Raw genomic sequence first — 60,948 nt, forward strand, 5'->3', positions numbered from 1 at the left:
GGCCAGGAGAACAAAGGAAGAGTTTTAAGGAAAGAGTGGCTTTATGAGATTTGTGCATTCCTAAAACAGACACTGGATGAGAGGCAGGATCTGACTGAAGGCAGGGGAATTTGTTTAGATGATACAGCCTAAAACTAGGGGCTCATTATCTGTGGTCAGCAGTAGGTTGAAGCTGGATAGGAAAATACATGGTTATTTTTACTTAGTGTTTACTGAAATTTAGGAATCCCTCACGCAAATCTATGAAGTGTTCTATATTTTGAGGGCCCTTCCCTGGTGGCTGAGTAGTAAAGAACCTGCCCACAATGCAGGAGACCAGGTTGTATCCCTGGTTTGGGAAGATGCCCCAGAGGAGGGCACGGCAACCCACTCCAGTATTCTTGCCTGGAGAATCCCCATGGACAGAGGAGCCTGGCGGGCTGCAGTCCACAGGGTCGCAGAGTCCAACATGACTTTGTGACTGAACCACCATCAGTTATAAATGCGGGCAATAAACCACAGTACTACTAAATGTGTGTCTAAAACAGACAGAAATCAGATATTTTCACAATACATTCCTGTTACTGCAGCTATCGCAGACTTTATTTATCTTCATTGCTACTGTGAAATTATAGTAGTTATTACACCCACTGCTACAACTTATTATTAATAGGTTAATAAAGAAATACATATGTTGCACTTTCATTTTTAAGTATTCTGATAACTGCACTGTAATTTAACAGTTTCCTTCTTTATACATTTACAATATTACTCTTGAGAAGGGTTCATTTGCTTTACCAGATGGACAAAGTGAGCTGTGGCACAAAAAAGGCTTAAAATCCCTGCTCAGGGTCTAGTTCTACTGAAACACCTTTGACTGAAGCACCAGCTCCTCTCCCCGACCTTGACCTCCTTGCCCAATCTCTTCTGGTTTAAAAGCTGGTTCTTTTCTCCACCCTCAGACTAACTCCCTTCAGATTTTACCTCAGGACTCCCTGCACCTCCCCTCCCTTCTCCACTCAAGTGTCCCTTCTATATACTTAAAAAAAAAAACAACTTATCATTTATTCCTTGATAAGAAATCCTGTTGAATTCTGTGTTACTGGGATCACAAGAAGGCAATTTTTTAAAACGTACATTTGAGATTGTTGGGTCAACAAAAAGCACAGTTAAAGGAATCCAGAATTTCTAGTTACCTTCCATTGGTACTTGAGATTAATATTTAAGATAAATGTGTTAACTGTTTCTAAGTAATTCTGTAATATTACCAAGGACCTTAGAAACTAAAGAAATCTGGCAAAAGTTCAAGAGCTTCTGAAAGGTTAGATTATTTTAGACCAAATGTGATCTGGTCTTTCCTATCAAAGCACTTGTGAGCTAGTGGTTCCTGTCATATTTTAATATAAAGCAGCTTAGCATTCTATATACTATATACTATAGGCTCTCTATATATTCTTCTGACAGCCTGCTTTTACCCCAAACATAGCACTTGCAGGTGGACGCAGCATCCCAAAATCTAACACTTGAGGTTTTAAATATCACAAGTGGCCGTGAATCTCCAGGACATGTAGTAATTTGTCAGTCTGCTGAGGCATGAAATAGGATTGGCGTCGCTGAGCCAGTCAGGGGCCTGACTGCCCAGGGTCCACGCTGCCACATGAGGTTTTTTATGTGCACAGCAAATCTCTAAGTGAAGTCCTGTCATCCCCATTTTACAGATGAAGAGTTTGATGAAAAGTTCAAGTAAAATTAGAGGATCTGGAGATTTTCCAAGGTCTTTAGTCCTCTTTAAAGCTCCAGGAGTTGGTGATGGACAGGGAAGCCTAGCGTGCCGCAGTCCATGGGGTCGCAAAGAGTCAGACACAATTGAGAGACTGAACTGACTGAACTGATACTATATTGATTCTGACTCAAGGAGTGAGCTACCTGAAGGCAAGGAATTTGTCTTTAATCTTGGCTCCTCAGGGCATATACTGGGTCTGACAACAGTAGGTGCTCAATAAGTGGCTTCTAGATTAAATTCTAAAGAACTCTGCCTTCCCTCATAAAAAGGGAATTTCCTGGAGATTATGGCCTCCATCTTGATCCCGTGAATTCCCAGCTTCTAGGAAAGTACCTGTCTCATAAAAATTAAAGTATTTATCGAGCTTCCCTGGTGGCTCAGTGGTAAAGAATCCACCTACCAATGCAGGGACACAGGTTTGATCCCTGGTCCAGGAAGATCCCGCGTGCCGCGGAACAACTAAGCCCGTGCACCACGACTGCCAAGCCAGCTCTCTAGAGTCGGTGACCCACAACCACTGACGCGCACACACCTGGAGTCCCACGGTAGGAGAGACCGCTGCGGCGAGAGGTGTGTGCGCCCCCGCGGAGAGCAGCCTCCACTCTCGGAACTGAAGAAGGCCCTCACACAGCAACCAAGATCCAGCACAGCCAACAATAAAATAAAATATTTTTTAACTAAAAATACTTCTTAATTGATTAACTTTGTGTTTGGCACCTGACATACACTTTGTTTTAGAAGGTTTTCCGTAAATGTCTGAACAGCAAAATAAGGTACGAAAGTATAAATAAGCCCAATTTTATAGATAATTAGCAGTTCTTTTAAGTTTTCACTGTTGCTATTCTTTGGAGTAACTTGACTATCAGTCCCCTTCATTACTATAGGGAGTTTTTACTTATAAAATATTAGGAGAGAAATCTGTATTTTGTTTTGGCTGTTGATCATCAGTACACATATGGCTGGTACACACAAATAATGGTACTTTTATTTTGTAAAATCAGGTGTTAGGGGCTTGCCTGGTGGCTCAGGCAGTAAAGAATCTGCCTGCAATGTAGGAGGCGCAGGTTTGACCCCTGGGTCAGGAAGATCTCCTGGAAAAGGGAATGGCTACCCACTCCAGTATTCTTGCCTGGAGAATCCCATGGGCAGAGGAGTCTGAGCCTGGCAGGCTACAGTCCATGGGGTCACAGAGAATCAGACACAACTGAGCAACTAACACAAGTGTACTTTTTTTTTTTTGTAAAATAAAAGTACTACTTTATTAAATGAGTTATTTTGCACAATATGAACATCAGTATAATTACAATTGTAAAAATTTTTTTATAACAAGGATGGACTGATTTTTAGATTTCCAAATCAGACCCAACTGTACATTTACACAGAATTGTCTTTGCTCGAAGACCCCCAAGGAATAGCATAAAAATTAGCGTTTCTGTAGCCCCCCTTATTTTTGCTGATCAACAGTTTGTTAGAAAAAAGCTGCAGGTTTGTTACCGAAGGTCTGAGATCATAGAAGAGTCGAAGGTGTCACAGATTCACCTATAAACAACTTTATGCCTGAACATCTAATGTAACATCTAGCAGCTAATTCTGGAGAAGTGGAGTCGGGATGCTTGCTCTCCAAGGGCTGCTTGAAGGCCTTAGGGTTTGGCATCTGTGTCCTACAGACAGTGCAGGCGTACACCAAGGTGGCTTTGGGCAGCCTTTTGCCCGTGTCCTTCTTTGTCTCCTTTGTCCAGATTGCATTTTGCCAGTTTTCTGCCGAGACTGAATCTTCTGTTGTCCAGCAGCCATGTCTTCCCACCCTGGCCTCCTCCCTTCTGCCCTTTACCTGCTTGTACACCAGACCCTCTTCCAGTCATGCCAAGGGTACTTTTACATAATCATATTTTCTTTAAGTTCAAATAGAGTAAAAATAATATTTGATTTCTCAGTTTCTTCAGACATACTTCATCTTACAGAATGGAAAAAAAATTGAGGCTGAAATAAATATGGGGTGCTAGGTGGAAGGAAGTTTCAAGAGGGAGGGGACATATGGATGAAAGTGTTGGGAATGGTACTGGCACAAAAACAGAAATATAGATCAATGGAACAAGATAGAAAGCCCAGAGATAAAACCAGGCACCTATGGGCACCTTATCTTTGACAAAGAAAGCAAGAATATACAATGGAGAAAACAGTCTCTTCAGTAAGTGGTGCTGGGAAAACTGAACAGCTACATGTAAAAGAATGAAACTAGAACACTTTCTGACACCATACACAAAAATAAACCCAAAAATGGATTAAAGACCTAAATGTAAGACCAGAAACTATAAAACTCTTAGAGGAAAACATAGGCAGAACACTCTCTGACATAAATCACAGCAAGATCCTCTGTGACCCACCTCCTAGAGTAATGGAAATAAAAACAAAAATAAACAAGTTTGGCCTAATTAAACTTAAAAGCTTTTGCACAACAAAGGAAACTATAAACAAGGTGAAAAGATAACACTCAGAATGGGAGAAAATAATAGCAAATCAAACAATTGACAAAGGATTAATTTCAAAAATATACAAGCAGCTTATGCAACTAGATAAACAATCCAATCAAAACATGGGCAAAAGACCTAAACACACATTTCCTCAAAGAAGACATACAAATGACTAATAAACACATGAAAAATGTTCAACATAGCTCACTACTGCAGCTGCTGCTAAGTCGCTTCAGTCGTGTCCAACTCCGTGCGAGCGACCACTTAGACGGCAGCCCACCAGGCTTCCCCGTCTCTGGGATTCTCCAGGCAAGAATACCGGAGTGGGTTGCCATCTCCTTTTCCAAAATGCAAATCAAAACTACAATGAGATTATCGCCTCATACCAGTCATAATGGCCATCATCAAATAACCTACAAGCAATAAATGCTGGAGAGGGTGTGGAGAAAAAGAGAACCCTCTTACACTGTTGGTAGGAATGTAAATTGATACAGCCACCATGGAAGACATTATGGAGATTCCTTAAAACACTAGGAATAAAACTACCATATGATCCAACAATCCCAATGCTGGGCATACACCCTGAGAAAACCATAACTGAAAAAGAGCCAATGTTCATTGCAGCACTGTTTGCAATAGCTAGGAGATGGAGCAACCGAGAAGTCCATTGACAGGTGAATGGATAAAGAAGCTGTGGTGCATATACACAAGGGAATATGACTTAGCCACCGACAGCAATGCATTTGAGTCAGTGCTAATGAGGTGGATGAACCTGGGGCCTATTATATAGAGTGAAGTAAGTCAGGAAGAGAAAACCAAATATGTCTGTGGAGATGCAGTGGAGGTGCAGACATAGAGACCAGACTTACGGACATGGGCTGGGGGCGGTAAGAAGGAGAGGGTGGGACAAATGGAGGGAATAGTATGGAAACATACACACTAAGATATACAAAATGGATAGCCATTGAGGATTTGGTGTGTGATTCGGGGAACTCAAACTGGGGCCCTGTGAGGACCTCGGGGGTGGGATGGGGTGGGAGGTGGGACGGCGGCTCCAAAGGGAGAGGACATACGTGCACCGTGGCTGATCCATGTTGATGTATGGCAGACACCAACACAATATCGTAATTATCCTTCAATTAAAAATGAATAAATTTTTTAAAAAGTGTGTTGAGCTTCCCAAGGCTGATCCATGTTGATATATGGCAGAAACTAACACAATACTGTAAAGCAACTATCCTCCAATTAAAAATAAAAATGAAAAAAAAGATATATAATGGGGAAACTCTTAATGTAAACTTTATGATGTTAAACTGTAGCATTTACTTTAGGCTTAAGATTTATTCTTCAGAGGGATGAAATTTTATGCCAATAGTAAGTCAAAGAAAAAAATACACATTTTTCAATATCTCAAATGTGTTAAGCACAAAAAGGGTCCTATCTCACAATGCTTCCTTCCTGAGGGATCCAGAAATAGACACGTAAAATCCAAATGTGAAACGTACAAATGTCTACTTAGCTCCTGCCCTTTTGCCTCATTAGCTTCAGCTGGACTGAACTTGCTCAGTCACTAATGACTATGTGGCCCATGTATAAATTTAGAAGCCACCTTGCAGAAGCATTTGTCTTTGCCTCTAAGTGTGGGTTTCAGTAAGCACGTCAGTTACTGTTTCTTAAATATCATGAAAGCACCAGTTTGTAAAATTAATCACTTTCACTTTAAAAAAAAATAATGAATTTTCATGTGGTGAGGGATGACAAAAACATTAGTACTATTTTTTCATATGTCATATAATCAAATAAATTTACCAATGATTGTTAAAACAATTTATAGATAAAGTATGGATAAAATATAATGAAGGAAAAACAGTTCTCAGTTTATCTTTGTGAAATTTGGGGATATGTTGACAAATGAGAACATTTTACTGAATCCTAATACCTCCTGAGTCTACACCTAAGTGGTGTGACCAAAATCACCTCCCCACCAGTGGTCTTCCACATCTAAAGAGCCAACAGTGGGATTAGCCATTAAAGGTTTTCTTAGCAGGTTAACATTTGAACTGTAAGTCACTCTGTTAATTTGCTCTGTAAATTCACTCCTCCTCATGTCATGTAGAGGAAACCATGGCTCTTAAAAATGGCACAAGTAGTGCTAATTTTTCTTCCTCTCTTCCTGTCTGTCTTTGGCTGTGCTGTGTGGCATGCAGAATCATTGCTTCCTGACAGGCATTGAATCCATGCCCCCTGCAGTGGAAGTGCAGAGCCCTAACCACTGGACGGCCAGGAATTCCCGTAACAGCTACTTTTTTAATTGAGAGCAAGTTCTGCTAGAGAAAAAACACCCACCTTCTGATATATCAAAGTATTCAGGAATCCACCATCTTTCTCATTAGCTAGTTTTGATCCCAAGGAATAGCAACGTTGAGTTGGAAAAGAGGTAAAGAAATTAGGCAAATAGTGTCAGTCAAACCTCACACATATTTCTTGATAAGTGATGATGATTCTAAAAGACAAATGCCAAAGTTCACACCTAAAGCACGAAAGAGGCAAAAATTTAGCTCAGATCTAAGGTATATTACACTATTGTCTTATAAATAAGAAAATATTTCCTAAATTTCTGAGTTAGGGTAGCAGATCAAAGGCATTTATTTCACTCTCCTTCCCAAATAACAGCACAGGTAAAGAAGTATAGAAAAAACAGACTGAAGCATCAAAATTTTGGAAGCTGAAAACAAAATAGACCATTGGTACTGGCTTAGATCCAAGAACCCTGAATCCCAGAACATCAGTTGAAAACCAACTCCATTTACAGGATCTTCAAAAGACATGGAAGTAGCAGCATCAAGAGCCTCTGAAACTTGCAGACAGGAAGCGAAGATAAGACCAGTTTGGGGCTTCCCTGCTGGTCCAGTGGTTGGGAATCCACCTGCCAGTGCAGGGGACATGGGTTCCATCCCTGGGACAGGAAGATCTCACATGCTGTGGGGCAACGAAGCCTGCGCACCGCAGCTACCCAGCCAGGGCTCTGGAGCCCATGAACCACAACTACTGAAGACCATGTGCCCAGATCTGTGCCCCCACAAGAGAAGCTGCAGCAACCAGAAGCCTGCTCACGGCGATGAAAGAGCAGCCCTCCATTGGCCACAGCTGGAGACAGCCCGGGAGCAAACGGTGAAGGCACAGCACAGCCATAAATAAAGAAATCTTTACAAAAGGAAGAAAAAGGCAGTCTGACTTTCCCCTTTCTGCTGGGGAACAACTGTTCCTCCTCAAGCCAGGTGATGGATCAGATATTTATTCCCTGAAGAAAGTAAAAACGGAAGGTCTCTAAACTATGAAAGGGCCTGGTGCAGTTGAGGGGATAGGTCTGGTACCCGACACGTGGACTTATCGGCTGTATGAGAATTGAATGCTGACTGCAGAGCGCCCCCAGGCCTCTTCCCTCCCTTGGTGCTGAGAACGTTAGCAACCAGGCGTTCAGCCACCTGGCATGAGATTCCACCTCTCTTTCCAGGTGGATCGAACCTGAGTTAGACTCGCTCATAGGGTCACCCTACAGAGAACTGTAGTCACTAAGCCCAACATTCAGCATACGCAATGAGTTCTTTTAGTCCCTCGTGCTTAATCATGGGGTTACAACGTCAAGGAATACCAGTCATTGAGGAAATCTAACGTGAAAGATACAAATACAAACAACAACAAATCCCCACAATCTGGGGGAATTAAAGACTATACAAGGAGAAGAAAACTTTAAAAAGAAAAAAAGTCATTACTATCTTTTAGAGTTAATTTAAAAAAAATACGTGCTGTGTGCTTAGTCGTGTCCCACTCTTTGTGACCCCATGGACTGCACTCTGCCAGGGTCCTCTGTCCATGGGATTTCCCAGGCAAGAATACTGGAGTGGGTAGCCACATCCTCCTCCAGGGGATCTTCCTGACCCAGGGATTGAACCAGCGTTTCCTGTGTCTCCTGCATCGGCAGGTGGATTCTGTACTGTCTGAGCAACCATGAAACAAGAGCAGGATGACATGTAACAGGAATTCTCAGAGATTAAACAAAGAGTCCTTGGGAATTAAAAGCTTGATAGAAGGAGAGGAAAAAAAAAAAACAACCTTAAACTTTGGCTTAGAAGATAAAGTTGAAGAAAGCATCCATAAAGGTAGAACAGAAGAAGTGGAGAGGATACAAAATAAGAATAAAAAAAAAAAAGATAATAAAACTGCAGAAACAGAAAAAGTAGAACAAAGAAAATCATCAAAATTATTCGAGAAAAATTATGAGAATGTAAGGACTAACATTTCCAGATTAAAAGAACCCAATACAAACAATTGAAGACAGAATCTGTTGAGGATAGAATCTTGAATCAATCTTCATAACAAGTCACTTGTGAAATGTCAGAACACCTGGGCAAAAAAACAATTCCAGTAGCTCTCAGGGAAAAAAATAAACAGGCTGATTACACACAAAGGATAAAGGAAAGCAACAACTCTGGACTCCTTCGCAGCAGCACTGAAAGCAAGAAGACAGGCTTTCAATAAGCAAGAGAAATACATTCAAAACTCTTAGAAGCCAACACAATATTGTAAAGCAATAATCCTTCAATTAAAAACAAAAATTTTTTAAAGAAATACGTTCAAAAAAATTTTTTTTATTAATCATAACTTTTTTTTTTTTTAATTGACTGACTATTGACTACTGAATGAGTGTTGCATTCTTGGAATACATCCCACTTGGTCTTATTGTCTTTTTACCTGTTGTCACTTTTGATATATATTTTTTAAATATAACAGTTTTATTGAGATATAATTCACATGCCATACAACTCTTCCATTCAAAGTGTACTCAGCTCAGTGATATTTACTCAGTTCACAGTTGTGCTATAATCACCATACTGTGTACTGATCATGAAGATTAAATATTAGTACATGAAAAGATATTTTACTTTTATGGTAAACAACATTAGCATAGTTTTATTTATGTAAGAGACATTAATGGATAAGTATTCACATGTGGTTAGTTTTTTTTTTGTTTTTTTTTTTTTTTAAATTTTACATAACAAGTAGTGAATAGGAGACTTTAAGATATTGTTTACTACACACTGAAATAAACATATCTGTTGTAAATTCAGAAACCCAAACATTTACAGTAAAATGTGTTTACACATAAATATGACCAAATTTATTTAAAGTCCCTGTTAGATAGGTCTTAAATACATGCAATACCATGTAAAAACAAGACTAAAGATTTCCAACCTAAAATCCTATCCTCAGAAATTATCAACCAAGAATGTGGATTGAAAATGCTATTTTCAGACATTCACGATCTCAATTTATTTCCCATTTATCTTTCCTTAAGATGCTACTGGAAGATATGCTTCACCAATATGAGAGATTTAACCAAGAAAGAGAAAGACATGTAATACAGGGAATCCCAGGTGATAGCTGTGTCCCACACACGGGGGCAACCAGTCCAGGCAGAGCGGTATGACCCAAGATCAGGCCCAGTCAGCACCACCAACATCCGCTGCCCTGACACCCTCTGTTAGCCTGAGGAGGCCTGTGCGAGCCTGACCCAGGCTCTTATCTGTGTCTTATCTGGATGTCTCTTAAGTAGGCCATAGGAGTTACAAGCAGAAACTACAGAGAAACACTTCCTGTCAGGACAAACTTTAGCTCTATGACCCATATCTGGTCCACACCACATCCGTGTAAGATGGGTGAATTGTATCAAGCTGTTTTCCAGAATTTTCTACAGACAGAGGACGTCTCTTGTAAACCTTCAGAAGAGCTGAAGCTAGACTATGATACAGAGACTCTGTTCAATGTTTTTCTGATATTTTTCAACAAGTGATGACAATATTGCCTTTTCTTTATGCAATTAGGTTTGTGATTGCTACTCTGGTTTTCAAAACTAAATTTTGTGTGTGTGTGTATATATATATATGTGGTAATTTTTATTTTTGCTGTGCCACACAGCTTGTGGGATCTTAATTCCCTGACCAGGGATTGCACCCGGGAACTTGGCAGTGAAAGCATGGAGTCCTAACCCTGGACTGCCAGGGAATTCCCTAAATAATGTGTTCTTCAGGGATAGATATACAAATGATGGGGCTTTGGGGAAAGCAAAGGAATGGTGGAGACAAAATCAAAAGGATAGCTGTCTCAGGAGACAGTGGGAGATGGGTGGGCAGGGGCATGCGGGGCACTGGCGCTGGCAACGCTCTTTGCTCACCCAGGCGGTGGGCCCACAAGTGTATCATGATTACTTAAAACTGTGCATACACGAGGTTCATACTGTGTTCCAAATAAACGAAATAGGCATTTAATAAAAATTATTTAACTGCATTTAATGAAAAGGTGCTTCTATTTTATTACCAACTTTGATTTCAGATCTAATCAAATTCAAAGTGTTTATAAAACTTCATCTCTCTCAATGCAATTATTTGCTTTAAATAAAAACATTTAGAAAAAACAACCCTCATCTCTCCTATACTCATGGAATATTCCATTCGAAAGGAAGTCACATAAAATAATACTGCTGCTATGTAGAAAACAGAGAGCAATTTCCTTTCAAATAAGCATAATGCAACATGCTTTTGCCCTGTGTAAATTTTCTTGGCCCCTGACATCAATTTACTTGGTAATATTATAACTATAAAAAATTAGGAATATTTTCTCAATGTTTATGCTAACTCTATAAGCAATTCAAATATAATACATATTTAATAATAATACTTAATTAGATAAGATATTTAAAGTATATTAAAAACCAGAAGATCTAATGTTGCCACTAGTTGACCAATCTCAAGTACTATTTACCCTTCTTAAAACACGGTGTTCATATTTATTATGAACATTTATTTATTTATTTATATGCTTTTTGCAGAGCACAAGGTCTAAGGCACGCAGGCTTCAGCAGTTGCAGCTCACGGGCTTAGTTGCTCCGTGGCATGTGCAATCTTCCTGGACCAGGAGTTGAACCCATATCCCCTGAATTGCAAGTAATGATAATCTTAAGTGAATTTGCTTACCTTTGGTTTTGAGACTAGCTGGTGAAGTACAGTGATATTTTAATGTCCCTATTTTGGATTTTGATTTATTTTCAATCTCTGAATATTGCTGAGGTCAGGTAAAGGAATTTTTACACAGGTTTATAAAACACAAATATGTTTCTAGTTTGGCTAAATATAAACTACAGTTAAGAAGATTCTAATTTTATTCTGGACCCACTGCCTCAGGCAAATATCTACTTTTACCTATGCCCAGAGGTTCTCATTGCTCATTAAAACTGCAATTAACCCTCTACCTGAAAATTGCTAATTATATATATTTTTTCTAAAATATACTACAATTGTAAGATAACGATGATCCTATATGCAAGGCAGCAAGAGACAGAGAAGTAAAGAACAGACCTTGGGGTTCTGTGGGAGAAGGCGAGGGTGGGATGACCTGAGAGAATAGCACTGAAACATGTGTATTACCATATGTAAACAAGATGACCAGTGCAAGTTCCATGCTTGAAGCAGGGCACTCAAAGCCGGTGCTCTGGGACAACCCAGAGGGATGGGGTGGGGAGGGAGGTGGGAGGGGGTTCAGGATGGGGGACACATGTGCACCTGTGGCTGATTCATGTCGATGCATGGCAAAAACCATCACAATACTGTAAAGTAATTATCCTCCAAGTAAAACTAATTAATTAATTACAAAAATAAAATGTACTACATTTGTAAGCAATTGTTAATCTAAAACTAAAGCTAAGTCATTTGCTCTAGTTATGAGTAGCCTCAGTACTATCCATATAAAAGTTCTTACTATAAAAAGTGAGGTCTTGCTAATTAACCACTTAATTAAACAAAATTTTATTAGTACTTACTATGTGTGACGCACTGTACTCGGTACATTAGAAGCAGTAAAACACTGTACTGGGTACAGCAGATAAAACAGAGAAAAATTTCTGACCATGGGAGCTTATATTCTAGTGCAGGGGGCTGATGATAAAAAGTATAGGTACATTATATGGCATAATATAGCAAGGCAAGAGGGAAGGTAGAGGAAAATACAGTAGACAGGAAATGTGTGTGTCATGACAACTGCAGTTTTTTGGGGGCTGTGCTAGGTCTTTGAGCCATGGGCGCTCTCTATTTGCAGCGAGCAGGGTCTGTTCTCTAGACGTACATTCTCTTTTTGCAGAGCACAAGGTCTAAGGCATGCAGGCTTCAGCAGTTGCAGCTCACGGGCTTAGTTGCTCCATGGCATGTGCGATCTTCCTGGACCAGGGGTTGAACCCATGTCCCCTGAATTGCAAGACAAGTTCTTAACCACTGGACACCAGGGAAGCCCACAACTGCAGTTTTAAACAGCATGAAATGGCATGGTTAAGGAAGACGGGAAAGACTAGAGATCTCTTCAAGAAAATTAGAGATACCAAGGGAACATTTCATGCAACGATGGGCTTGATAAAGGGCAGAAATGGTATGAACCTAACAGAAGCAGAAGATATTAAGAAGAGATGGCAAGAATACACAGAAGAACTGTACAAAAAAGAGCTTCACGACCCAGATAATCACGATGGTGTGATCACTGACCTAGAGCCAGACATCCTGGAATGGGAAGTCAAGTGGGCCTTAGAAAGCATCACTATGAACAAAGCTAGTGGAGGTGATGGAATTCCAGTGGAGCTATTTCAAATCCTGAAAGATGATGCTGTGAAAGTGCTGCACTCGATACACCAGCAAATTTGGAAAACTCAGCAGTGGCCACAGGACTGGAAAAGGTCAGTTTTCATTCCAATCCCAAAGAAAGGCAATGCCAAAGAATGTTCAAACTACCGCACAATTGCACTCATCTCACACACTAGTAAAGTAATGCTCAAAATTCTCCAAGCCAGTCTTCAGCAATACGTGAATTGTGAACTTCCAGATGTTCAAGCTGGTTTTAGAAAAGGCAGGGGAACCAGAGACCAAACTGCCAACATCCACTGCATCATGGAAAAAGCAAGAGAGTTCCAGAAAAACATCTATTTCTGCTTTATTGACTATGCCAAAGCCTTTGACTGTGTGGATCACAATAAACTGTAGAAAATTCTGAAAGAGGTGGGAATACCAGAGCACCTGACCTGCCTCTTGAGAAATTTGTATGCAGGTCAGGAAGCAACAGTTAGAACTGGACATGGAACAACAGACTGGTTCCAAATAGGAAAAGGGGTATGGCAAGGCTGTATATTGTTACCCTGTTTATTTAACTTATATGCAAAGTACATCATGAGAAACACTGGGCTGGAAGAAGCACAAGCTGGAATCAAGATTGCCGGGAGAAATCTCAATAACCTCAGATATGCAGATGACACCACCCTTATGGCAGAAAGTGAAGAAGAACTAAAAAGCCTTTTGATGAAAGTGAAAGAGGAGAGTGAAAAAAGTTGAAAAGTTGGCTTAAAACTCAACATTTAGAAAATGAAGATCATGGCATCTGGTCCCATCAGTTCATGGGAAATAGATGGTGAAACAGTGGAAACAGTGGCAGACTTCATTTTTCTGGGCTCCAAAATCACTGCAGATGGTGACTGCAGCCATGAAATTAAAAGACGCTTACTCCTTGGAAGAAAAGTTATGACCAATCTAGATAGCATATTGAAAAGCAGAGACATTACTTTGCCAACAAAGGTCTGTCTAGTCAAGGCTATGGTTTTTCCAGTAGTCATGTATGGATGTGAGAGTTGGACTGTGAAGAAAGCTGAGCGCCGAAGAATTGATGCTTTGAACTGTGGTGTTGGAGAAGACTCTTGAGAGTCCCTTGGACTGCAAGGAGATCCAACCAGTCCATTCTGAAGGAGATCAGCCCTGGGGTTTCTTTGGAAGGAATGATGCTAAAGCTGAAACTCCAGTACTTTGGCCACCTCATGCGAAGAGCTGACTCATTGGAAAAGACTCTCATGCTGGGAGGGATTGGGGGCAGGAGGAGAAGGGGACGACAGAGGATGAGATGGCTGGATGGCATCACTGACTCGATGGACATGAGTCTGAGTGAACTCCGGGAGTTGGTGATGGACAGGGAGGCCTGGTGTGCTGCAATTCATGGGGTCAAAAAGAGTCGGACACGACTGAGCAACTTAACTGAACTGAAGGAAGACCTTACTGGAAAAGTGGTATTTGAGCAAAGTTAGATGATAAAGACATGAGAGCTGAGGTTATCTGGGAGAACAGCATTTTAGGCAGACAACAGCAAGGATAAAGCCCTGAGATGGGAGTATGTCTAGTATGTTTGTGGGAAAACAAGAAGGTCAGTGCGCCTGGAGTGGAATGAATGAAGACTGTTGTAGATGAGATCAGAAAACCAAGGGGCCAGATCATGTATGGCCTCGTAGGCCACTGTGAGGACTGTGATGGAAAGCCATTGGAGGATGGATATGGTGGGCATCTTTGTTGTTGCTGTTGAGCACATGAATGAAAAAAATCATTACTTCAATTTCTTTTAATTTTTATTTAAACTTTTTTTTCTTCCAGTTTTACTGAGATATAATTGACATATAGCACTTGTATAAGTTTAAGGTGTACGGCATAATGATTTGACTTATATTCATCATGAAATTATCACATTAAGTTTAGTGAACTTATTTCATCATCTGAAAGATACAAAATGGAAGAAATAGAAAAAACTTTTTCTTTGTGATGAGAAGTTGGCATTTATTTACTTATTTTTGGCTGTGCTGAGTCTGCATTGCTGGGCAGGCTTTTCTCTGGTCGTGGTTCGGAGATTTCTCACTGCAGTGGCTACTCTTTTTGTGGAGCAATGACTCTAGGGGGCCTAGGCTCCAGTAGTTGCTGCACGCGGGCTCTAGGGCGCAGGCTCAGAACATGTGGTATCTTCCCGAATTAGGGATTGAACCTGTGTGTCCTGCACTGGCAGGCGGACTCTCCCACTGAGCCACCAGGAAAGCCCTGGCATTTATTTTTAAACAGTCCTTCTGGGGAGTTCCCTGGTGGTCTAGTAGTTAGGATTTACTGCTTTCACTGTATGGCTCAAGTTCATTCCCTACTCAGGGAACTGAGATCCTGAAAGCCACGGTTGTGACAAGAGTCCCTCTGGCTGTAGAATTCACAATAGGCTGGCTGCTAAGCTGCTAAGTCACTTCAGTCATGTCCGACTCTGTGCGACCCCGTAGATGGCAGCCCACCAGGCTCCCCCGTCCCTGGGATTCTCCAGGCAAGAACACTGGAATGGGTTGCCATTTCCTTCTCCAATGCATGAAAGTGAAAGTGAAGTCGCTCAGTCGTGTCTGACCCTTAGCAAGGACTGCAGCCTACCAGGCTCCTCTGTCCATGGGATTTTCCAGGCAAGAGTACTGGAGTGGGGTGCCATTGCCTTCTCCGAGGCAGGGCTAAAAGCCAAAGTACGAAAGCCAGGCAGGTAGAAGAATCCAGGCAAGATATGATGATGGCTTTGACCAACAGTGGAAATGGTAAGAAGTAGTCAGATTCTGAATTTATTTTGAAGATAGAGCTGATAGGTTTTAGATGTGGAATAAAAAAAAAAAAAAGAGCTGAAGCTAATTCTAAAGTGAACTACTGGAGGAATTCAGTTGCCATTACTGAGATGAGGAAGGTCACATTCTATCATGAATATGCACATCTAAGTTAAGAAATCTTTTGAACTTATTTCTAAAAAATGTTTCATTAGTTATCAAAAAATAACTTGAATTAGAATGTGACTTTTTTTATTCTTGAGGATCTGGTACATGAAAGAAACATTCACAATTGTTCCTTAAAAACAGCACTTCTTATATAATTGTTAAGTGCAACTTGCAATCTTTGCGCTAGTTAAGCTGCTTGAGTCTTTGTTGTCTCACTGTGGGTGTTGAAGTAAGTGCTGGTATTGACTCTATAGCACTTTAATTGTAGGTATTATCTCTTAGCCTATCCATCTCCTGATTTTTAATTATCTCTAAAGAAAATTATAGAATTTCCACAATGATTACCCACTGTCCTACGCTGGTAACTCCAAAAACTGTTCATTATGATGTAAATAGGATGAGAATATGTCCTCCACTCCACTTCATAGGGTCTATTTCACGGTGGTGTCCATTTTCATTTTAACAAGATAGTCCAAACCTAAAAATGTACACTCTTCTCTCCTATTTTTATTTCTTGAAAATAAAACTTTTTCTTTTCAGAGCATCACTCTTGACAATGACTACCATGCCTGAATTTTATTCTAGTATTCTTTAACGGATATTTATTGTTTATTTCTATAAAGTGAGTTTTGCTTTGCTTTTAAGATTCTAGAATTCTGATTTTACTGTCATGGTAAATATTGGCTTGTTTTACATTCTTTTTAACCTTAAAATTAATATAAATCACATGTTAGCATTGATCGAAAATAATCCAATTTGACTTAATGTCTAATTAAGCAGGCACCTTGGCCATTTATTTTAACAATTTCCAGTATCAGAGAGCCCACTACACTACATAGCAGCCCATTGCCATTCTGAAGAGCTCTAATTGCCAAAAAAACTCTTTTTCACAAGTAGTTAAAGTTGGCCTTCCTAAACCCTCTATTCATTAATCCCTGGAACTACAAAAAGCACAAGGGACTTTTATTCTCAGGTCAGCCAGCAACCAGCCATGTGAGGTTAGGACAGAATCATAATCACTCAGAGCTCATCACACCATCTGATCTATAAAACAAAGGGATGGATCTCTTCTAGCTCTTAAGTTCCTTCCAGTAGCTCTTGCACAGGATCTTAGGATACCTCAGATAGCATTCCTCCCTAAATTTATGTTTATTCTACCCTAATGACTGGAGTTCACACCAGGATTCCTTGTATGAAACAGTTTTTAGCTCCTTCACAATCCTTATCATCCTTCCTTGGATAAGCTGCAGATTACCTAAAGGTAACACCCAGAACCGAAAAAAAGTGATATTCTGGACATGGTGTGGGTACTGAGTTCCACGTTACTAGTATGCCATTGTCCTTGTAGTGGTTACCTATCCCCACATAACCAGTTACCCCCAAATTGAACAGGTTTAAACAGCAAGAAGTGATGGGACCAGCTGCCATGATCTTAGTTTTCTGAATGTTGAGCTTTAAGCCAACTTTTTCACTCTCCACTTTCACCTTCATCAAGAGTCTTTTGAGTTCCTCTTCACTTTCTGCCATAAGGGTGGTGTCATCTGCATATCTGAGGTTATTGAGATTTCTCCCGGCAATCTTGATTCCAGCTTGTGCTTCTTCCAGCCCAGCGTTTCTCATGATGTACTCTGCATAGAAGTTAAATAAACAGGGTAACAATATACAGCCTTGATGAACTCCTTTTCCTATTTGGAACCAGTCTGTTGTTCCATGTCCAGTTCTAACTGTTGCTTCCTGATCTGCATATAGGTTTCTCAAGAGGCAGGTCAGGTGGTCTGGTATTCCCATCTCTTTCAGAATTTTCCACAGTTTATTGTGATCCACACAGTCAAAGGCTTTGGCGTAGTCAATAAAGCAGAAGTAGATGTTTTTCTGGAACTCTCTTGCTTTTTCCATGATCCAGCGGATGTTGGCAATTTGATCTCTGGTTCCTCTGTCTTTTCTAAAACCAGCTTGAACATCTGGAAGTTCACAATTCACGTATTGCTGAAGCCTGGCTTGGAGAATTTTGAGCATTACTTTACTAGTATGTGAGATGAGTGCAATTGTGCGGTAGTTTGAGCATTCTTTGGCATTGCCTTTCTTTGGGATTGGAATGAAAACTGACCTTTTCCAGTCCTGTGGCCACTGCTGAGTTTTCCAAATTTGCTGGTGTATCGAGTGCAGCACTTTCACAGCATCATCTTTCAGGATTTGACTGGAATTCCATCACCTCCACTAGCTTTGTTCGTAGTGATGCTTCCTAAGGCCACTTGACTTCACATTTCAGGATGTCTGGCTCTAGGTGAGTGATCACACCATCGTGTTTATCTTGGTCATGAAGATCTTCTTTGTACAGTTCTTCTGTGTATTCTTGCACCTCTTCTTAATACCTTCTGCTTCTGTTAGGTCCATACCATTTCTGTCCTTTATCAAGCCCATCTTTGCATGAAATATTCCCTTGGTATCTCTAATTTTCTTGAAGAGATCTCTAGTCTTTCATGGCAAATAGATGGGGAAACAGTGGAAACAGTGTCAGACTTTATATTTCTGGGCTCCAAAATCACTGCAAATGGTGATTGCAGCTGTGAAATTAAAAGACGCTTACTCCTTGGAAGGAAAGTTATGGCCAACCTAGATAGCATATTCAAAAGCTGAGACATTTCTTTGCCAAAAAGGTCCGTCTACTCAAGGCTATGGTTTTTCCGGTAGTCATGTATGGATGTGAGAGTTGGACTGTGAAGAAAGCTGAGCGCTGAAGAATTGATGCTTTTGGATTGTGGTGTTGGAGAAGACTCTTGAGAGTCCCTTGGACTGCAAGGAGATCCAACCAGTCCATTCTGAAGGAGATCAGTCCTGGGTGTTCTTTGGAAGGAATGATGTTAAAGCTGAAACTCCAGTACTTTGGCCACCTCATGCGAAGAGTTGACTCATTGGAAAAGACCCTGATGCTGGGAGGGAATGGGGGCAGGAGGAAGAGGGGACGACAGAGGATGAGATGGCTGGATGGCATCACTGACTCGATGGACGTGAGTCTGAGTGAACTCCAGGAGTTGGTGATGGACAGGGAGGCCTGGCGTACTGTGATTCATGGGGTCGCAAAGAGTCGGACACAACTGAGCGACTGAACTGAAACAGCAAGAAATATGAACTCAAAGGTCAGGAATTCAGAAAGGGTTTAGCTGAGTGATTCTGGCTCAGGGTCTCTCGTGAAGTAAAAGTCATTGGCAGTGCTATAGTCATCTTAAGAGTCAACTAAAGGAAAAAGAGAGAGAGACTCAACCGAAGGATCTCTTTTAAACTCACTCATGTAGTTGGCAGGTTTAACTTTCTCACAGGATACTGAATAGAGAGCCTCAATTTCTCATTACATCATGTGGGGCTCTCCAAAGAACTGCTTACATCATGATGCGTCATGACAGTTTACTCACCCCAGAGCAAGTGACTGTAGGGAAGGGGATAGAGAGAGACTGAGAGAGGAGGGGGGAAAGAGAGAGAGGCTACCCTTTCTCTCTTCTTATTTTTTTATTCAAAGATGTTTATTGGTTATTTGAAATGTATCAGACAGTTCTCTATGCATGTGGGATATTAAATGAACAAAATTGACCAGTTCCTTGCCCTTCTTTATAAAATAATCTCAGAGGGAGTATTTCATCACTTCTGCCATATTCATTTGCTAGAATTCAGTCACCAGGGTCCAGCCCATAGAGTCACACACAGACATTGAGCATCAGGGGCAGGAGGTGCTGCGGCTATCCCAGAGGCTGCCTGTTTCAGTTGTGCACACCATCTTTCTACAAATGCAGCCCAAGATCTCATGATGGTTTTGTGCCAAAGGTTCACACTGATCTTCTCATCAATTGAAACTCAAGTTTCTCTTTGTTTGCTTTACAAAGCCATTGATTTTCTACTTAATCCTTTAAACCTAAGGGCAAGACTTATCTATGATGTTTAATTTGTCTCTAATACATATTTTTAAAAGTTATTTCCTATATATTATAATTTAAATCCCTATTAGAGGAGGAGGAGCATGCTAAAACAAATTTTTCCAGATTTCAACCAATGTACTTTCTGTCACTCTTATGGTGTCTCCTGAGGGTAAGGGGGGTTAAAGTAGTATTTTGAGTAAATGCAATATCTCATTAAGCCTCAGATTTCTCTTATAAAAGTTGACAAACATTCTTTATTAAATTAAAGAAGATGACCATAAACTATTATATCTGTGTTGGGTCTTCCAGGCCTTTTCAATCTTTGAATAACCAAGCTTTGCAGGAACTGGTTAGGAATTCATGTCGGTTCTGCTTTCTATTTCTTTGAGTTACTTAAACTTACTATTATTTAAGATTAAAAAATATTATTTTTCTAATCCAGCTAAAATAAAATTAATATTAGATATAGTCCACACTTAGAGATTTTCTTCTACTCTTCTGCTTTCTAATTAGAGAGTTTTAGTGTACAAAGTAAATACACAAATTTAAAATGGCACAGTTAAGAATTGAGACATAGCACATTACATTTTAAGAATCTTTAGTATAAAAAACGTATTTAGTGTTATAAATCTTGCGTCCAGTTTCTAAATAATTCCTTTTCCTTTTATAGAGTAAAAACCACCTAAAAAATAAATATGAATAAAATGACATTTCTTAATGTTGTAGATGTGTCTACTACTTTTGCAAAATATGAAATAAGCATCTTTTGAATGGCTATTTTTAGTAGCATAGTACAGTTGTGTACTATAAACTAAGGAAGTGTATTTCGAGTTAAAAATCGCTGACCTGATTCAGAAATCCCATCAAAGTAAAATCATATATGTTTTTGACTAGTGGAGAAAGTGAAAGTGAAAGTTGCTTAGTCGTGTCCGACTCTTTGCTACTTACAGTCTATGGAATTCTCCAGGCCAGAATACTGGAGTAGGTAGCCTTTCCCTTCTCCAGGGATCTTCCCAACCCAGGGATCGAATCCAGGTCTCCCTCATTGCAGCTTGATTCTTTACCAGCTGAGCCACTGGGGAAGCTCAAGAATACTGGAATGGATAGCCTATCCCTTCTCCAGAGGATCTTCCTGACCCAGGAATTGAACTGGGGTCTCCTGCATTGCAGGTGGATTTTTTACCAAATGAGCTAGTGGAGAAAAAGAGGTTTCAAATTTGTTTCTTTCCTTTCAACAGGAAGAACCATCTTATTAAGATCAGAAGATCCAGGCTCTGTATAGTACTGCCTCTATGGTATGACCTTACATCAGTCATCAATTCCTCTACATCCTGGTTATTGGTCTGTGAAAGGAAGTGGTTGGATCAAGGTTTCTTTCAGCTTTCAAAGCTTCTGATTCTATGGATTTCCTACAGTTCCCAGTCTCTTCTCTGATAAATTCAATTTAAAATTGTAAGAAATTGTAGAGAAGAGAAGCACAGGCAAATTAAGTATGCATCTGGGTGCTTCAGTTCAGTTCAGCTCAGTCACTCAGTCGTGTCCAACTCTTTGCAACCCCATGGACTGCAAAACACCAGGCCTCCCTGTCTATCACCAACTCCCGGAGTTTACTCAAACCCATGTCCATTGAGTCAGTGATGCCATCCAACCATCTCATCCTCTGTCGTCTCCTTCTCCTCCCACCTTCAATCTTCCCCAGCATCAGGGTCTTTTCAATGAGTCGGTTCTTTGCATCAGGTGGCCAAACTATTGGAGTTTCAGCTTCAGCATCAGTCCTTCCAATGAATATTCAGGACTGATTTCCTTTAGGGTGGACTGGTTGGATCTCCTGGCAGTCCAGGGGACTCTCAAGAGTCTTCTCCAACACCACTGTTCAAAAGCATCAATTCTTTGATGCTTTTGAATCTTTGATGCTTTTGCAGCTTTCTTTATAGTCTAACTCTTACATCCATACATGACTACTAGAAAAACCATAACTTTGACTAGATGGACCTTTGATGGCAAAGTAATGTCTCTGCTTTTTAATATGCTGTCTAGGTTGGTCATAACTTTTCTTCCAAGGAGCAAGAGTCTTTTAATTTCACAGCTGCAGTCACCATCTACAGTGATTTTGGAGCCCCCCAAAATAAAGTCTGTCACTATTTCCACTGTTTCCCCATTTTAATTCATCTTTTTTAAGAAAAAAAAAATTTAAGCAGTTTTAGGTTTGCAGTAAAATTGAGAGGAAGATACAGAGATTTCCCATATGCCCCTTACCCCCATACCTGCATAGTCTCTCCTATTATCAGTGCCACTCAGTAGATGATATGTTTTTTACTACAGATGAACCTACATTGACACATTGTAATCACCTAAAGTCTACAGTTTACCTGAGGGTTCAATCTTCCTTTTGAACAGTCTGTAAGTTTGGACAAAAGTATAATAACATATCTATCATTATAGTATCATGTAGAGTATTTTCATTGCCCTAAAATCATTAACATTTTAAAGATTAATTTTTGAATTTTAAATTTAAACTTAAAAGATTTTTAAAATTAATCTTTTAAATTATAAAATGTATAATCTTTGTGGGAAATTCAAATATTTTAGAAATGTAAAATTTTTGAAATGAAAGTCAACCTAACCACTCTTAGAAGAAGTCTCTGATAGTTTTTTACACACACCTCTAGATTTTAAATGTGCATATTAACTTACATATTAATTCTAACCTAACCTAAATATTTCATGAGCACCTACTGTGTACTCAGATTGTTAAAAAAATCATATAAATATTAACTTAGAGAAATGCAATTGCATTACATCCAATACATACAATTCAAGCCACTGTCTTTTTTCACCTAACAAGGAATCTTGAAATACTACATGGTTTTCTATTGCCCCTTTAACGGATTACTGGGTTGTTTCCAATTTTCATTATTATGAATAAACTTTCAGTGACTATGTTCCTTTTCGAAATCTCTTTAAACAGTTTGAAAACAAATTGGCTGGAGCAGATTAAACATGAGTGCTAATTCTGACTCCACCCCCTAAAAGTGACAACAGATATGTTATTACCTTAATTGTACCCTTAACCTCCTCAAGGACATTTGGAGAGATCTCTAGAGGTAGTTGTTATTTCAATGCAGAGGCCAGTACTTCAGGAAAAACAAATGTGTGTGTAAATCACGAGGAAAATATTTGAAAGAGTAAAATGTGAATTTGGATATGATTCATCATTGTTGATTATTTATATTTTTCTATATATTTCTTACGATGAGCCTAAATATATTTCTAGAATTAAAGTTTTGTTACAGTAACAGAACCTATTTCTATTTAGACAGAAAACTGAATTGCTTTTTTATTGAGATGTAATTCACATATCATACACTGCAGTAAATTTTAGTATATTCAGAGTTATGTACCATCACCATTACCTACTTAGAGAACATTTTGTGCTATGCTTAGTCATGTCAGACTCTTTGCAACCCTATGGACTGTAGCCTGCCAGGCTCCTCTGTCCATGGGGATTCTCCAGGCAAGAATACTGGAGTAGGTTGCCATGCTCTCCTCCAGGGGATCTTCCCAACCCAGGGATCAAACCCAGGTCTCCCACATTGTGAGCAGATTCTTTACCATCAGAGCACCAGGGAAGCCCAAGAATACTGGGGTGGGTAACCTATCCCTTCTTCAGGGGAACTTCCCAACCCAGGAATTAAACTGGAGTCTCAATTAATCTGCCTGCATTGCAGGCGAATTCTTTACCAGCTGAGCTACCTGGTAAGCCCACTTGAGAACATTTTACCACCCTATTAAAAAGCCCCATATCCATTAGCAGTCACTCCTCATTCCTCTGTCTCACCACAACCCCTGGCAACCATTAAACTATTTGTCAACTCTATGAATTTGCCTATTCTGGAAATGCCATATAAATAGAATCATACAACTGGTTGCCTTTTGTGTCTGGTTTCTTTCACTTAACAAAGTGCTTTCCAGGTTCATGTATGTGTCCCATATATCAGTTCATTTCATAGCCTGTCTTAGTCACTTCAGGTGCTTTAACAGAATACCATAGACTGGATGGCTTAAACAGCAGACACTTATTTTTTTCGGCGCTGAAGAATGTGAAGTCCAAGAGCAAGGTACTGGAGGATTTGGGTCTTAGAGAGAACCCTCTGCTTGGCTAGCAGTCACCTTTACTAAAAAGAGGATGCGCTAGTGTCTGTTTCCTTGAAAGGGCATTAATCCCATCATGAGGGCTCCATTCTCAAGACCTCATCTAAACCTAATTACCTCCCAAAGGCCCCACCTCCTAAAATAATCACACTGGGGTAAGAGCTTCACACATGACTTTGGGTGGGCAGGAGACAAAATATTTAGTCCATAACATGACCCAATAATATTCCATTGTATAGAATACCATTTTGTTTATCATTTCATTAGTTGACAGGCATTTAGGTTGTTTCCACTGTTTGGCTATTATGAGTAATGTTACTATGAACACTTATATTCAAATTTTGTGTGAATGAATGCTTTCAGTTCTCTTGGATATACACCTAGGCATGGAATTTCTAGCTCATATAATAACTCTATGTTTAACCATTTAAGGAACTGCCAATCTGATTTCTCATTGGCTGTACCATTTTATATACATATAAATATATTTTATATATATATATATATATTTGTTGCTGTACCAGCAATATATTAGGACTCTGATTTCTCCAAATCTTCACCAATGCTTATTATTGTCTGTCTTTTTTATTATAACTATCCATCCTAGTGGGTGTGAAGTCATATCTCATTGAGGTTTTGATTTGTATTTCCCTAATGACTAATGTTGAGTGTGTTTTCACATGCTTATTGTCATTTTTTTTCTAGTGCTCTCACACATTTAAAAAATTTTTTTCTTGGAGTACAGTTGATCTATAATGTTGTGTCATTTGTATATCTTCTTTAGAGAAATGTCAATATGAATCCTTTGTCCATTTTTAGTTTGGTTATTTGTCTTTTTATTGTTAAATGTAAGAGCTCTTTATATATCCTGGATACAAATTCTTTATCAGATATATGATTTACAAATATTTCCTCCCATTTTTGGGTTGTCTTTTTACTTTCTCGATAGTGTCCTTTGAAGTACAAAATTTTTTTAATAAAAAGCAATGATAAATTACATTTTTAAAAGGCCTTTGGAGATCTGGATCCAGCATAATGTTTTCCTAACACATAATAAAAGTTTCATAGAATTATATAGCAGGCAGAAAAGTAATTCAAGAGTGTATTATAAGAAGAACAAGAGAAGCTAATTGATAATTAATTAAAAGATATTTTGATGGGTAGGAAATTAAACATCACATAGCTAATATATAAGAAGAAAGACTCTAATATATTTAACTTCTTTTTCATATGTGTAAATGCACATAAAGCATATTGCAATAAGTTATTTTACACACACAGTTCAGTTCAGTCGTTCAGTTCAGTCACTCAGTTGTGTCCTACTCTTTGCGACCCCATGAATTGCAGCATGCCAGGCCTCCCTGCCCTTACACACACACACAAGCCAGAGAAAAATCTAACCTTAAACCTACTAAGTGGAATTGAAGCAGAAACAGAGTTGATTACTCAGGTTAATGGGTTGGTGTCTATAAATGACAAATGACCATATTAAAGAAGTTACTAACTTTATATGCTGAACTATCGCTAACAATATTTTACAATAATTAACAAAAGCTGCTTTTGAAATAAACCTTTCTGGTTAATTTCTCCTCTCTCTTTGGAATCTTTGGTAATTAAAAAAACTATACTCAATATACATGTGAAACTTTTACAACAGTTAACCTAGAGCATTCAAAGGTAACAGCTTATAAATTCTCCTTAAGGCAAGAAAAAAATAGTGGGCATGAGAAACTATGAAACACTATTGTAGTCACTCTTGCCCAAAGACTTCTCCAATGTACTTTGGGCTGTTCATTTCCTTCTTGTAAATACATTTTACCATTCTTTAAAGAAACATGAAGATGCTGCAAGACACAGAAGGAATGAATAAGGAATTCAGGTGTTCAGGTGAGATTTAAATAACAGGACTGGGTTAAGGTAAAGTTGGAAGCAGTCTCTTCAACACGTGCCAATAACACAGGCAAGAAAGACAGCCTGAAGTCGGAAACCCAGTCCAGCAGACTAGTCAAAAGAGCCTGGAACTTAAGCAGACTTTAAATACTGGGTTGGTCAAAAAGTTCATTCGAGTTTATTACAGTTTACAGAAAAACTCAAACTTTTTGGGCAACTCAATAACAGATACAGGGACAAATAGCTCGTGGCATCTTGACTCCTGGTAAGTCTTATATGCTTCCAGTTAAGAAAGAATTACATTCTCAAACCTGGCCTGAGTCTGCAATGAAGGTCAGTGGAGTACTTGGCTGAAAGGAAGAGAATAGAAGTTTTGGACATAGACTAACCCTGACAAGACTGAGGTCTGCGTACCTGGAGAGTTTCTAAAAAATCTGGACCCATGTATATTCTCCAGAGGGTTCTCTAACTATGCTGGAGAATGTGGGATGAGTTGAAGTGAGCATTTTACCAGCATTTGTGGAAAATCGGTGTTACCAAGTGGCACTTGGTAAACAGAATGTTTTAGCCACTAATAATAAAACCCATTCACACTGTGACTAATACTGAAACAATTGGGAAATTTATTATATCATATAACAAGGAAGTTCATAGGGAGGGCAAGGTTGACAGATGCTGTTGCACAACAAGGTCGTGAAGGATCCAAGGCTCCTCCAACCTTTACTCTGTCATCCTTCAGACAGAGCTTCATCCTTCAGAGAACAGCTTCATCCTTGGGCAAGAGACAGATGATAGCAAAAAACCTTGGCATCACAATCCAAACATGCCAGTATCCAGAGAAAGAAGACCACTCTTAGGAATGAGGAAGTATTTCTAAGAACCCTGGCACAAGTGGTCACACTCCTAATTTGGAACCAATTGCTGAATAGAATAATTATAATTAGTTTAGACTGGTCATCTGAGGTGTATTAAATGTCAGAGTCAACTGTTTATACTAAGATTTTGCTTTTGTTGAGACTTCCTCAGTTTCCCCTTAAATTGTCTGTAAGTTATAATGTCATAATTATTGACTGATATCACAAAGGAGATGCTGCATAATCTTTTTGCTCATCTGTTTTGGTAAAGAACTTTTTTTCTTCTCCCATGCCATGAACCAGAACTGAGGTACTACGGTCCTTCTGTAATGACCTAGAAGGAAACAGGTATCTGTTTACTTAGCTTGTAAACCAAACTTATAAAGTGATGAAAATGTCTGGGAGAGAAATAAACTCACACTACCTATGCCATGCACATGTGAACCAGCTTAATCACAGGTAAGTCAGCATGATTAAGGTTTAGAATTAATGGTATAAGTACTTACTGTTGAACTCAAGGGAGTAGGGGGTGTGAGAGGAGACTGTGTGACCCGTCTTGATTCCAGAAAGACAGACAGTTAAATTATGCGATGACATTTATCTAGCATCACATGAAGACTACAAGTTGAGGGGTGATGAGTAGCAATTGCAGGTGACGAGTTACAGTGTGCCTGTCCATCAGCAGGCCTGGGTTAACTGTGAAACAGACATAACAGGGGAGGGCCTACACGTTTCATTCTTAAAAGAAGTAAACAAGTTCAAGTCCTACCAAAGATCACTATTTCCAGGCACCTAAACTCACTAACAGATTTGTGTCTCCATTCCTGACAGGCCAAACCAAGGTGCTGACAGAGCTTGAACTATTAATTAGAGCAAAAATGCCTGAAACCACCCAAAAGAGTTTTTATTTGGGGAGGTTACTTATTACATGTGTTAAATGGAAGAATCTTTCAAATTCTAAAGTGAAAAAAAAATACAATGAAATATATGGACCTTGTCCATCAACAGAGGAATGGATAAAGATGTGTTACATATATATACAATGGAATATTACTCAGCCATAAAAAGAACAAAATAATTTGCAGTAATATGGATGGACCCAAAGACTGTCACACTGAGTGACATTAGAGAAAGACAAATGTTATATTATATTGCTTATATGTGGAATATAAGATAACGGTACAAATGAGAACTTATTTATAAAACAGAAATAGTCACATATGTAGAATACAAACTTATAGTTACCAAGGGGGAGATGTGGGAAGGGATAAATTGGGATTGACATATACACTCTTCTATTTATAAAATAGATGACTAACAAGAACTTACTGTATGGCACAAGGAACTCTATTCAGTACTCTCTAGTGAGCTGTACGGGAAAAGAATCTAAAATAGAGTGAGTATGTGTACATACGTAACTGATTCACTCTGCTGCACAGCAAAACTAATCAACTACACGCCAATAACACTGAATTAAGAATATATAAAGCCTCATTTTCCCCTTGGTAACTCTAATTGATTTCACTAGATACTTACAGCAGTGGTATTCAAACTTTTCTGATCATAATGCACATTTGATATGGTGACCCAGCACCCACACATCACTTTATATTTTCTAAAACTGAAACAAAAACTCATAAAACAATAGTTAAACTTTCTAAGTCCATGCTAGTCCTACTCCATTTCATTTAAAAGCAAGTGCTGATGGACACTCACTAAATTGATTCCATGATCTACTAAAGGATCTGACTGGCAGTTTGATAAGCATTGTTCTAAGGTCAGTGGATAAGGAACCCCAGAGTCCCTTAACACAAATCACACCTCTGCTCCTCCATAACAGACAATGGTGGGAAGGAGATCACGGTCGGCAATGGTGAGAAGTGGCCGGCAGGGTGACTGAGTCCCCAGTTTCATTCTCCCTCTTAGCCTCTGGCCTAAGGAAGACAAAGCTCTTGTCTTAACTTTATGTGGACTAGTTAATTTAAATAAAATTTTACCAAAGGCTGAGGGATGACAAGAGGAAAGTGAACAAGAATAAAATGAGCCTGGAAGATCCTTTGTTAAGATAAGACCCATTCATCTACAGCTTTGGTGGCTAGGCCTGGCCGCCTCCCAGTTGCAGAGGATATCCTCTTTTTCCCTTCCAGAAGGACCCTGAAGTGAATTCTCAAGAAAACAACAGAGTAACTCCCAGCCAAATACCTGAAGTTCCCCCTCCTAGCCCTCTAGGCTCTAGTTCCCTATTTCTCACCTCTTCTCTGACACTGAGCGCAGTAAAGACCCGCTCCTCAGGGGGGACCCGCCCCCCTAATGTCAGCAGGATGACCTTGCCCTGTGACTTTATCCTTCTGAGTCAATAACGCAAAAGCTTAACATCCTTGGAAGAGATGTACATAAAGAAGTCTTTTGCGAGTTCTTGAAGGACTGATTAAAATAAACACATTAAAATTTCCAGAAAGCAGGCACATTTACTCTGGCCCTTCTGAAAGAATACTGTGATAAGCTCAGGTGGGTTAGACACATCATTAGAGCAGCAAAAACATCATGCTTCCCAATTTCAACTTTTTTTTTTCCTTCCTGAGAATACAGTCTTGTGAAGTCCAACTCAGTGTACCTTAAAGGACAAGCTTCTTGTTCTCTCTGAATCCCAGTTTATTCATCCATAAGATGGGACTAAGTAATACTCACGTTTGTCAAAAAGGACTACGTGAGCCAACTAGATGACATGTATGATGCATTTAGCTAATCATCAGTACATGGCAGCTGCTGCTTATCTTAGGCTGGTTGGCTATAGACTAAGAAAGCAAACACTGTAAACTTCCTGTTTAACAAAAGAAATCTTAGGTCGCCTGATACTTCCTAGTCTGATGTTTCCTTTAGGAAACTTTCAATTTGCCTGTTATCTAGAAGGATCGTGGTAGTGTTCAGTTGCTTCAGTTGTGTCTGACTCTTTGTGACCCCGTGGACTATAGCCCGCCAGGTTCCTCTGTCCATGGGATTCTTCAGGCAAGAATACTGGAGTGGGTTGCCTGCCTACCTCCACAGGATCTTCCTGATGGGATCGAGCCCACGTCTCCTGTGTCTCCGGCATTGGCAGGTGGGTTCTTTACCATTGAGCCCCCTGGGAAGCCCCATCTAGAAGGATACCACTATCTATATTCTGGTTTGCTCTCTCCTGCTATAATAGAAGTCTAATTGTAAGTGCAGTGGATGCAAAAGAAAACAAAAGGGTAAACACAGGATTTCATATGTTTCTTTCTAGGAATAGAAAGAAAAATGCCCAGTTTAGTGCGCCTAGGGGCTGAGACCACTGCAAGAGGCCTGTGCCTCGAGTCCACGTCCAGCCTACCACATTTGATTGCCAGATGGATTTCCTAGAGTTCTGACTGTGTCACTTCATTGCTTAATAAATGACCTTAGCTCCCCACAACCTACCAAAGAAACTTGCAACCATATTATTTTGGTATTGAGTGTAACTATATGAAGGAAAAGAGCCTAACTTGCTTTTGTTTTGTGAAATAAAATTCATGTTTTATTTTATGCGAGACAGGAAAAATTTAAGCATAAAACACTGTCTTTGCCCTTTGGCTTCCTCCCTCCCCTCTACTGTGCATTGTGTCTGCATCATGCATCAACCACAGCCTCCCAGGAGCAGAAATACCTGCTCAACCATAAAGAGCAACATTCTCCTGGCATCAACAATGTGACTCCTTAAATAAGAGCATTCATCCCTTCTTGATCTTGTAAGGGGTCACAATGACCGACCACTTTGTACCTGCAGAGCTGGATTGTGTAAACTGCCAATAATACATCATTAAATGCACAGCCTTCTGTCTCAAAATAACCTACATCACTGGGTTTGGACCTCTAATGAGTAGGACATTTCTCAGAGCTTTCTGAGAGCTTGTTCACGGGTGATAGTCCTCAAACTGGCTCGAATACAATTTTCCATTTCTTTCTTAAATCAACTAATAATTCACAATGTTTTTTAAACAATAAAATGTTTATTTTCGTTGTTGGAGTCAGTTTGCTTTTTTATATTTAAAAAATTTTATTTCTTAAACAATGGTAGGTATAAGTGCTTTGTTTGTATTATTATCCTTGTGGTAAACTATATACAAAAGAATAATTTACCATTAGTGACGTTTAGTGTATTCACAGTCTGTGCAACCATCACCACTATCTAGTTCCTGAATATCTTCATCATCCCGAAGAGAAATTCTGTACCCATTAAACAATTACTTCTTGTTTCTCCCTCCCCCCATTCCCAATCTTAGGGAATCCGTAATCTGTTTTATGTTTTTAGGACTTTGCCAACTCTGGTTATTTCAATAAATGAATCTAAAATATTTGGCATTTTGTGTCTGGATTCTTTCACTCAGCATAATATTTACAAAATTCCTCTATGTTGTAGCATGCACCATTGTTGGTTTTTTTTTGTTTGTTTGTTTTTTTACCATATGGATATACCTTAGATATGGTACATCCATATGGTAAAATAGATACGGATATACTATTATATCCGTATATATCATATGGATATAATAGTCTAATGACTGTTAGTCATCTCTAATGACTATTGACGTCATTTAGTTTTGCATGTTCTTGTTGGTTGTTTGTATGTCTTCTTTGGAGAACTGTCTTCACAGATCCTTTGCTCATTTTTAATTGGGTTATCAGTCTTTCATTATTGAGTTGATAGAGTTTTCTATATATTCCAGATACAATACTCTTAGCAAATATATGATTTGTAAATGTTTTCTCTCGTCTTGTGGATCGTCTTTTCACTTTATTAACAGTTTCATTTGAAGCAGAAAAAAATTTAATGTTGATGAGGTCCAACTTATCTATTTTTCTTTTTTGCTCGTGCTTTTGGTGTCGCATCTAAGAATCAATTGTCAAACTTAAAGTCAAGAAGATTTACCTCTATTTTTTCTAATGCTTAATAAATTTAGCTATTAAATTTAGGTCTCTGATCCATTTTGAGTTAATTTTTGTACACAGTGTGAGATAAGGATCCAACTTCATTCTTTCACATATGGCTATTCAGTTGTCCCAGCATCATTTGCTGAAAAGACTCTTCTTTTCCCATTGAGTGGTCTTGGTACTCATTTTAAAAATAGGCTGACCATAAACACATGGGTTTATTTCAATTTAATTTACCCCTAAGTATTTTATTCTTTTTGATGTTGTTATAAATAGAACTGTATCTTAATTTCATTTTCTGACAATTCATTGTTAATGTATAAAAATACATTTGAATTTTGTATATCAATCTTTCATCCTGCAATTTTATTGTACTAGTTTATAGTCTATATTTTTGGTTTTTTGGGGGGGGTGCTTTTCTTTTTTTTTTTGATTCTTTACATACAAGATCATGTCATCTGTGCATATGGTTTTACTTCTTCCTTTCCAATCTGAATTCCTTTCTTTTTCTTGCTTAATTCCTCTGTTAGAACCTCTAGCATAATGTTGACTAGAAGTAGCAAGAGTGGATATCCTTGTTTTATTTCTGATCTTAGAGGAAAATCATAGTCTTTCACCATTAAGTGTATTGTTGGCTGTAGGCTTTTCATAGGTGCTTTTTATTAGGTTGAGGAAGTTCCTTTTTATTTACTAGTTTGCTAAGTGTTTCTATCACGAAAGAATGTTGGATTTTGTTAATGCTTTTTCTGCTTCTACTGAGATGATCACGTGGTTTTTGCTTTTTTTAAAAACAAGTATAGATGATCCACTCCAGGATTCTTGCCTGGAAAATCCCATGGACAGAGAAGTCTCGTAGGCTATGGTCCATGGGATTGCAAAGAGTCAGACAAGACTGACGTTACTTAGCATGCATGCACACAAAGTTGATTTACAATGTTAGTTTCAGGTGTACAGCAAAGTGATTCAGTTATAAACATATATGAAGATATCTACATTCTTTTAAAAATGCTTTTCTATTATAGTTTTTTTCTACAAGATATTGAATATATTGTACTTCCTTGTGCTATACAGTAAATGCTTGTATATTATATATTGTATATATTGTAATGTACATGCTAACCCCCTACTCCCAATTTATTCCTTTCCCCTCCTTCAAGAAACTCAATCGTGAATATTCATTGGAAGGACTGATGATGAAGCTGAGGCTCCAATACTTTGGCCACCTGATGCGAAGAGCCGATTCATCAGAGAAGACCCTGATGCTGGGAGAGATTAAGGGCAGGAGAAGGGGACGACAGAGGATGAGAGGGTTGGATGCCGTCACCAACTCCAGGAGATGGTGAAGGGCAGGGAAGCCTGGTATGCTGCAGTCCATGGGGTCTCAGAGCTGCACACGACTGAGCGACTGAACAACCACCTCTTTCCCTTTGGTAACCATGTTTGTTTTCTACACCTGTGAGTCTGCTTCTATTTTGTAAATAAGTTCATTTTTACTATTTTTTTATTCCACAGGTATGTGATATCATATTTGTCATTCTCTGTCTTATTTGCTTAGTACAGTAATCTCTAGGTCCATCCATGTTGCTGTAAGTGGTATTTCATTCTTTTCTATGGCTCAGTAATATGCCATTGTATATATGTACCACATGTTCTTTATCGACTCATCTGTTAATGGACACTTAGGTTGCCTCCATCTCTTGGCTATTTTAAGTAGTGCTACTATGAACACTGCGAGTTTTTTTCTCCCAGTGCATAGGTTGTTTTTTTTTGATTTTTCCTTTTAATTTTATTGATATGGTATATTACATTTATTGATTTTGAGAATTAAGCCAATCTCACATTCCTGAAATATATCGCATTTGGTCATGGTATATAATTCTTTTTGTATGTTATTGGACTCTATTCTAGTATTTTGTTGAGGATTTTCTGCATTCATAAGAGATACTGGGTTTTAGTTTTCTTTTTGTAATAGCTTGTTTAGTTTTAGAATAGCTTTGTCAAGTTTTTAAAATCATGGTAATACTGGATAGGATAGTATAGAATGAGCCCTATAGAATGAGCTTGCAAGTGCTCCCTCAACTTCTATGTTTTGCAAGTGTTTGTGATGAATTGGTACGAATTCTTCTTTAAATGTTTGGTAGAATTCATCAGTGAAGCCACCTGGGGTATGGCTTTTCTTTGTGGGTATAAACAGAAGGAAAGGGGGCAGGGCACAATCTTTAAAAGAATGACATAGTCATACTGCTGCTGCTAAGTCACTTCAGTCATGTCCAACTTTGTGTGACCCCACAGACGGCAGCCCACCAGGCTCCCCCGTCCCTGGGATTCTCCAGGCAAGAATACTGGAGTGGATTGCCATTTCCTTCCCCAATGCATGAAAATGAAAAGTGAAAGGGAAGTTGCTCAGTCGCGTCTGACTCTTTGCGACCCCATGGACTGCAGCCCACCAGGCCCCTCCATCCATGGGATTTTCCAGGCAAGAGTACTGGAGTGGGGTGCCATCATAGGACATGACAAAAACTGGTCAGAACCATCTAGGTCCAAGATGACAGAAGATTCCGCTTCTAGCGAAACTGGAGCCTCATTATACACTCATTGTAATACATTAGTACCTAAGTGACACAGCCACCAGTACATGACAGTTCCGAAGCTAACCGTAAAACATCAAAAAGTGGGTGACGGCCCCTGAGATAGAATCATTCTCCCACCCATTAGCCCATGAAATTACTCAGCCCATAAAAATTAACCACACCAAGACAGGGCCTCTCGCCTTCTGAGACGGCCCATATTCTGTGGGCGTGTTTCTCTCTAAATAAATCTACTTTGTCTCTCGTTGAATTCTGAGATAAGACATCAAGAAACTGAGCTTCATTAAGTCCTGAGAACAAGTGTGTGATCTCAATTAAAAGATTGTGGGTTCAAGTCTCAGTCTGAATTGCAGTTTCAGGTACTTTTTATTACCAATTCAATATGCTTATTATATGTCTATTAAGATTACCTATTTCATCTTGAGTTAGTTTTGGTAGTGTCTTTATAATAACCTGTCCATTTCTCCTGTTATCTAATTTATTTAATTTATTGGCATATAGTTGTTCATAGTATTCATTTATAATCCTTTTTATTTCTGTAAGTCCAGCAAGAATATCCCCTATTTCATTTCTGATTCTAGTAATTTGAGTCTTTAAAAATTTTTTTCTTGGGCAGGTCTAGCTAAAGATTTGCCAGTTTTGTTGATCTAGTCAAAGAACAACCTTTTGTTTCCATTTATTTTCTCTATTGTTTTTCTATTCTCTACTTCATTAATTTCCTCTCTAATCTTCATTATTTTCTTCCTTGTTTGCCTAAGATTTAATTTGCTCCTGCTTTTCCAGTGTTTTAAGATAGAAGGTTAAGTTATAGATTAAAGAGCTTTCTTTTAATTCAGGCATTTTCGGCTATAAATTACATTCTAAGTGCTGCTTTAGCCATATCCCATAAGTTTTGGCATGCTGCTTCATTTTCATTCATCTCAAAGGATTTTCTAATTTCACTTTGGCTTTCTTCTTTGACCCTTTGGGTACTTAGGAGTCTGTTTTTTAATTTACTTATGAATTTCCCCAGATTCTTTTTGTTACTTATTTCTAATTTCATTCTTTTGTGAAACAAAATTCACATTTTATGGCAAGACAAAAAAAATTCAAATAAAATTTTCTCTTCCTTTTTTCTCCTCTTTCCCCCTACCGTACATTGTGTATCCGTATTTGAATCAACCAACCATTCCCCACTGACAGAAATTTCCACTCAAACACTAAGAGCAACATTCTTTTAAGACAACTCCTTAAAGATAACATTCTTTCTTGATATAGGGCCACACTCAGATCTAGATTATGTAAAATGTCAGTAATACATCTTTTGATGTATAGCTCTCTGTCTCAAAAAAATTCCTCTGTAACTGTATTGACTTCTGATGGGCAGAACAGTCCTCAGAGCTTTCTGAGATACTCTTTCTGGGTTATGATCCTCAAATCATGCTCAAATAAAAATTTCCATTTCTTTTCTTAGACTGATTTTTCTCGACACTTTGAGAACATATTTTGTATTATTTCTATCCTCTTAAATGTATTGAAGTTTACCTTATGGCTCAGCATATGGTCTATCCTGGAGAATCTTCCATGTGTACTTGAGAGGACTGAATTCTGCTGCTGTTGGGGGGAGTGCTCTCTCTGTATCTATTAGGCCTAACTGGCTTATAGCATTGTTCAAGTCATCAATTTCTTTATTGGTCTTCTATCTAATTGTTCATTTTTGAAAATGGAGAAGTCTCCAATTATTATCATAGAACTACTTTTCCCTTCGTTTGTCAGTTTTTGCTTTATGTATTTTTGATGATCTGTTGCTGGATGCATGTATGTTTACAACTGTCATGGCTTCCTGATAGACTGACCCTTTTATCATTACGAAATATCTCTCTTCATCTCCAATAACATTTTAATAGACTTTGTCTATTTTGTCACATTAGTCATTTTAGTTTCTTTTGATGTTTGCATTACATATCCTTTTCTTTTCCTTTACTTTCTATTTATTTGTATTTTTGAATATAAAGTGTCTAGTTTTATAATAGCTTCTTCTGTAGACAATATATAGTTGAATCCCTTTTAAAAGTCCAGTTTGACAGTGTCTGCGTTTTGATTGGATCGGTTCATCCACTCACATGTCAGGTTACTGGACTGCATTTACATTTGTCATTTTTGTTTCCTATATGTCTCATGTGTTTTTTGTTCCTCTATTTTTTTAGTGCAAACACACACAAAAAGGACTGTATATGTTTCAAGTGGGGTAATCTTAGTTGTTCCTAGCTAGTATATGCTGGTTTTTTAACCCAATGTTCAATACAGTATTATCGATACTAGATGATGAATACAGTAGTCTGGCCCAGTGGTTCTTAAAATGCGGAGCAAGATCAGGATACGTAATTCCCAGCATCACGTGGGAATTTGTTAGAGGGAAAAAGTTAATCTCTGTTATCAAACTTGGTTTTGAATCCCAGCTCTACATTTATAGCTGTGTGATTTGGGGGAACTCACTAAAGCATGTAGCCTTTTTTTCCTCATTAATAATCCTGTCTTACACTGTGGTCATGAAAGCTGTAAGAGACTAAGTGAGATAAGGACTGCTCCTGATTTTCTTTCTCACTGCAACAAAATAACAAAAGCTTCTACCTGTTTTCTCTGTATTTTCAGTATAACTACCAGCAGCTTATATTACTTAAACCAATTCTCATTTTAGCCATTATTGAGAGGGACAAATGCAGAAACAGGAACAGGAATAGAAAACATGAAGTTGTGTGGTAGGTTAGCAGAGAAAAAGAGAAATTCAGTCTGAACTCATCTCTCAAGTTGCCCAGAAAAATTAGGTGGCAGTTTAAATATCACTCTGGATGCTGATATATGCTCAAGGTCTGAAATTATAGCAATTAAAAAAACTCACTATTTCTCTGCATTTTTAATTTTACTGAGAGCACAGCAATAATCCTGTAAGGTAGACTAGGCAGGCATTATTATCTCCATTTTGCAGGGACCTAAATCTCAGAAGGATTAAGTGACTTTTGGTGGGAAAGCTGGGACTGAAGCCAAGTCGGTTAATTGCAAATTACACTTATCACAGTACTTGAGAAGCTCTCAAAATAAAGGTCATATGGAAAGGACAAAGGTCATGCTATGTATCTCAACAATACTATTGAATGAATAAATATCTGATTTACAAGTAAAAATCTTGTTACGATGAACATCATCGTAGAGATCCTAGTTAAATGAATATCCATGTATTTCCAATACAGGAGTTGAGGGTAAGAAGTGTGTATGTGGATATTTGCTCTGATTAAAAGTTTGAACAAGAGGCATAATGTTTCTGAAGTCTTCATAATTTGCATTGACTATACACAGACTTTATGGCGGTACATATATTGTTCTACTACACTATTTGAAGGTGTCACTGAGTAGAATCCATGTACAGATGAGGCCATGTGAAGTTTACCAGACCACATTGCTCAATCTCCTTAGCATGCTAGACCATAAGATTCTTGAGGGCAGAGCCCTGTTTTTGAATGAATCATCATTCAAAATGAATAAATTTTGAATATCACTAATAAATGAATCAATACATGAGTCTGTGAGTGAATGTATTTCCTTTAAAATCATTCTTTGTTTTCTCTTGTCAAAAGCACCTTTCTCTACTTCTGACTCTTTAGAGGTTAGAAACAGACCTATTCTCTCCTGCTGGTTGAAAATATTTCCACCTAATTACCTCATACTTGTCAGAATGGCCATCATTAAAAATCAACAAACAACAAATGCTGGAGTGGGTGTGGAAAAGAGAACCCTCCTGCACTGTCGGTAGGAATATAAGCTGATGCAGCCACTATGCAGAACAGTATGGAGATTCCTCAAAAAATTAAAATATAATTACCATGTGATCCAGCAATCCCACTCCTGGGCATATACCAGGACAAAACTTTAATTCAGAAAGATACATGCAATCCTTGTCCAAAGCAGCACTATTCACAATAGCCAAGACACAGAAACAACCTAGATGCCCATTGACAGCATAATGGATAAAGAAGATGTGGTACATATATATAACAGAATATGCATCATGAAAAGAATGAAATAATGCCAACTGCAGAAATAGAGATGGACCTAAAGATTATCATACTAAGCAAAGTAAGCCAGAAAGAGAAAGACAAATACCATATGATATCACTTATATGTGGGAACAAAATATGATACAAATGAACTTGCGTATGAAACAGAAAGAGACTCACAGACATAGAGAGCACAGTTGTGGTTGCCAAGGGGGAGGGGGCGTGGGGGGTTGATGGACTGAGAGTATAGGATTAGTAAATGCTAACTATTACATATAGAATTGGATAAACAAGGTCCTACTATATATACTGTTTATCAATAAACCATAATGGAAAATAATATGGAAAAAGAATACATAGATATATGTATAACTTAACCACTTTGTGTATAGCAGAAATCAACACCACATTGCAAATCAACTACACCTCAATAAAATAAATTTAAAACCACCAACCAAAAAAACTAACAAAATATTTCCACCTAAGCCCAGACTAAATTTCTTCCAGAACATCTTTTCCCTCTACCACTGGTTTATCCCCTAAGTAACAGTTCAAAATGACTCTCAGTCATTCGGACCCTGTGTTGGGATCCTGAACCGCTCACCTAAATTTGCTTACCACCACTTTCATTATCTTACACTCAGTTCTTATGAACAAAGTTTCTGATCAAAATCAGCCCTTTCAAGGCTCTTTCTGGTGCTCCCTGTTCCCAAGCGTTTTATTTCTTCAACACCTTTCATGCATTCATTATAGTGCTGCATATTTAAATAGTTATTAGTTAATTAGTCAGTTAAGCAAAAAAAAAAAAATAGTATTCTTATTTACGCTTGTAAATGCATTGCTAATAAATGGTGTTGGAAATAATTTCCCTTTCAGGGTGAAAGAATGAGGGAAATGGGAAAAAAGAAAGTTTTTTGAAAATCTACTTTGTGTCAGTTACTTTCCATGCACTTAATTTTCAAAAATAAATTCAAGTAAGGCAGACAGAGACTGCTGCTGCTGCTGCTAAGTCGCTTCAGTCGTGTCCGACTCTGTGCGACCCCATAGACGGCAGCCCACCAGGCTCCTCCATCCCTGGGATTCTCCAGGCAAGAACACTGGAGTGGGTTGCCATTTCCTTCTCCAATGCAGGAAAGTGAAAAGTGAAAGTGAAGTCGCTCAGTCGTGTCCGACTCTTAGCGACCCCATGGACTGTGGCCCGCCAGGCTCCTCCATCCATGGGATTTTCCAGGCAAGAGTACTGGAGTGGTGTGCCATTGCCTTCTCCGCAGACAGAGACTAATTGTTGCTAAATATCCATCCTTCTCTTCTTTGAAAATAACAGGATTTTTGGTAGGCACATGACTGTACAGGTAAGGCCTATATTTCCCAGCCTCTCTTACAAGTAAGCACATCACAGTGATGTGCAGAGCAGATACACAGAACCTGCAGATGGGGGAAATTCCCAGGTTGCCCAGTGGTTAGGACGCTGCGCTCTCACTGCTGAGGGTCTGCATGGAACTAAGATCCTGCAAGCGGCACAGCGTGGCCAAAAAATAAAAAAGGACTTGTAGATGGTATTCTGCAAGGAAAGAAATATGCCTTCCTGTTTGCTTTTTCCTCTCCCTGCTGAACTAAATGTTAACTTTCAACTTGGGCCACGTGGATGAAAGCAACACATTATGGATGGCAGAATAATAAGATTAAGAAGGGAATGGCTACCCACTGCGATATTCTTGCTGGGACACTTCTACGGACAGAGGAGCTTGGTGGGCTACAGTCTCCGGAGTCGCAAAGAATCAGATGTGGCTGAGTGACTAACACTAAAACCACAGAGCCTGTGCGTCAGCCCTGGACTGTATACAACGGGACTGCCGCATGAGCAACAAATAACTTCTACATTGCTTATGCCTATCAGCGAAGTTGCATTCTAGTTTCTGAGTCAAGTTTTTGCTTAACACCTTGTACAACCTATGTGAGTGGCACTCCCTGGAGTTGTGCGACTTGGCAGTTTTGAACTCACCTTCTGACTAACAGAGTAAGGTGAAGACAAGTTCAGAAAGATTAAAAACTTCACTGAAGTCAAACTTTTAAGTGATAAAGTGAGACTGAACTCAGGTACACATGATGCCAAGTTGTGACAGCACTGGATTCTACCTTAGATCGTCACTTTGTGAGACGTTATCCAGAAGGAAAGTTCCGCTGCTGATAGTAGATATGCTGTTACGTCTACTACTGTGGGCAAGAATCCCTTAGAAGAAAATGGAGTGGCCCTCATAGCCAACAAAAGAGTCTGAAATGCAGTACTTGGGTGCAATCTCAAAAACGACAGAATGATCTTCTTTCGTTTCCAAGGCAAACCATTCAATATCAGAGTGATCCAAGTCTATGCCCCAACCAGTAATGCTGAAGTAACTGATGTTGAATGGTTCTATTAAGACCTATAAGACCTTCTAGAACTAACACCAAAGAGACATGTCCTTTTCATCATAGGGGACTAGACTGCAAAAGTAGGAAGTCAAGAGATACCTGGAGTAACAGGCAAATTTGGTCTTGGAGTACAGAATGAAGCAGGGCAAAGGCTAACTCTTTTGGCAGAGTTTTGCCAAGAGAACACACGGTCATAGCAAACACCCTCTTCCAACAACACAAGAGAAGACTCTACACATGGACATCATCACCATGGACATGGTCAATACTGAAATCAGATGATTATATTCTTTTCAGCCGAAGATAGAGAAGCTCTATACAGTCAGCAAAAACAAGACCAGGAGCTGACTGTGGCCCAGATCATGCACTTCTTATTGCAAAATTCAGACTTAAACTGAAGAAAGCAGAGAACACCATTAGGCCATTTAGGTATGACCTAAATCAAATCCCTTATTATACAGTGGAAGTGAGAAATAGATTCAAGAGATTAGATCTGATAGAGTGCCTGATGAACTATGGACAGAGATTCATAACTGTACAGGAGGCAATGATCAAAACCAACCCCAAGAAAAGGAAATGCAAAAAGGTAAAATGTCTGTCTGAGGAGGCCTTACAAATAGCTGAGAAAAGAAGAGAAGCTAAAGACAAGGGAGAAAGGGAAAAATATACTCATCTGAATGCAGAGTTCCAAAGAGTAGCAAGGAGAGATAAGAAAGCCTTCCTCAGTGATCAATGCAAAGAAATAGAGGAAAACAATAGAATGGGAAAGACTAGAGATCTAGGAGATGGTAAAGGACAGGGAAGCCTGATGTGCTGCAGTCCATGGGGTTGCAGAGTCAGACACGACTAAGTGACTGAACAACAGCAACAAGTTATACTCTTACAGTGTAAGGGAAGTGGCTTCAGTCCCCACTTAAAACCAGCAATAATGGCTGCACGGGTATCAGAAAAAAGTGAGCGTGCCTCGGACGTGTGCTGTTTTTGTGACAGCAATGGTAATAAGGCATCCAGTTTGACTGTACGGCTGTAGCTCTGTAACGACGCTGCATCACCCTGTGCACGCGTAATGTCAGCTTTCCTTCCTAATTCTCTTGCTTCCCTCCCTGGACAAGCTCCTTCTTCCCATCTGTTCCCAAGAAACCACATGGCTGAGTGCGCTCCAAGGAGAGCAACACTTGACCTTTAACAAGGTTAAGGACAGGGAGGGGCTCAGTGAATGCGCAGCTGAGAAAAAGACAGTAACTCTGACATTCATTTTGGAGAGAGAGAGAAAAGGAGAGTTAACAGTTACTGAGTGTCTACTATGTGCTTGTGCTAGGCTTCCAATGTATACTGTGTCATTTAAACTTTTCAGTAACCACAGGATGCAGGTATTGTTCCCACTTAATCAGTGAGAAAACAGACTCTAATACAAAGTCCCGTTCCACGTGACAAAGCAATGGTTTGAAACCAGGTCTGGCTTCAAAATCCATGTTCTTCCAGTTATACCCTGAGGCCTTTAAACTTGTTAAAACTGTCTTTTCTTATTTTCAAATAAGAAAACAAGGAGTGACTCCTTTTCTTGTTTATCTCCTCTATGTAACTCTGAAGAGCATCTGGTTACCTTAAGAAATTTTCCAGGCCTTAATGTGTTTGACATGACCAATAAAATATTCTGCAGCACTCAGGGAATTCAGCTGATCTTTTGTCACAGGGCAATGAAAGGTGCCAGTTGGCAACAAGATAAGGAGCTTAAGCCAGAATGCAAATTAGCACACTATTTCCTCAAGAGACAACACTCTACCATGGAAAAACACCCTCACCTGGACAGGGTGTTCAGCCACAGGATTGATTTCATTCTCTTTGCCAACTGATCATAGTTTGTTGACCTGTACTGTTCTGATCACTGTGCTTTGGGAGAAAATAGAGTGCATTTTCATAATTCTATTTGGAACACCTCTACAATGAGAACTCATTACTCCATTTTCACTTTGTAAATAGAAAAGAAAGAGAAATGCTAAGTTTCAAAAGAAAATGCGCAGTCTGATATAAAGTAAAAATATTAATCAGGAATCATCATTGATTGAGTCATTCATCCATTCATTCAAGACTAATATACAAAGAGAGATATTTAGGACGGTCTCTGCCTTCTTCCCAGGAGGGAATGAGGTAGTGAAAGTGTTCGTTGCTCAGCCACGTCCGACTCTTTGCACAACATGGCTTGCCAGGCTTCTCACTTCATGGAATTCTCCAGGCAAGAATTCTGGAGTGGTTAGAAAGTGCCAATTTAAAAAAAAAAAATCATTACAGTGAAATGTGATTATCGCCGATTTCCTCTTTTTCTTCCCACATCAATTAATCACCATATTCTTTAGGCTCTCATCTTCAAAACATAACCAGAATTTTCACTTCATCCTTCTACCCAGGACAACTGCACTCACTTGAAGTCCAGAGGATGCCGTCTGCGTTTTAGTCTCCTTGAACGGAGTCCTGCCACCACAGCTCTCCACCCCGCGCACTGCCTCCTCTGTCTCCCTGCGCAGAGCTCCTGTCGTCTCCTCGAACGGCTCCTTGTTTCTACTCCTGCTCACCACACGGCGCTCTCCACACAGCAGCCTGGGTCACTCTGCTACTCACAGGCCTCCGATGGTTTCTCACCCAAAACACAGGAAAACAGCAGGTCCTTACTGGGCCTGCAAGCCCCACCTTATCTGAAGCAGGCAACGAGGTCGTTTTCTCAGTATGACCGGGGACAGGCTGAGCTGGGGACAAGAACAGCATTGTGACCAACTGGAACAGTCACACATCGAGAGGAAGGGGAAGGGTTGTTGACAGGGAAAAGGGTTGTCGGGGGCCCAAGACTCAACTGAGATCATTGATTTCTAATAGTTCCAGTCTGAAATGTGCAGTTTTCTCTAACCACACCATGAGAGTAGGGTCATTGTAAGGGTACGGAAAAAAATGCATGGTACTTTCTGCTGCAACCCAAACTCTTCCAACACTTAAAACAACAAACATTTATTATTTCTCACGATTCTACGCGTCAGCTGGGTGGGTCTTCTGTTCTGGGCGAGCTCACTTGGACTACATGGTCTAGGATGGCCTTTTTAAAAACTACCTAATGGTTGGTAGCCAGGTTGTTCTGGAGAGACCTCAGCTGGGCCTTGTTATTTCCCCTTCAAATCACGGCTCCTCTCCAGCAGGCTAGATCAGGCTTCTTCAGGAAGTGAGCTCTGTTCTGAAGAGCAGAGAGTGAGCCCAGGTGTGCCAGCATCTTTTAAGTCACTGCCCAACTTGCTAATGTCCCTTGATGAAAGCAAGTCACACTCTCAAGCCCAGAGTGAGTGTGAGAGGGGACAACGCATGGTCATAGATATAGGCAGGACTGAAAAAACCGGGGCAAATACTACCATGAAGGGTAAATTGCACACTGAAGTAGGTTTAGGGATTTCTGTGCAGGGTCAGAGAGGGCTAAGGCTTCGAGGAAGTACAGAGTTTTGGTGAAAAAGTATGTTGTTCACATGAAACAACCATGAGCTGCAGCTGAAAAGAAAAGGAAATAAGATAGGGGTGTTTACAGACTGGGAGAAAATGATGTTACAACAATTCTGGAACCCATTTGAACGTGGTCGGGGGTGATGTTCCCACACCAACAAAAAACTCTTGGCCACCAGCTGGGTATCCTAAATTTAACTTGATTCACAATTGGAAAGGTTAACCGCTCAGTCTTACAAGACTCCCACCACCCTTCAGATGCCAATCACAATTACATTCACCGGGTTTAAATCTGACATTGAAGATGTCTGAAAGAATAAGGAACAACAAAGTGATATAAATTGAACACATGAAGCATAATGTTATAAAGCAATGTAACCCCAATAAAAAATAAAGTTTAAAGAAGTGACATAGGGCTTCCCTGGTGCTCCAGAGGTTAAGAATTGCCTTGCCTTGCAATGCAAGGGACACCAGTTTGATCTCTGGCATGGGAAGATCCCACATGCCGCAGAGCAACTTATCCTGTGTACCACAACTACCGAGCCCCCGTGCCTAGGGCCTGTGCTCTGCAACAAGAGAAGCCACCTAAAGAGAAGCCTGCGCACCGCAAGGAAGAAGAGACCCCACTAACCACAACCAGAGAAAGTCCGGGGACAGCAACAAAGACCCACCACAGCCAAAAAATAAAAGAAAGAAATAAATCTTTAAAATAAATGACATAAACTGAAAAAAGCACTTTTTATTTCAGAAATAAAGAACATAGCAATCAAACTTTAAACAAAACCACTGGATGGATTTAACAGATTAGTCACAGACGGGAAGAGAAAAAAGCAACAGTGATACCTTACTGTTGCTGTTCAGCCGCGAAGTCGTGTGCAACTCTTTGGGAGCTCGTGGACTCCAGCACAACATTCTTCTGTCCTTCACCACCTCCCAGTTTGCTCAAACTCATATCTATCGAGTCGGTGATGCCATCCAACCATCTCATCTTCTCCTCCTGCCCTCAATCTTTCCCAGCACCAGGGTCTCTTTTCCAATGAGTCGGCTCTTCGCTTCTGGTGGCCAAAGTATTGGAGCTTCAGCACCAGTCCTTACAATGAAAATTCAGGATTTATTTCCTTTAGGATTGACTGATTTGAACTCCTTGAAGTCCAAAGGACTCTCAAGAGTCTTCTCCAGCACCAGAATTCAGAAATACCAATTCTTCAGTGCTCAGCCTTCTTTATGGCCCAATTCTTATATCCGTACTAGTTGAGACTTTACTAGGTTTGCTATAGTGACAGCTTTTGTTCCATTTTATTCCCTATGAATTTTGAAATTCCTAGACAGTTGAGACCCAATAAACTGATTCACACCTCTCATGCTATCTTTTAATGGATATATTTTAATTAAAACTGATGATTGCACCATACAAGACAACAGTGTTAGAGAAATACAATTTTTAAAAAGCTTTCATTACGAGGCAAAGTTGAGGACTGAAATTTGTACCTCTGACAAATCCCTCAAGTGCTGGTGTCTCCAGAATAAACTAGACGCAGCTGACTTCATTAATGACTCCCCTGTGACTCTTGCACTCTTGGGCAGAAAGAGGAATCAGTCTAGGAAGAAAGCAAGTTCAATTTTTATTCTGACTTGGGGGTTGATAAAATTTTCCATTGGGAAATTTTTAAACCAGCAAAGTGCCACCTATGAAGTAAACTTAGTCAAGGCAACTGTCAAATACAGAATTAATGGTTTATTAGACTCAGTACCATATTTGGAAGGAATCACTGATTTCCACTGATCACTAGTAGTCTTGAATCTGTGATGAGACAAGAAAAATAAGGTCTGTAGAGTTTTTCATAAAGCTAATTTAGAGTATGGGTTCTTTATGAATTTTTAGAGGGTTTTCTTTTTATTTGGGGGGTCAAAATATAATTTTCAAGTGAAATGAGGCTGATAGAAAAAGGCAGTTGTTTTTGGTTTTGTTTCATAGATTGGTAAAATTTTATTGTTATGTTGATTCCCCAAATTATTTTGAAAATCTAGATCGATCCTCAAAGTTCAAAAGACTGGGACCATCACCAATGTTGTCTACTATTATTTATTCATCCAACAAATATTATGAGGGCCCACTATGTGCTAAAAAATGGCCACAAATAAGAAAATGACTGCACTGCATGCCCTCCTGCTTACAGTAAGAAAGGGACACGTTTACCAGTAGTTATTAACAAGTTAAGTAGTGTTAGTTCTTCTGGGAACAGACGTGAGGGAAGACTTGTTGTCTGGAGAATTAATCTCTTAGCGAAAGAAGAAATGAACCTGAGCTGCTCGAAAATGAGGCTTCCCTGGTGGCTCAGGGGTGAAGAATCTAGCTGCCACGAAGGAGAAGCGGGTCCCTGGGTTGGAAAGATCCCCTGAGGAAGGAAATGGCAACCCACTGCAGCATTCTTGCCATAGAGAGAGCACCCTGGCAGGCTACAGTGCACGGAGTACAAAGAGCTGGACACGACTAAGTGACTGAGCACGTTCACATGCCTTGAAAATGCACAGGTATTTGATGAGGGAAAAGGAATGGAGGCAAGAGACATCTTACTGCAAGGAATTTTAAAAAGTTCTAGATGTCCAGACCTGGGGTATCCACTAAAGACTAAGATAGGGTGAGAATGAAAACAGAGGTTAAGTCAAGATAAGAGGTTTTGTAGGTTCAGCTAAGGACATTTCTGGCGCTAACAATAAAGAACCCACTTGCCCTGGAGACTTAAGAGATGTGGGTTTGATCCCTGGGTGGGGAAAAGCCCCTGGAGGAGGGCATAGCAACCCATTCCATTATTCTTGCCTGAAGAATCCCATGGACAGAGGAGCCTAGTGGGCTACAATCTACAGGGTCCCCAAGAGTCGGACACAACTGAATTGACTTAACACACCCACAAGGACTTTAAAAAAAATAACTGTGATAAAAACACAATATAAAAGTTATCATTTTAACCATATTTAAGTGTACAGTTCAGTAGTGTTAGGTATATTCATACTGTTGTGAACTAAGCAGGCTAGGATTGGAGATTTAGGAAGACTGTTTTAGAAAGTAAGGGTCACAGGAGGTAAGGGATGTAGGCTAGAAGGACTGAAAGGGATTAAAGGACTTGAAGGCTTGTGGGAGTGACGTGACTCCAGCCAGGTTTCTGGCTTGGTAGCAGAGATTTTTGCCAGAGGGGAACTCAGCATACCACTGGCTGAGTACCAAGCCTACATGGGCCAGCTTTTCAGGGACTCATTACACATTTGAAGCTAGCAGACCACATCTAGCCAGGAGGAATTTCCCTGCAACTGAAATAAACTTTTCCCGAAAAATCAAAGTATCTGGAAACACTGCAACCATAGTCCCTCAGGAAAACAATGAGAACTCACTCCACTGAAACAGAAACAAACTCCCCTCCCCCCCAAAAATAACCCATCGCCCCCAAAACACCTTTCTATCAATGTATTAGAAATTTATGGAAAAGTACACTAGTTAGTGTACAGCTTGATGGATGCTCACAAGACGAACGTATTCCACTAACCAACCAGCAGCTTTCAACAACAAGCAAAACATAACCAGTATCTTCGATGTTACACTTATTTGATCTTAATCCTACGAGGTAGATCACACTACCGCCTCCATCTCAAATACAAGGAAGTACAGACAAGCCAAGAGGCTAAATATTATTACTGAAACTAGCATAAGAACGTAGGACCTGCTGTCTAATCCCGAATCCCACAGGCTTGGGGTTTGAGAAGAAACAGGCTTGAAAGTGACACGGTGAGTTTAGCTTTGAACGACGCTGAGTGGGCGTCCGCTTCCAAGGAAACCTACTTCCGGACTTCAGAGCCTCGGGAACCATCATTACCAGGAGCCCACACCTCCGATTACCAGCGCCGGCACTTCCGGAGCTCGGCGTCTCAACTAGCGGCCGCGGCATTCTGCACAGCTTCCACACACATGAGGGCGCTGTCGCAGGCACAGTCGGACGCTTGCCTCTCTCTGTTGTCCCGATATTCTTGAGGCCGGAAGAGCGTAATGTCGAAGGTCACGTAGACAGCGCGTCCCGCCCCGCACGCCTAAGTTCTCGCGCGAATTACACTTCCGCCCTTTTGGCTCTCTGAGCGGCACCATGGCGGTCGGCAAGAACAAGCGCCTTACGAAAGGAGGCAAAAAGGGAGCCAAGAAGAAAGTGTAAGTGGCAACTGTCGCGGCCTCCGCTTTGGGGGACCCCTACCGGAGTCGGCGAGCGGTCTGTGAGCCGCAGAGTAAGCCGGATGGCGAGGATTCTAGTTGGATTGCGATGGCCGTGCGGGGTTGGTAAACCGCGAACCGCGGCCCGGCGGAGGCCGGTGCTGCTTTGAGGCGGGCTGACTCTTTTCCCCCTGGCCTTCTGGGCCTAATGCGCGTCCTTTTTGAGTCAGATTTCTGTCGCGAGTCGGACAGGAGTTGTGGGATCATGGGCTTCGTAAATCTTACGGATAATACCTCTCTAAGATCTGGAGATGTCAAAGACACTTGTGGTTCACTCAGGACCCCGCGTCTCTCCGCTGCTTGGGCCGATGGAAGCTGGAAGTTTCCTGTAAGCTAGCACGAGGTCCTAAAGTGTGCGGGTTACCAGGGTGTGTCTTCACGAAACAGTAAAAGTGAAGCGACAGTACTTGTCCGGAGGCAGTGTTGGTATGGTGGAAGGACCCATGATGTGGGCAGAGGGTATATGTTCGTGGCATAATTAATTGACTGGAGTGTCAGGTCTGCACAAGGACCTGGTGAGAAGAGGTAGATTTACGTGTGCGTCCCTCACCTCGCTGAGAGGAATTTAGTTAGCTGTTTAAAGTAATTAGAATGAGGAAAGTTCAAAACAATTACGTGATTTTAAAACTTAAGCATGTTTTTAAATCCAGGGTTGACCCATTTTCTAAAAAAGATTGGTATGATGTGAAAGCACCAGCTATGTTCAACATAAGGAATATTGGGAAAACATTGGTCACGAGAACTCAAGGAACCAGTGAGTATCTTATTCTCCGTTTGTGTTTTTCTTCCATTGAGACATGCGTGTATCTTGGTTTACTATCCTTCTGTGGTGGGATATTTAAGGAAATGTCAGCTTTTGATTGCGACTTTGGCCCCACTGGGGACTGTTTGTCCTATGGTGCTTGTGGAAGCAAGATGGTACTTTAAGAATTACCAGTAAAACGTGCATGGTTAGTTTTGAGCTTCCAATAAGCACTGTCAATAAGTCATTGGTAACCATATGGATTTGGTTAACAAAAGGCCTTTATAATTTTCTTAATGCTTGAACATTAACTTAGCTGGCTTGGCTTTGTTTATGTTGTTCCTAACATTAACAATTGATTCTTGTGTTATAGAAATCGCATCTGATGGCCTCAAAGGTCGTGTTTTTGAAGTGAGTCTTGCTGATCTGCAGAATGATGAAGTAGCATTTAGAAAATTCAAGCTAATTACTGAGGATGTTCAGGGCAAAAACTGCCTGACTAATTTTCATGGTATGGATCTTACCCGTGACAAAATGTGCTCCATGGTCAAAAAATGGCAGGTGAGGAGAAAATGCATGGTGCTGCAGTGTGCATGACCAAAGATGTCATGATTTAATGTGGGGAAGGAGCATGCTGTGCAGTTGAGGTTTAGATTTCTTTTTAAGTCTGTGATACTTTCTTGCTATTGAGTGTGGACTTGTGAACTTGAGCGACAGCAGCGGTGGTGGGGCTTAGTTACTCAGTTGTCCCCAGACTCTCTGTGTGACCCCATGGACTAGAGCTGGAAAAGCTCCCGTCCATGGGATTTCCCAGGCAAGAACGTTGAAATGGGAGCCATTGCTTTCTCCAGGGGATCCTCCCAACCAGAGATCCAACCTGTGTCTCCTGCATTGCAGGTGGATTCTTGACCTATAAGCCACCCAGGAAGCCCTTAACCTGAGTTCAGGATTTAATATTGGATTATCATCAAAGTTTTTTTTGCTGCATGAATTAGCACAGGTTTGCAGTTTAGGCTTTGCTTGTCCTCAGAACACCTTTGAACTTCAAAATCTTGTGAGTTTTATCGTGAAAGGGGCTATTGAGTTAGTTTTATCTGTTGTACTATACAATAGGAGAGGCAGAGCCTCTGGAGTCAGATTGGAATTTTGTTTCCTTTTCCCAGTTATAGTCTCTGAAAAGTAACTTTTTAGTTCAGTCCATTCCAGTGGCTCCAGTCCTGTCCAACTCTTTGTGACCTGGTGGACTGCAGCACGCCAGGCTTCCCTGTCCATCACCAACTCCTGGAGCTTGCTCAAACTCATGTCCATCGAGTCATTGATGCCACCCAACCATCGCATCCTCTGCTGTCCCCTTGTTTTCCAATGAGTCGGTTCTTCACATCAGGTGGCCAAAGTATTGGAGTTTCAGCTTCAACATCAGTCCTTCCAATGAATATTCAGGATTGATTTCCTTTAGGATGGACTGGTTGGATCTCCTTGCAGTCCAAGGGACTTTTAAGAGTCTTCTCCAACACCACAGTTCAAAAGCATCAATTCTTTGGTATTCAGCCGCCTTTGTGGTCTCACTCGCACATCCATACATGACTACTGGAAAAACCATAGCTTTGACTAGACAGACAACCATAGCTTTGACTAGACAGACTTTTATTGGTATAAAAAGTAACTTACAGCTTGCTAAGCCTTGGTTTTTTAAAAATCTGTAAAATGTAGGTAAGAACATTAGCTCATGGAATCAGGATAAAATAAAAGATCCATGTAAACATGCTTTGTACAGAACTTGTTAACAGAAAGCATTGCTACAAGTTAGTTTTAACTACAGGAAATAATGACATTGGTTGAGATACCATTTGGGAATGTTTTATGTGGGAATGAATGATGACAAAATGTTTCGGTCCCAAATGACATAATGATTATACCGTTACATTTCTGACATTCCCCTAAGGTTTTATAGTTGTATTTCTGGAAGTATTTTAAGGTTTTTCACTATGATTGCATTATATTCGTTTTTTAAAGTAAGGCATACAATTTAGAAAATGCAAAGGGCAAATCTTCTGAATTTAGGTAGTGTTGACTATGGATTTTTTAAAATTATGTTTTAGCCATGAAATGGAATATTTAATCCTTATTGTGGCTTTGGTTTGGAACATAAAGGACATTTTAAAATATATGTGTTTCATGTTATTACATTAGATGTCAGTAGAGTCTCTTAGAACCCATTTTTTTGTTTCCTTGCAGAGTTAAAAAATTGATTGGGGGAGGAGCAGATTGTTAAAAGCTAGCATGTGTATGTAAAAGGCGGTTCTTTGCAGATAGTGACAATGAGGCTAGAGAAGCTACCTGGAGGAAAGAGGGGGGAAGACAGCCGAGAGGACTCATTGTTTAAATTAGATATGGAGGATAGTAAGAATTCAAGATAACTGTTGGTAAGCTCACTTAAAGGACATTAACTCTGTAAATTAAATATTTACATTTAATTTATATTATATTTGATATAATATATATTTATATTATACTTGATATTGTGTAATGAATACTTGACCTTCCACTTTTTTAAAATTGGAATTTGAGGGATAAAAATGGATAACTTTAAGTCTGGTATAACTGACAGTGTCATTTTTTCACTAGACCATGATTGAAGCTCACGTTGATGTCAAGACTACCGATGGTTACTTGCTTCGTCTGTTCTGTGTGGGTTTTACTAAAAAGCGCAACAATCAGATTCGGAAGACCTCTTATGCCCAGCACCAGCAGGTGCGCCAGATCCGCAAGAAGATGATGGAAATCATGACCCGAGAGGTGCAGACAAATGACTTGAAAGAGGTGGTCAATAAATTGTAAGTGTTTTCCTTACAATACAACCGTCAGATAAGGAAAAGCATGTGAGACAAGGTGTGGTCAAAACTTTGTTTAAATCCTCTGAAACTGTAGCTGCATTTCTTGAAATGAAAGCATGCTAAGTGTTCAGTAAATGGTACTTGGTTTCTCATTTGGGCATTTAGTGAGACTGGAATCTCAGGACTCACCTTTGCCTTAGAAAATACACTGAGTTGACAAACCTTTCGTAATTAAGTATGGGAATAAATGATGACAAATGTTTTGGTCCCATATGATGTCCGATGATAAAACTTAACATTTTTCTGATGTTCCCATGCAGTTGCTTAGACCTGTGTTTGGAAAAGGTATAACGCTTGGATTCAGAAGGCTCAAGTGCTGATTTTTCTACTAAGTAGCTGTATAATTCAAATTATTTAACCATCACTTATGAAGGGGCAATAACGGAATGAGGATAATTGTGGATTAAACGAAGTGTAGGTTTATTCTAACTTATCATTACTGGTTTGCAGGATTCCAGATAGCATTGGAAAAGACATAGAAAAGGCTTGCCAATCTATTTATCCACTCCATGATGTCTTCGTTAGAAAAGTAAAAATGCTGAAGAAGCCCAAATTTGAATGTAAGTGAAGTCACAGGATTTCTGAGAGAAAATTGTGTAGGAAAGTAGTTTGTGTAGAAAAAGTTGTTTTTTTGTGTGTAGAAAAGTGTAGTTGTTTTTTTGAGGCCAGATGTTGCTTTTTTTCCTCCTGTCTTCCCTGTATAGTATTATAGAGTACTGATAATATGTTTTAAGATATGGTAGGCTGTAACTAACAGTGTTTTCCTTCTTTTTAGTGGGAAAACTCATGGAGCTACATGGTGAAGGTAGTAGTTCTGGAAAAGCTACTGGGGATGAGACAGGTGCTAAAGTTGAACGAGCTGATGGATACGAGCCACCAGTCCAAGAATCGGTTTAAAATGCAGACTCTTAATGGTGACAAATAAAAGATCTTATTTGTGGTATTTTTTCACTGATCATTCTTTTTAAATAACCTGACAGCTTGTTTAAGATATTCTGATTTGTGGTGAAGTTTTCTTACCTTTTGTGTATATTTTATTTAGTTACTAAGTAGCCGAGAAAGGGTAAGATCTATTTTAAGCAGGAATGGTCTGGAAGTATTATAGATGGTGAATAAAAGGAAACCCTTTCTTTACATGGTTGAAGTTTTGAAAGCAAAAGTCACTCAGTCGTATCGGACTCCTTGGCAGGAATACTGCAGTGGGTTGCCATAGCCTTTAGGGATAATCCCAACCCAGGACTGAGCCCAGGTCTCCTGCACTGGAGGCCGAGTCTTTTCCATCTGAACCACCAGGGAAGCCAAGGTGGTTCTCAAATCTCTGAAAGGCTTATTGAAACATCGCAGGGCCTTGCTCCCAGAATTTCTGATGTTGTAGATCTAGGATGAAGTCTGCAAGTTTGCAAATTTTCAGGTGACGCTGGTGACAAGGAACCATCCTTTGTGAACCACTGTCCTAAACCGCACAATGGAAAGAGCTTATTGCCGTTTAGGTTTTTGTGGGTTTGTCTTTTAAAAACATAAATGCTGTCTTCTGTTCTCTAGAGGTAAATCCCCGCTATGGTCAAGCTGAAGTTGGCTAGACAAGTAGAGAAACAGGTTATCGGTCTCCTATTAGGTGGGCATTTGTCTGCTATCCAGTGTTTCCTGGTCACTCACCCATTCTGTTCTCTACCTTCTCCGCTCAAATCTCTAATTTCTCATTCTCAGTTCAGCTGATGGCCTTGCTTCTTGAGAGTAAGAACCTCAGAATTTCCTGTTGTTTCCACCCTGCCTCATGCTGGGAAAGACTGAGGGCAAAAGGAGAAGGGGTGGCAGCGGATGAGATAGATACCGTCACTGACTCAATGGACATGAACCTGCAAACTCTGGAAGATAGTGAAGGACAGAGATGCTTGGTTTGCTGCAGTCTGTGGGGTCACAGAGTCAGACACAGAAGCATCAGATTCTACCCTCTATTCTTGGCTCCATCAGTTCTCACCTTTTTCGTTATTCCTCTGCCAGTCTCAGCATACAAGCAAGTCCTCTGCCTTTCCAGATCCCTATTCAAGCTTATAGCAAAGCTCGAAAGAGTTAGCCATATTTCTTGCATGTAATTTTACTTTTCTTGCTTGAATCTATTGCAGTTGGGCTTTTTTCTCTTTCACACTTTTTTTTACACCCCACTCTTAACGGAAGCTGTTGCTGTTAGAATTAACAGATGTCATTGCTAAGCCAGTGGTTCATCCTTAGCTTTCATTTTACTTCTGTAACAGTGATAATTGACAGTTGATTTTCTCCTGTGTTTCTTAACTGTATTCTGGAATTGGACCTCAAAAAGGTTTGCCCCCCATGTTGCTACCTACTATTTGCTAGTTTGTCTCAGGCCTCAGTGCTGGAGGGCCCTAGGCCTTTCATGTTTAGCAATATTCTTTCTAAAAACAGTCTTACTCAATTTCTTGGTTTTAAATAAACTGACTCAGAATTTTACTTCTAGTCTGTACCTTTTTTGAACTCCAGGTTTGTCCCTCCAACTCCCAATTTAATGTCAGTAGGCATTAACATGTCTAAAATTGTATTCCTGAACAACTTCACCCATCCTATTTTACTTTTTACAATTTATTTTCTAAGTAAAATACTTATTTGGCTGCATCAGGTCTATGGCATACAGGCTCAGTAATTGAGGTGCATGGACTTGGTTGCTCCATGGCATATGGGATCTTAGTTCCCCAACCAGGATCGAACCCAGGTTGCCTGCATTGTACAGAGGATTCTTAACCACTGAAATATCAGGGAAGTCCCCCCATCCTGTTTTAGACAGAAGTAAGTCCTCTGGTCATCTTTGATGATTCACAGTTCATTCAAAAGGAATCTGGCAGTCCAGTGGTTAGGCCTCTGCTTTCAGTGCCAAGAATACAAGTTTTTAATGAAGAAACTATCTGGAATCGAACCATTTCTTACTGCCTCCATTTGTGTCACTTTGGAGGAAGTCATTACCAGCCTGTGCTTGGAATTGGTTGTGTTCAGCCTCTCAGTCATGTCCGACTCTTTTGCAACCCCACAGACTGCAGTACACCAGGCTTCTCTGTTTTTCACCATCTCCTGGAGCTTGCTCAAACTCATGTCCATTGAGTTGGTGATGCCATCCAACCATCTCCTCTGTCATCCCCTTCTGCCTTCAATCTTGACTAGCATCAGGGTCTTATGAACTGGCTCTTAACATCAGGTGGCCAAAGTATTGGAGCTTCAGCATCAGTCCTAATGAATATTTGGGATTCATTTCCTTTAGGATTGACTGGTTTGATCTCCTAGTCCAAGGGACTCTTCAAGAGTTTTCTGTAACACCAGTTTAAAAGCATCAATTCTTCGGTGTTAGCCCTTTCTTTACGGTCCAACTCTCAAATCCATACATAACTACGGGAAAAACCATAGCTTTGACTACATGGACCTTTTGTTGGTAAAGTAATGTCTTTGCTTTTTAATATGCTGTCTAGGTTTGTCATAGCTTTTTTTCCAACGAACAAGTGTCTTAATTTCGTGGCTGCAGTCACCATCTACAGTGATTTTGGAGCCCAAGAAAGTAAAGTCTTTCATTTTTTCCATTGTTTCCCCATCTGTTTGCCATGAAGTGATGGGACCAGTTGCCACGACCTTTTTTGTTTTTTGAATGTTGCGTTTTAAGCTATATTTTCACTCTTCTCTTTCACTTTCATCAGAGGCTCTTTAGTTCCTCTTTGCTTTCTGCCATTAGGGTGGTGACATTTACATTTCTGAGGGTATTGATAATTGTCCCGGGAATGTTGATTCCTGCTTGTGCTTCATCCAGCCTGGGATGTCACATGATGTACTCTGCATAGAAGTTAAGTAAGCAGGGTGATGATATACAGCCTTGATGTACTCCTTTCCCATTTTGGAACCAGTTTGCTGTTTCATGTCTGTTTCTAACTTGACCTGTATACAGGTTTCCTAGGAGACAGGTAAGGTGGTCTGGTATTCCCATCTCTTGAAGAGTTTTCCAATTTGTTGTGATCCATACAGTCAAAGGCTTTAGCATGGTCAGTGAAGCAGAAATTGTGATGTTTTTCTGGAATTGTCTTGCTTTTTCTATGATCCAGTGGATGTTGGCAGTTTGATTGCCCTGGTTCCTCTTTTTCTAAATCCAGCTTGAACATCTGGAAGTTTACGGTTCACGTATTGTTGAAGCCTGGCTTGGAGAATTTTGAGCATTACTTTGCTAGCGTGTGAGATGAGTGCAATTGTGCGGTAGTTTGAGCATTCTTTGGCATTGCCTTTCTTTGGGATTGGAATGAAAACTGACCTTTTCCAGTCCAGTGGCCACTGCTGATTTTTTCATATTTGTTGGCATATTGAGTGCAGCACTTTCACAGCATCATTGTTTAGGATTTTAAATAGCTCAGCTGGAATTCCATTGCCTCCACTAGTTTTGTTCCTTGTGATGCTTCCTAAGGCCCACTTGATTTCTTCTCACTCCAGGATGTCTGGCTCTACGTGAGTGATCACACCATCGTGGTTATCTGGGTCATTCAGATTTTTGTATAGTTCTGTGTATTCTTGCCACCTTGTTAATATCTTCTGCTTCTGTCAGGTCCATACCATTTCTGTCCTTTATTGTGTTCCTCTTTGCATGAAATGTTCCCTTGGTATCTGATTTTCTTAAAGAGATCTCTAGTCTTATATTGTTTTCCTCTATTTCTTTGCATTGTTCACTTAGGAAGACTGTTGAACCTAATCCCTTGAAAATATTTGTCACTTGCACTGTATAATCTAAGGGATTTGATTTAGGCCATACCTGAAGGGTCTAGAGGTTTTCCCTACTTTCTTCAATTTAAGTCTGAATTTTGCAATAAGGAATTCATGATCTGAGTCAGTCAGTTCCTGGTTTTGCTCTGACTATAGAGCGTCTCCATCTTCGACTGCAAAGAATATAATCAATCTGATTTCAGTATTGACCATCTGGTGATGTCCATGTGTATAGTCATCTCTTGTGTTGTTGGAAGAGGATGTTTGCTATGACTATGCATGCATTCTCTTGGCAAAACTCTTTGCTAAGAGAGTTAGCCCTTGCCCTGCTTCATTTTGTACTCCGAGGCCAAACTTGCCTGTCACTCCAGGTTATCTCTTGACTTCCTTCTTTTGCATTCTAGTCCCCTATGATGAAAAGGATAGGTTTTCAATGTTAGTTCTAGAAGGTGGTGTAGGCATAGAACCATTCAACTTCAGCTTCTTCAGCATTATTGGTTGGCGCATAGACTTGAATTACTGTGACATCGAATGGTTTGCCTTAGAAACAAACAAAGATCATTCTGTTGCTTTTGAAATTGCACCCAAGTACTGCATTTCAGATTCCTCACCTAAATGGCCCCCAAACGTGTGCTTTTACCTCTTAATCAGTAGATCCTGCTGATACATTCATCCTATTAAAAACCCTGTCCTTCAGTCCTTTCCCTGTTACTTTTCTATAGTTTTAACTTGTGGTTACTAGGAAAATTCCATGTGGACAGTTTTCTGGGGGGGAGGAGGGTGGAGTCTGGCTCACTGCTACACTTTCCAATGCCTTAAATTGAAGTTCAGTATTTGAATAAAGGAATGAATGGCATTCCCTTACTGAAGAAGCACATGTTTTCAGTAGAAACCAGTTGTAGGTTTGGGTCTGAAGTGACAGGTGCTTCCTTTCCAAGGTAGAAGTTGGGAGATGAGTCTATGGACTGATCATTCAAGGTGGGGACCAGGAATGGAGAAGTGGTGGCTTGCTGCTTCATGGTGGACTAGTAAGATACGCCCAACGAAGCTCCAGTTTGCTACATCTCTTGAGTAGGGCTTGGCATGGTTCTCATTTAGGAGGGTTCATGTGAAAACACTTCCAAAAATAATGTTTTTTAAAAAATGGTTTGGTCTGATTGATGTGTTGAAGTTAGCTTCCCATAGGTCACCATGAAGGTGGTTAACATCCATATAATAAAAAAGACTATAAGGGGTGATTGTAAGTTTCCCACTTAGTATCATATATGTGATATGTAGATATTAGCAAATGGCCTTTCTCTACTTGATTGTACCTAGAACAGTTTTGTAACCAGGGATATACATTTTGAATCTTCAAAAAGGAGTTACTGAAGACTTTTATGTCAGGGCATGACTGAAATAGTAAAACTAACTCTTGATTTGAAACTGGCTTTTGCTTTAATGTGGACAGTTGAGCAGCACCGTTTACTTGAGAGCAGAAAAGACTGCCAGGGGAGTATGCTAGATTATTGGACTGAGCCTAATTATACAAATTCTTAAATGCAGAAGTTTGAGGCAGAAGTGGTGGTAACAGTGCGAGGACTGCCCAGTGTTGCTGCATCCTCTCTAAGGATGGAGAAAGGGCCACGGGCCAAGGAAGGAGAATGGCTTGTCACAGTCGGGAAAGGCAAGGAGGTCCTCAGTGGCACACTGGCTGAGGGAATATCCCACCATTATCCCACATGGCATGCATAAGCCTTAAAATACCACCACCACAAACTTACTGAGCAGTTTCAAACGTTCCTAGCGCATGGCCCACGACATCTAAGTGCTGTGTAAACACTGCTTGCGCACTTGGCCAGAGCTTTCCCTTAGCCCTTATGTAGTATCAGTGCTACAGGGGTATGTTCGTAGTGCCCACTTCAGTCCTTAAGCTGGCTGCTCTATAGTTTTTTTGTTGAAGGTTCTTTTTTGATTGATTGCTCAGGAAGTTCATTTTCTGAGTTCTTGTATGTTGAATATAGTTTATCATTTGCTTTATACCTGAAAGTCACTTGTATTTGATCTAAAATCCTCAGCTTACTTTTTGAGCATCTTAATTATATTACTTCTATTTTCTTCTGGCATAAAGCATTGCTAATGCAAGTCTGATGATAATTTTCTTTCCCTTGCAAGTCACTTTCTGGTTTTGGCTAAAGCCAAATAATTTCTTGTTTATTCAAAGTCATATAATTTTATAAAATACTTCTTGGTAGTAGTCGGATAGAATAGTCTCAGGTGTGCAGCATAGGCATACCTTGAGATACTGTGAGTTGGGTTCAAGACCACCTCAAAAAAGTGAATAATACAACAGAGTCTCAGGAATTTTTTGGTTTCCCAGTGCATGTAAAAGTTACATCATCTATTAAGGGTACAATAGCACTGTCTTTAAAAAAAAAAAAAACCTACATTAATTTAAAAATACTTTATTGCTAAAAAATGCTGAACATCAATGAATCTTTAGTGATTCTTTACCAGCTGAGCCACCAGGGAAGCCCTACTCAGGTGGATGTGCAAAAGGCCAGTTCTCTGACATGACCCAACACTCAGACTGCCCTCATACATGGCTCTATGTCCACTGTCATGGGCTGTGCACACAATAGATCTTCCTCATGCATGACAGGCTCGAGACTCCTGCCAGGTTGGTCGGTTTGTCTGGAGGTGGTTGGGGCCATATCACACAGGCTGACTACTACAGACTACACCGTCCTTTGGTCACCTTTCTGGGCAGCTGCTGGTGCCTCAGCTCTACTGAGGCATTTTTAGGTTACAGTATTGCTGTCTCAGTCCAACCAGCTGACTGGCTCCACAGCTGCAGCACTTGAAACCAAAATGCCATATGTATGACGTGCTTAGTTTTCTGGACCACTTACAGTCTACGGGGCACTTTTTGTCACAAAGGTCACCTGGCAAATTTGATATTTATTTAACAGCAGCCTGCTCTCCATGGATAGCTTAGCATAGCCGAGCATTAAAAAGCTTTCTGACTACTCCTCTCCTCCATTTCTACATACCTGACTGGGTCACAGACTATGGCAATGCCCCTAAAAGGATCATCTCATCTTGGTTGCCTCAGGGGTGATAATCAGACAGAAAGTCTGGGTGAAAGTAGGGATACCTGGAGGAAATATGAAATTATAGGTACAGATTTTGTGGCAGTGGAGGGAAGACAACCTTGGCACCTGGGAAGAAAATGAGGGAGGGAAGGGGAGTAATTAATGTACTCTGGTCCAGAGATCATCATTTCTCAACTGTGGGCCTACTGATATTTCAGGCTGGATAATTCATAGCTGTGAGGGACTGTCCTGTGCCATGTGGGATGTTTGGCAGTACTGCTGGCCTCTACCCACTAGATGCCAGGAGCATCTTTCCCCAATTTGTGACAGAAATGTTTTAAGACACTGTCAAATGTCCTGTGGGACAAAATTTCCTGCAATTGAGAACCACTACCCTTGATCCAAAGAATGCAGAGTTCCAAAGAATAGCAAGAAGAGATAAGAAAGCCTTCCTCAGCAATCAATGCTAAGAAATAGAGGAAAACAACAGAATGGGAAAGACTAGAGATCTCTTCAAGAAAATTAGAGATACCAAGGGAACATTTCATGCAAAGATGGGCTTGATAAAGGACAGAAATGGTATGGACCTAACAAGCAGAAGATATTAAGAAGTAGCAAGAATACACACAGAAGAACGGTACAAGAAAGAGTGTCACGACCCAGATAATCATGATGGTGTGATCACCAGCCTAGAGCCAGACATCCTGGAATGTGAAGTTAAGTGGGCCTTAGAAAGCATCACTACGAACAAAGCTAGTGGAGGTGATGGAATTCCAGTTGAGTTATTTCAAATCCTGAAAGATGCTGTCAAAGTGCAGCACTCAACATGCCAGCAAATTTGGAAAACTCAGCAGTGGCCACTGGACTGGAAAAGGTCAGTTTTCATTCCAATCCCAAAGAAAGGCAATGCCAAAGAATGCTCAAACTACCGCACAATTGCACTCATCTCACACGCTGGCAAAGTAATGCTCAAAATTCTCCAAGCCAGGCTTCAACAATACATGAACCGTGAACTTCCTGATGTTCAAGCTGGTTTTACAAAAGGCAGAGGAACCAGAGATCAAATTGCCAATGTCCGCTGGATTATCGAAAAAGCAAGAGAGTTCCAGAAAAACATCTACTTCTGCTTTATTGACTATGCCAAAGCCTTTGACT

The 60,948-nt window shown here is 40.0% G+C and overlaps 1 protein-coding gene, 1 long non-coding RNA gene and 2 other non-coding genes across 8 annotated transcripts; 3 read left to right on the top strand and 1 right to left on the bottom strand.

Annotated features, from left to right (window-relative positions):
* Nucleotides 1-42,678: 42,678 nt before the first annotated feature.
* LOC123330012 lies at nt 42,679-48,345 on the bottom strand. Of its 5 annotated transcripts, none has more exons than XR_006545697.1 (2): nt 47,974-48,345; nt 42,679-43,361 (listed from the first exon to the last, which is right to left on the bottom strand). It is a non-coding gene; the product is annotated as an uncharacterized LOC123330012 (long non-coding RNA). The 5 variants fall into 5 exon arrangements; XR_006545696.1 differs by having other exon boundaries at nt 47,927-48,345; XR_006545693.1 differs by lacking the exon at nt 47,974-48,345 and adding an exon at nt 44,938-45,128.
* RPS3A (ribosomal protein S3A) lies at nt 48,154-52,925 on the top strand. The gene is made up of 6 exons (XM_006061000.3): nt 48,154-48,286; nt 48,997-49,100; nt 49,462-49,649; nt 51,714-51,922; nt 52,433-52,542; nt 52,758-52,925. The coding sequence occupies exons 1-6, from the start codon at nt 48,225-48,227 to the stop codon at nt 52,877-52,879; spliced, it is 795 nt and encodes a 264-aa protein (XP_006061062.1). The 5' UTR covers nt 48,154-48,224; the 3' UTR covers nt 52,880-52,925.
* Nucleotides 50,956-51,022, top strand: LOC112580055. Its single transcript, XR_003104410.1, has one exon. It is a non-coding gene; the product is annotated as a small nucleolar RNA SNORD73 (small nucleolar RNA).
* Nucleotides 52,165-52,233, top strand: LOC112580056. Its single transcript, XR_003104411.1, has one exon. It is a non-coding gene; the product is annotated as a small nucleolar RNA SNORD73 (small nucleolar RNA).
* Nucleotides 52,926-60,948: the final 8,023 nt, after the last annotated feature.

Source organism: Bubalus bubalis, chromosome 17 (genome assembly GCF_019923935.1).
Source record: "Bubalus bubalis isolate 160015118507 breed Murrah chromosome 17, NDDB_SH_1, whole genome shotgun sequence".
Lineage (NCBI taxonomy): Eukaryota > Metazoa > Chordata > Mammalia > Artiodactyla > Bovidae > Bubalus > Bubalus bubalis.

Bases quoted from the DNA above. Each gene is read 5' to 3' on its own strand.
- RPS3A (XM_006061000.3), top strand. From the start codon at position 48,225: ATGGCGGTCGGCAAGAACAAGCGCCTTACGAAAGGAGGCAAAAAGGGA. The intron at 49,650-51,713 runs GTGAGGAGAAAA...TTTTTTCACTAG, and splicing joins CCATGGTCAAAAAATGGCAG to ACCATGATTGAAGCTCACGT. The intron at 51,923-52,432 runs GTAAGTGTTTTC...ACTGGTTTGCAG, and splicing joins AAAGAGGTGGTCAATAAATT to GATTCCAGATAGCATTGGAA.